At 37.5% G+C, this 65,112-nt stretch overlaps 1 protein-coding gene, 1 long non-coding RNA gene and 1 pseudogene across 2 annotated transcripts; 1 reads left to right on the top strand and 2 right to left on the bottom strand.

Annotated features, from left to right (window-relative positions):
* Positions 1-26,169: 26,169 nt before the first annotated feature.
* On the bottom strand, positions 26,170-30,931 carry LOC136203142 (polyol transporter 5-like). Its single transcript, XM_065994216.1, has 3 exons — positions 30,579-30,931; positions 28,656-29,174; positions 26,170-27,287 (listed from the first exon to the last, which is right to left on the bottom strand). Exons 1-3 carry the CDS (start codon positions 30,718-30,720, stop codon positions 26,461-26,463), a joined length of 1,488 nt encoding a protein of 495 aa, XP_065850288.1. The 5' UTR covers positions 30,721-30,931; the 3' UTR covers positions 26,170-26,460.
* A 16,669-nt stretch (positions 30,932-47,600) lies between these two features.
* Positions 47,601-50,310, top strand: LOC136204062 (uncharacterized). Its single transcript, XR_010675013.1, has 2 exons — positions 47,601-47,771; positions 48,964-50,310. It is a non-coding gene; the product is annotated as an uncharacterized lncRNA (long non-coding RNA).
* Positions 50,311-51,626: 1,316 nt separating this feature from the next.
* Positions 51,627-53,017, bottom strand: LOC136203882 (polyol transporter 5-like; annotated as a pseudogene).
* Positions 53,018-65,112: the final 12,095 nt, after the last annotated feature.

Consider the following 65,112-nt stretch of genomic DNA (forward strand, 5'->3'; position numbering starts at 1 on the left):
TCCCCATTTTCAACATTGCTATTTCCTTTCTCAACCTTATTCCCCTCTTTGGATCCGACTTCATCATGAAAGATGCTAGGTAAATCATCCATGGAACCCAAGTCAATGTGACTTGATGTCTTTCTCATTCTACCGATGCACCCATTCAAATTCAACTCATGGGTTGGATAAGCATTCAAGGTTTCCTTCTTCTTCTCTATAGATTAAATCTTCAAGGATGTAAGGATGTACTTGATTACGTCTTTGCATATGGTATAGGCGTTGCTTCTTCCCGCATGTGAAGCATCATAATCAAATTGTCATGGCCTACCTAATAGCACGTAGCAAGCATCCATCTCTACAACATCACACATAGTTTCATCTCGATAAGCCCCAATAGCGAAAGGAACCTTACACCGACAAGTAACTTGAAGCCTTTCCACCTTGTTGACCCGACTAATATGATAAGTTCTAGGATGTGGCTCGGGAACCAAACCAAACTTGTTCAAGGTGACTCGACTAATGACATTCACTTGGCTTCCTCTGTCGATTATCACCTCATATTTCTTCCCAAGAACTAAGCACCGAGTTCTAAATAATTGATGTCGTGGGTCATGCTCTTCTTCACTAGACATTAACATCCTTGTCACCAAATACACATTACGCTCATCGTCATCATCACCTTCATAGGTATCTTCATTTTGGCTCCACTCAACATCTTTCAACTCATCATCATAATGGAATCTATCTTCATCATCTTCATAAGTAGCCCTATGTTGATTCCACTCAATATGCCAAAGCTCACTCTCATCATGATAGACCTCATCTTCGTTATCTTCATAAGCGGCCCCATGTTGGTTCCACTCAATGTTCTGACGCTCGTTACCATCATGCTAAACTCTATCATCTTCATCATAATCATTTTCATTCACATGATGATAAAATTCATCATTCTCACATATCTCATCCTCGGAAGCGTTCTCTCTCTTTTCAAACCCATCCTCAAATTCACTTTCATAATAGTCAAGTTCACCATTTCTTTCTAGCTCATTCTCGGATTAGTTCTCCTCTTCATTAATCTCCTATTCTAGCTCTTCTTCTTCTTCTTCTTCTTTTTGATCATATTCAAATTTGTTTTCTTCTTTGTCAATAACCCATTCTTTCCCATAACCTCTCATTTCCTTCCACTTTTCCTCATAGTTCAAACCGATTAATCCACTTGTCAAATTGTCCGACTCAAATGACATGCTACATCCCAACATGGTTGAACCACCAACATCTCTCCTATCACCATATCCATCAACCTCCACACATAATGTGATTTCATCATTCTCCTCAAGGATTTTATCAAGCCCAAAGTCACTTACCCCTTCTTAAAGGTAAATACCCTCATTTTCCTTAAGCATACACATATAGATGTGCCTAAGGGGCATGTTATCACACACATAGGGAGCACCCTTCTCGACATGAGTTTCTCCAATGTTCTCACCTATAAGCACTTCTTCCTCCTCATTCATATTCAAATTCTCATTTATCATTTCATTATCAATAAACCCACATTGAGAATCTAAATCACCATAAATGTCACAAACACCCAACTCCTCACTAGTAATAGGATTACCCACGACTTCCACATTATGACTTGAAAGTTTAGGTTTTACCTCTGTAGTGTGTGATGGAGGACAAATTTGGGATGACTCTTTATGAGGCAACGTGGGGGGGGGGGGGGGGGGGTTCTTCATCTTTTCTTTGTTGGGCTCAATGGTGTCATCGTCGGCTACTTCCTTTCCATGTCTTCTTGATCCATATTTTCTCTTATCTTTCTCCTTATCTCGGCAAGCTTCAAATCCATCTCTCTAAACTTAGCTTGCCATTCTTCAAGGCTCTTGACAACAAACTCCATTAATGCTTGTGAAAAACTCGGTTGAACCATTACCGAAGAAGTCTACGTTAGGAAAACGATCGGCTTTGATACCAACTGATATGGATTATTGTTGAACAAGTTGATTTTAATCTTAAATCATCTCTAGCTAAACTAGAAGAAGTTAATCACATGCTAAACCCGTAGGGAATCATGAATCCCCCATTGTTAAAGGGATAAACCCATAACAAACTCTTCGAAAGAGAAGTTATAATTTGATTAATGAAAAGTTATGTTTCAATACAAGTAAGGAGGATTATACCTCTCCCAACTCACGAATAAAAGACCTAGATACCCAACCAGGGCTACAACTCAATAGATAAGGAATATGGGTAAATAAGGAATAAAAGGATAAATGTCATTTAGGTTATTATCCCTAAATGGTAAGAAAGTAATTACATGAGTGGCAAAACAATAAATTACAGAAAGGAACAGAAAAATTGGCGGCATTGTCTATTTGTTCGTTTTGCTGAAAAATCACTCACACGCCGAGTGAGGGTGCCACATGGCGTGTGGTTGTCATTTTGTGCTTTGATGTGTGAAATTTACTCATGCCCATTTCCAGTTGCAACGTCACTCAATGAGTGGACAGTCTCACACACCGAGTGAGGATTTTTCACCCTAATAGCCTTCCTTTTTGCTCTGGTGTGTTTTCCCTTTGACCCGACTTCTTCCACCACTTGTCTCATCTTGTCTAGTCGACTAGATACCGCATCACAGCTATCTAAAACTCCATTGTTCATGTGTGTTGGAGGGTAAGAATTTAAAGGCGTTCAACCTAAAAATGATAAACGTCTTTAGTTTTTTTTAAGTCTAACACTAATTTCTTAAAAATTATAACATTTTAAGTTATAATTTTCATAAATTAAAGTGTAATTAAAAAATTAAGTTTTTTTGTGTGTCTCAATAGTATATAATTTGTTTTAGAAAAAAATATATTAAAAAGTGTTATAAAAATAACAGTTCATTCAAAGTATAATTAGTAATGGTAATATAGTTATTTAAAAAATAAAATTAGTAATGGTAATATAGTTATAAAAAGTAAAATTCAAATAAATAAAAAATTTATTAAAAAAAGATTGAGTTTACTATTATTAGAATCCATGACCTCTTATATTAAAATATACATTAAGCTAACTTAACCATTTTAAAATATTAAAATATCAGGTGGTTACAAAGAGACGGAACCACCCTACTGGTCGGGGGGCTGGACCCCTCCCCACCGAGCTCTGGGTTGGCTATTCTTCTGATCATTCTGATTTTAGTAGATTAAGAGTCTGTTTGGTTCAGCTGTTAGCTAATAGTTGTTGTAGTTGCTGTTAACTGTTTGCAGCTGTAGTAAGCTGTTTGTTATTAGCTGTTTAATTATTAGTGTTTGGTAAAATTATATTGAATTGTTGTTGTTCTGATTTAAAATGTCTAATATGGACATGTTTTAAATTAATCAACAAAGAAATTATAAAAGAGATAAGGTGAAAAAATGGTCATAACGTTTACAACTAGGAGCAATTTTACTCTTAATGTCTAGAATTGTGCAATTTTACTCATAATGTTGGCAGCTAAGAGCAATTTTATCCATAACATTAGCAAGTTGAGTCAATTTCAGACATTATTATAAAAACACATATATTTTGTTTCTTATTCTACACCAATTGCACATATCAGTTAGTTCTAAAAAAGAGATTTCATATTTTTTTATGATTTAATAATAAAATTAAAAATTAATATTTATAAATTTGGTGAAATATTTGAAATATTTTTGTCCAACTTGTATAAAAGACAATATTTTTTTTAATTTCACGTCTAATCATATATTTGTGATCTATTACTAATGATGATAAAACGATACACATGTGAAGTGTAGACCAAGAAAACAGTTTGATAAATTATTTCTCAAATTGACCCAACTTGTCAATGTTAGGGGTAAAATTGGTCTTGGCTGCCAATGTTAGGGATATGATTGCATCATTTTAGATGTCAAGGTAAAATTGCTACTAGCTATAAACATTAGGTATTTTTGCACTTTATTCTATTATAAAATAAAAAATGTGTTATACAAATTAATAAAAATAATCTATATAAAAAATAAAATTTTTATTGAACGCAACAAAACCTTTCTTCCGGTAATTATGTTGTAAAAATATAAATAATGTTAAACAAAAAAAACATATTTTGTGAAAATAAGAATGATAATTTTATCAATAACAAATAAATACAAATAGCTATTTATGAAAAGCTCCAAATATGAGCTTTTCGTAAAAAGTTCCAAAACGCTGCAATTTCTAGAGAAAATGTTAAACACTGTGGTTATACATAAACATAACTAAACGCTATATTTCTTGCAGTTTGGGGTGAAATGATAAACGCTCATCCGAAAAACTGAAACAAACACCCCTAAGTCAATAATTTTTCATTTCAAAAAATATAATTTTGATTTTTTTATCATATTAAGACTCCAATTATTATAAAAGTCAGCTTCAAACATAAAATTCGATATTCATTTTATATATGTTTAAAATTTTTATTTTTCACGGTTCGAAAATAATTTTTTTATATAATGTATCTATTGATAAACTAAGATTTTTATTTTTAACTATAAAATAAATTGATAATACTATTTTAACTAAGGGCCCGTTTGTTTTACCTACTGTTTGCTGTTTGTTGTTACGGTTTGCTGTTTGCTAGTTGCTGTTGGAAAAAGCTGCTTTTCCAAAAAGCAGAAATTCTCTGCTTTTGTAAAAGGCTGCTTTTCAGGTGTAAAAGGCAAACAGGAGGTCACTAACCGAACACTTAGGACCCGTTTGTTTTACCTACTGTTTGTTGTTTGCTGTTACGGTTTGCTGTTTGCTGTTGCTGGTTGCTGTTTGCTGTTGGAAAAGACTGCTTTTCCAAAAAGCAGAGATTCTCTGCTTTTGTGAAAAGCTGCTTTTCAGGTGTAAAAGGCAAACAGGAGGTCACTAACCAAACACTTAATGCTGCGTTTCAACTGTAAAAGGCAAACAGGAGGAGCCTAACCAAACACCTAAAACTCTGCCTTTTAAAATGAAAAGGCAAATAGGAGGTGAAAAGTAGGTAAACAAACACCCTATTAATGTTGTTTTTTTAACTGTAAAGGCAAACAAGAGAAGTCTAACCAAACACCTAAAACTCTGCCTTTTAAAATGAAAATGCAAACATGAGATGAAAAGTAGATAAACAAACATCCCTAAATTATATGTTTATAACCTACTAATTGGATAAATATTATTATATTAATAAGTTATATGTTTATAACCAACTAATTGATAAATATAAATTTAAAATGATAAAAATAAATAAATGAAAAATAGTCTAATCTGAATCATTATGAACCTTTGGATTTTATACGTAAAATAATTGGAAAGTCTATGATGTGTGTCAATTTGGTACAATTATGCAACTCCTGATTTTTCAAAAGCAGATTTGAAAATCTGCAATTTTATTCAATTATAATATCCAAATGACCTCTCTCAATAATTCTTTTGTTAATTATTATTCAAATTTACATAAATCCATTTTCAGTCTCCCAAATCAACTTTTTAAAATTGCCCAATGGTGAGAAGCTTAATTACTCTTTTTTTTTTAAATAGCTATTTTTTTTTATTAGGCTTAATACATACCCAACCCCTTAAAGTTGTCCGTTTTATTTATTTAACCCCCTCAACTCAAGGGACATCCTTTTAACCCCCTTAACTTACCAAAAACACTACTATTGGCCCCCTTTTTTTAAATGTTGAGCTGAACTCATTTTCGTATACTACACGCACTCGACACGTGGCAACAAATTTTGACATGTCAGCAATGTAAAGAAAAATTCTAAAATACCCTCTGACAATTATAGTGAAAAGACAAAAGAACCCTCAAAACTTAAAACTTTCTGTTCTCTCCTTTACCTTCTCCTTTCTTCTCTTTCTCTTTGTGTTATGCTTTCATTTTCCAGGAATCCAAACAACTTCTGTTTCCTAATGATTCAATCACAAATTCCAGGTTTAATTTCTCTTCCCCTTCACTTCTTCTAATTTTTATATCTCAATTTTATTTTTCGTTTTCGTTTTTAACTTCCCAAAGATCTTAACAGATTTTAACAGATTTCGATTTCACAAAGCCCAATGACCGAATGAACAGATTTCTCTTTCAATAACAGCTGACCGGATGAAAATCGAACTTGATTTCAATTACAGAACACAAAAAAAACCAAGAAAAATGGAATCCGTGAAGAAGAAAAGAAACGCTGAAGACGAAGATGAAAATCCATGAAACTCGATTTCGATTACAGAACGTGATGTGAAGAAGAGCGGCTGAAGTGAAATGAGAACAGCTGCTTTCACGCGAAGAAGAGCTGCTGAAGAAGAGCTGCTTTCACGCGAAGAAGAAGATGAGCACAGTGGAATTCACAGGAAAAGAAGAGTCGAGGAAGAAGAGAATGGAATTTAGGGATTTTTTGATTAATTGTGTATTAAATATGGGTTTTTTTTTACTGTTGGAATTGATTAATTTAGGGCTTTCATGCGCCTTCAATCCGTGAAGCTCAATCATTGACCAAGTCAATGCCACGTAGGATTATGATCGCCAATAGTAGTGTTTTTGGTAAGTTAAGGGGGTTAAAAGGATGTCCCTTGAGTTGAGGGGGTTAAATGAATAAAATGGACAACTTTAGGGGGCTGGGTATGCATTAGGCCTTTTTATTATTATTAAAAGGAGGCAAAAGCCTTACAAAGAGTTTCATATCATCCTAAGTAGACACAAAACATTGAAATCTGAAATAAGATATCTTGGATGCCTGCAAGAGGCTCATCACACTCGTGAAGACCCAATGATAAAACCCTGCGTAGTTTGGCATTCAATTTCCCGCTCTATTTCCCTCACGAAAAACATGTACCAACCTTGTATCCCACTCCCGCCTATACATTGCTCGACATTTCTCAATCAACCAATAGAACCGATGCCGACTAACCCCATCATCTATGACTATACGAATAGCACTAAGATAGTCAAGTTCAAAAATCAACCGCCGATAATGATAGGCCTTTGTCCATATGGGAAACACCACAATTGTTTGTGTGTTTTTGGCAAAGGAACTATTATGCTTAAATTGAGTTCTGGAAAATATTTATCTGAAATAAGATATCTTGGATGCCTGCAAGAGGCTCATCACACTCGTGAAGACCCAATGATAAAACCCTGCGTAGTTTGGCATTCAATTTCCCGCTCTATTTCCCTCACGAAAAACATGTACCAACCTTGTATCCCACTCCCGCCTATACATTGCTCGACATTTCTCAATCAACCAATAGAACCGATGCCGACTAACCCCATCATCTATGACTATACGAATAGCACTAAGATAGTCAAGTTCAAAAATCAACCGCCGATAATGATAGGCCTTTGTCCATATGGGAAACACCACAATTGTTTGTGTGTTTTTGGCAAAGGAACTATTATGCTTAAATTGAGTTCTGGAAAATATTTATCTGAAAACAATGTGTTATATGTGTCTGCTCTTTATATAAACTTTATTTCATGTATTTTATTAAACAGAGCTGGATTGAAAATTATTTTTGAGGCCGATAAGGTTATACTCACTGGAAAGGAGACTTTTATGGGGAAAGGCTATCTAGTTGTGACCTTTTTATCTTGAGCATTATTTTTTATTAATTATGTTGAAAATAATGCAACTTTTCTATGTTTTCTTATTTGAGTGGGTCTTTCGATGTTTGACATGGTAAATTCGAACATGTGAATTTTTCTTCCATCAAAAGGTTGAAAAGTGTGTAATTAATTGATGATGTTAATTATGAATATTAATTAAAATGTTAAATTTGTGTGGAAGCTAAATTTGTTAAAAAAAACCTTTTAAACGTGTACTTGTTAGAAGTATAGTATTGCTTGAATTAATTGATCCTAACTTGGCCGGTTCGAGATTTATATTAGTAAAGGTGATAAAAGGTATTACATGATTTTTGTTGATGACTTTTCTAGATACACCAAAGTGTATTTATTAAAATCAAAAGATGAGGCTGAAGAAATTCTTGTAAAGTAGAAAATGGAAGTAGAAAATCAGTTGGATAAGAAAATAAAAAGGCTTAGATCAGATAGATGCGGAGAATATGGAATTGATATCTCTACGACCATCTATGAGAAAATTGGAATTATACATGAAACTAGTGCACTAGACATAATTCAACAAAATGATGTAGCTGGAAGAAAAAATGGAACTCTTAAGGAAATGGTGAATATCATGTTGATTAGTTTTGATTAGCCAAGACTTCATGAATTCTATAAAGGGTTTGCATCTAATATGATTTTTTTAGAAGTGTAGGCTGCCTTGCCAAGGTTGTTTTACCATCTTTCTAATCGATTTATATAATTAATCGATTTACACATATATGAATATGATTGTGTATCTAGTTGGTGCTTTGTTTTTGTGCTTGAAGAGTATATCTCTTTTAGCGTTAAGCTCTTATCTTCTACATGTGATGCTCTAGTTCTTGAGCTTCTATTTATATGCAGAGATTCAAACTAGTCGTTTGAATCCAGAAGATGTCCGTTGAGAAGCTTGGTCTTCTGAACTTCTCTAGGACTTTGTCTTCTTTTGACACCATACCCAAATAGGAAAATTAGTCGTTTGACTTGCATAGGACCGATGGACAACCACTTTATTCGCTAGTTCTTCTGTCGTTGCAGGCTTTCCACTTTTGGTGATTGATTGAGAGAGACGTATTGATGCAGATATGCATGTCTTCTGCTTTTTTACCAAACAAGGCAATTTTGGGGAAGATGACATCTTTGTCTTTTTCTTCAATTGTTAATAAGCTTCTTGTCGGAGCTTCTGGGTAAGTGGCTTCTGCTTCTGGTTGGGCCTTTTATTAATAAGGGCCTTTTGCTGATTTTTGCTTTGATGATCAAAATTAGCCTATTACTTTAATTTAATTTATACACTTAATAAACTTGTTAGCACATAAAGCAATATAATTAATTCTAAATTTAAATCCTACTAAAGAGTTCTAATTCCTTAATTAATATTTTTTGTCATAATCGAAACTTAAACAAAACTGGGTTCTAACAAGGGGGTTTCTAGTTTGTTATATGGTGTCTTTATAGAACTTAGGGGAGGTGACCTCGCCAATGCTGCCCTGATTTAGAGGTTCGAGTGGTGGAGCGACGACGATATAGAGAAAGCGATGGAGAGTTGTGATATCGACTAAGGTTTTTTAGTGGTTATTGGAACTCTTATATATATATATATATATATATATATATATATATACAAAATACTATATATCATTTCATTAGATGAAAAGTACAAATACAACATAAAAATTAGGAGGAATAAAACCTGGCAACTGTATAGGCTAAAGCCAGTACAAGATCCACAAATAGAAGAAAAAATATATTACAAAGAGTAATAAAAATCACACAGGGTAAAACTAACACAAAGAAAATACAAATCATATACTTCTCGTCAATCAAATCCCATTGAAAAACCGTTGCAACCTAATACGATATCGTTTAATTAGACCATAAGCCAAAGGTTTCTAGTGTTATGCCGAAGTCAACACTTGGACGTAGTCTCATTAAGGCCTATGAATGAACCTCGCTTCGGTTAAATAACATCTTTTCGGAAGCTACCTAAAAATGACATGTGGACCAATTAGAACACTGGATTCTAAAGGCATGCTTTCCAAATTCACATGTATTTCGGAGAAGAAATATAGGGTCCGAAGACCAATTAAGCAATGTCACGTGTCTAGGTACACAACATTTTGCCTATAAATAGCTTAGGACCCAGTTGTCACAGGTACATCACTTCTAAACTCAACTTTTATTTCATTGCCTAAAGTGGCCTAGTATTTCCTCAAATACCTACTAACTTTAGTATAGGAAAGGGTTTGCCGGACCTCCGGTCCCTTTTTCTAGCGATTGTTCATTGATTCAGGTCATCGGAAGTAGTCAAAGGACAAATTACAATAAGAAGGATATCACAATTGAGACAGATTGAAAGCGATAAATGAAGGTTTTAATCGTAAACCAACAAAGAGGTTCTTCTCTAGCTAAACTAGAAGGAGTGAATCCCAATATAACAAGGTATAAACCTTTGGTTCTCAAAGAGAATGATTTTTGATTGATAAAAGTTGCCTCTCCTTACAAAAGTGAGGGTTTAAATACATCCCCCTAATGATAATAAAGACCAGGACTACCCCTACTAGGGTTACAACAAAGCAATAGACAAAAGGGTAAAATAGGTAACACGCCCAGACAATTCGTACAGAGGTGCAGGTACGGAAAGTCAGGGTGGTTGGTGATTTACTTCGTGAGGAAGTAAGCCTGGAGATCTGCCTAGGGATAGAAGTTGATACGCCCTCTCTTATAATCTGAGATCCGCCCCTCTCGTATACGCCTGGATCCGCTCCACTTGTGCATCCCTAGGATCCGCCCTGATAGGTGCTTGTGTTGCTTGTGTGGTATGTGGCGTCGGAGGATCCGCCAGGGCGTGTTTGGGAGGTGGCCCTAGTTAGGATGTCCGTATCATTCTCTCCTTCTTTAAAAGAGCAGGGCGCTGACTTGCTCATGTCTAGAGGGCCATCCGGTTTCCATGGGCTGAGGTCACGGACGTTGAAAGCTGGTGACATTTTACCAAGCCAATTTGGCAACGCTATATGATAGGCATTGGCATTGATCTTCTTGGTGACTTTATATGGCCCGTATTTCCTAGGTCGAAGTTTACTGCTTGGGGCGTTGGCGAGTCTTTCTTTACCCAAATATACCATAACCTCATCCCCAACTTCAAACTGTAGGTCCCTGTGGTGCTCATCCGTCTTAGCTTTTAATTTCTGGTTTCTCTCCTCAAGAGTTTCCTTCACCTCTTGATGCATCTGTACATAGTCTTTGGCTAGCTGGTTGCGTCCAAGGATCGTTTTAACTCTTATTGGAGATTGGGATCCGCCCGGAGACGGATCCGCCCATAAGATTGATCCTATTATGTGCTTTAGGATAGCGATATATTGTGAATGTGGAGAGCGTTGGGTGCCTCCTCTTCTTTTTAAGACTAGAATATTGATATTGCAGCAGTAAACTATAAAAAGAACATGAATAATAAAACCAACGATATTTATTAATGGGATGAACACCTTATTACAGCGGACAGGTCTTTATAGATGAGCCTCATCAAAACCTTTAACAAGAAAAACCCCATGGGAAAAAGCTTGTTAAAGGAAAAAGAGTACTCAAGACCGTACTTTATTTTCTAACAAAGTATTTGCGGAGATTTTGGAGATTCCACGTGCGTGGCAGCGTGTTGCCCTCCGTATCTTGTATTTTGAATGTGGCTGGTAGTGTGTGACTCATTTGCGTGAATCTGGCAACTATGACAAGATTCTACCAAACTCTGGGCATCTAACTCGGCTGTGGGCCAGTAGAACCCTGCTATCCTTGATTTCTTCAAGATCGCGGTGGATGCCTCATGTGACCCGCAAGACCCCTCATGTAGCTCTTTGAGGATCTGTTGCCCTTCTTCTGGTAGAATGCATTTCATCCAAGGATGACTAAAAGACCTTCTATAAAGACCATTATTGATCAAGGAGAAGTAAGCCGATCTCTTGACAATCTTCCTTGCCTCTTCCTTGTCTTCAGGTAATGTTCCATTCAGTAGGTATTGGCGAATGACTGTCCTCCAATCATCCTCCATTGTTGTAAGTACGGACACTTCTTCAGCAGCAAATGCTGGAGCCATTTTTACTTCGAAGGGACAATCTGGATCCGCCCAGTTTACTTCACTAGAAGCCATTTTGGCCAATTGATCAACCTCTGTATTGGATTCCCTTGGTATGTGAACCAATTCCCACCTAGTTTCTTTAGCTTCAAGGTTATCCAGAATCTTTTTGACTTCTGCTACATACTTGGCCAGAACCTCATCCTTCACCTCGTAATTCTTGATTACTTGGTTCACCATTAGTTTAGAATCGCTGTAGATCACGATCTGCTCCGGGGTGATTTCTTGAAGTAGACGTAAGCCCAATATCAGAGCTTCGTACTCAGCAGCATTATTAGTAGCATGGAAATTTAACTTTGCTGCGTATCGCAGTCTTATGTAGTGGGGACCTTTGATCACAACTCCCACACCAGCTCCATCTGCGGAGGAAGCTCCATCTGTATACATTGACCATTCTTCTAACGGAGGCTTGGGATGAGATATCCCCTCGTCAGTGAATTCATTCACGAAGTCCGCCAGGACCTGACTTTTTAAAGATGACCTGCTCTCGTATCTTACATCAAATTCACCCAAGCGAATCGCCCATTCCATCAACCTTCCCGAAGTGTCCAGCTTCTGCAATACCTTTCTCATCGGTATATGGGTTCGAACTATCACGGTATGCGCCTGAAAGTATGGCCTAAGGTGGATTGCCGTGGTCACGACAGCCAGTGCCATTTTGTCTAACTTCGAATATCTGGTTTCAGCATCTTTCAAAACTTTGCTCACGTAATAAATGGGGAATTGTTGGCCATTTTCTTCTCACACCATGACTGTGCATACGGATTTATCCGTAACTGACACATACATGTATAGATCCTCCCCCTTCATAGGTCGACTCATCATGGGTGGCTCTGTAAGGAACCGCTTGATTCCTTCGAATGCATTTTGGCAATCGTCATTCCACTCAAACGCCTTTTGTCCCTTGATAACTTTGAAAAAAGGCTGACATCTACGAGCTGAGCAAGAGATAAACCTGCCCAAGGCTATGATACGCCCATTGAGGCGTTGTACTTCTCTGATATTCCGAGGAGGTTGCATTTCTAGGACTGCTTTGACTTTGTCAGGATTTGGGCTAATTCCTTTTTCACTAATCATGAATCCTAGAAATTTGCCATATGTTGCCCCGAAAGTACATTTCTCTGGATTTAGCTTGATGTTGTGATGGCGAAGTATTGCCAGTACCTCATTTACATCCTCTGCATGCTTTTCCGCAGTTGCGCTTTTAATGATCATATCATCTACATAGACAGAATAATTATCATTCTTACTGTTCGAGAATATCTTGTTCATCATCCTCTGATAGGTAGCACCTGCGTTCTTGAGCCCGAAGGGCATAACTTTAAAACAATAAGTAGCTTGATGTGTCACGAACGAGGTCTTGATTCTATCTGAGGGCTCCATAGGGATTTGATGATAACTTGATTTCACGTCAGTAAAGGAATACATTGCATGACCGGCAGTTCCATCTACAAGCATGTCTATGCATGGCAAAGGATAGTTATCCTTGGGGCAAGCTTTATTAAGATCTGTGAAGTCAATGCACATGCGGTAGGATCCGCCAGCTTTCTTGACTAGCACGACATTCGCCAACCACTGAGTGTAAAGTACTTCCTCAATGGCATCCGCCTTCTGGAGCCTGGAAATTTCCTCCTCTATCGCTTTTTGTCTTTCTGGACCATGATTCCTCCGCTTCTGGGCCACAGGAACCGCATCTTTATCAATGTTGAGTTTGTGGGTGATTATGTCCGGACTGATTCCAGGCAGAATTTCATCCTTCCATGCGAAGACATCTTCGGCCTCACAGAGTACCTTGGAGATTGCATCTCTGATATTGCCCTGTAGTCCTTTAGCTATCCGTACCTGCTTTTCTTCTGCCATCAGGTACATTTCGGTTTCGCCTAAGGCCATTGTGACACGTTCTTCTTCATCTTCCTCCTTAGATTGAGGGCGAATCATTAAGGAAGCCGAATATGTCTCTTGGGCTACTTTTTGACAACCTCTAACCATCACGCCCCCCTTAACCGTGGGGATGTAAAGCGTTAAATGGCGAATAGAGATAAGAGCTGCCGCTTCGGAGATGAAAGGTCAACCGAGGATAATATTGTAGGCTAATTGTCCATCTAAGACCGAAAACTCCAAATCTCCTCACCAAACTTGATCATCATCAGTAAGCTCGCAATTCACTCCCAAAATGTCCACCACAGTTGGTTCTACCTGGACAGGATCAATCTTGAGTTTGGCGAATGCTCCTCGGGTAATGACATTACATGAACTTCCTGTATCAATCATTGCTCTCTTCATCTCCCAACCCTCAACCATCATAGTGACGACCAATGCGTCCGCATGGGGTGGAATTTCAGGACCTGCGTCTGAAAAAGGGCGATTTAGTGATGTCCTGTCAAGGGTGGTCATCTTCGCCTTTTTCAATGTTGGCTGATAGCCAGGCCCACCTGCTATGACGTTGATGGTACCCTTTCCTTTCTTCTTTGGGTCCTCTTTGGATTTGTCATCTTCCTTTCCTTCCGTTTGGATGAACCGATCCAATTTTTCTCTCTCAATGAGTCGCTCAATTTCTCGAGCCAACTCCCAGCAAGCATCCGTATCATGACCATTCTTCCTGTGATACTTGCAATAATTTTTAGGATTCTTTCCTTTGTTGGTGTACTCCCCCCTTTTGGCTCGGGGTATGAAATGCTCCGTTTGTGCTGGCTATTCTCGATCCACATAAGAACTTCACTTTTAGAAGCATTGAGAGGTGTGAAGGAGGTGACAAACGTTGATTTGTTCCTAGAATCCCTTCGTTTGTTTCTAGAAGAAGAATCTTGACGTTTGTCTCTGTCCCGGTCCCGAGGGCGGGACTCGCCTCTATCCTTCTTTGGCAATGATGGTGTACCTCGGTGGATATCATCAACCTCTATAAAGTCTTTACAGCGCTCCATCAACTCTGCCATGCTGGTGGGCTTTTTACGAATGAGGTCTTCTTGCAAACTTTTACAAGTAGTGTTTCTTACAAAGCACTCCATAGCTACGGAGATATCTACATCAACGATTTGTATACACAACTGGTTGAAAGTGTCCACATAATCTCGAAGTGGTTCATTCGCCTTCTGTTTTAACTCAAAAAGTTTCCCAGATTTCACCACTGCAGGGATGCAGCCAGCAAATTTTGCACAAAATTCCCTGCTTAATTGATCGAAGCTATTTATAGAGCCTGGAGGTAGAGATTGGAACCATAAATAGGCTGGACCTCCCAAAGTGGTGACAAACATCTTGCAAAGTACAGGTTCGGTGGCTCGATTGAGTCTGGCCAAGATTCTATATTTTCGAACATGAGCCTCCGGATTGTCTTTGCCTGTGTAAATTGCAAGATTAGGGATTTTAAACGCCCTTTCAGTTTCCTCTGCTTCGATCCAGGCCGCAAAAGGCGAATCTCTATTGGCGAATGGATTATGCCTAGCATTTTCCTCATTCATTTGGAGCACTAGGGCCCTTACTCGATCATCAAAATTCTCCGGATCCGCCCTGGGATGATCTCTTCGTGGCGATCTGCTTGGAGAGGAAGAAGAACTTGATTCTGACGATGAATCCGATGGCGAATGTCTGCCTCGTCCGCCTCCCCTTCTTCCTCCGTCGCCTCCCCCTCCACTTCCTCTATTTGGTGGAATTGGACCGTTTCCTCCTTGCTGGCCTTCTGGCAGAGTGTGTCCAATAGTTCCTAAAAGATGGATGGGGTGGTGGTCCACCTATATGAGACGTTTTTTCCGGTCTTTTGCTCCTTTTACGACCAGTAGATGGAGCCGATCTGCCACGACGTGGAGATTTTGTTCGCCTTGGCGAAGGAGATCTTGCCTGCTTATCTTTGTTCTTTTTACGCTTTTTACGAATGGGCTCTTTAAATCCGCCATGGGACGAATTCGTCCGCGGGCGCCTGGGTACATTCGGCCCATCACGATTAAACCTTGGAACTTCTGATCCGCCAGGAGGGACCGTATTGTTCCCGTGGCTTCCTTCACCAGGAAATAGCTCCCTGATAACCGGTCGCGCTCCACCCGGCGCCGTGGTAGTTACCGTAGAGTCAACGTTGTGAGCTTGAAGGAATGAAGAGTTACGAGCCCCAGGTCCCAGACCGAAGTTTAACGGAGGTAGAGATGAGACAACTGATGTAGGTACCGTACTCCTATGAGGAGGAATAATCATGAATGCCCGAAGGCGGTTTCCAATTTCAAGCCCATATCGCGCCTCGATATCCTGAGCACACATATCACGGAAGGATGCCGTGGGCATATTTCCATCAATATTCATCGTAGGGGCGATTGTGCTTATGCATCCAACGCTAGATGGTGTAATTATTGGCGATTCGATCCCTAAGGAGGGATTTTGTATTTCATCATTCATGATGTTTCAACGTGAACGAAAAATCCTTTATTTGGTCAAGGATTCCACGTTCACCGCACCAATTGATAACACTGGAGAAAACTTCTCGATCGGATCCCGTCCCTGTGAGGCGCCGCTGGGATCGGCCGGGGACACTCCGATGCCAAAGTCAGTAGAATATATGGAGAGTAAATCGTATTGACAAAGCTTAGAGAATGTAAAAGTAAGTGTACCTTGATAGCCTAGAAAGGTAGGCTATATATAGTTGAGGAATATGTAACCCCTAGGTAACTAGAAAGCCTCCATTAATGCTCATTTAATGGCGGTTACAAGTTACTCTTAATTTGGCGGTTTGAGACTATTAATGATTCATTTAATAATCATTTATGGTCGAGACGGCGGCCAGCCGTTATCTAGGTAAATGGAGAGATTCGCCTAAGAGATCCGCCAGCGGATCTCTTAGAGCTGATCTAGGGTGATCCGCCAGACGGCTTCCTTTGCTACGTGGCATATCTTAAGGTAATTATCTCTTTTGGTCCTCATGATAATATCCTAATGTTATCATTATTTCTATTAATTTTCCCTTATTCCTTATTCAAGAATAATTTGGGTTGTTATCAACGTTCCCCTTAGGAAGATGTGCTATATCAAGAGTATGATTCGGGGTCTTCGTATATACCACCGCAAAGGGTGACTTTCCAGTTCCCGAATGTACAGATCCATTGTAGGCGAACTCAGCCTGGGCCAAGACCACATCCCACATCCTAGGCTTATCCCTACACTTGCTGCGCAGTAAGTTTCCCAAAGTTCGATTGACCACTTCTGTCTGACCGTCTATCTGAGGGTGGGCGGTGGTACTAAACTTTAGAGACGTATCAAAAAGGGCCCACAACGTCCGCCAGAAGTGACTTAGGAACTTCATATCATGATCTGAGACAATGCTCCTCGGTACGCCATGTAGTCTGACAATCTCTTTGAAGAATAACTTGGCAGTTGCTGAGGCATCATTAGTTTTGCGATATGGTATAAAGTGTGCCATCTTCGAGAACCGGTCAACAACGACAAAGATGGAATCCATGCCTCGTTGAGTTCTGGGTAATCCTAGGACAAAATCCATGGATAGATCCTCCCATATAGTTTCCGGTACAGGCAGGGGTAGATTCAAACCGGTGTTTGTAGCGTGTCCCTTAGCGGTCTGGCAAACATAGCATCGTTCTACCAAGTAGGCAACATCTCTCCTCATCTTAGGCCAGAAATAACGGGAACTCACTGCTTCATATGTCTTGTCTCGCCCAAAATGCCCTCCTAGGCATCCGCCATGTAGATCCCGAACAACCTTCTCATGAATGGAGGTGCAGGCTAAGCAAAGTTGGTTGCCCTCATAAGATACTCATCCATCAAGTGATACACCCCATTCCCAGGCTATTGCTGAAACTTTTCCCAGATACTACCAAAATCAGGACCCGCCAGGTATTCCCCTCGGATGTGTTCAAAACACTCGACTTTCAGGTTCACTGTCTTTAATAGTAACACCCTTCGATTCAAGGCGTCCGCCACCTTGTTCTGTTTTCCAGCCTTATGGATAAGTTTATAGGGGAACTTATCTATGAAGGCGGACCATCGGGCATGCATGGAGCTTCGAAGTTGCTTCTGATTTCCCAGATACTTGAGAGTTTGGTGGTCAGTGTAGAGGATGAATTCTTTCCCCACCAAGTAATGCTCCCATACTTTTAACGCCCTAACTACAGCATAAAACTCTTGATCATACGTGGCCCACTTTTGCCTTGCCTCACTGAGCTTCTCACTGAAATACGCAATGGGCCTCTTTTCTTGCATCAAGACACCACCAATCCCGACTCCACTGGCATCACACTCAACTTCGAACAGTTTATCAAAATTGGGATACGCCAGCACGGGCGCTGTACTCAACTTTTCCTTGATAAGGGCGAAGCTTTCCTCTTGGGCATCCGCCCACTCGAACCCCTTTCCCTTCTTCAAACACTCCGTCAACGGGGCTACTATGGAACTGAAGTTTTTGATGAATCGTCGATAAAATGTTGCTAGCCCATGAAAACTCCTGATATCCCCCACGTTCCTCGGAGTGGGCCATTCTCGGATGGCTCTTACCTTCTCCCCATCAACTTGGACTCCGTCGCCACGAACCCAAGGAAAACCAGGCTTTCCATGACGAAATCACACTTCTTAGTGTTGGCGTATAACTAGTGTTTCCTTAATAGGTCAAACACTATCTGCAAATGCTCCACATGTTCCACCAAGGTCTGGCTATGAATCAGGATGTCATCAAAATACACAACTACAAACTTTCCAATCACCGGGCAAAGCACCTGATTCATCAGCCTCATGAATGTACTGGGGGCGTTAGTCATCCCAAAGGGCATAACTAACCACTCATACAATCCATCTCTAGTCTTGAAGGCGGTCTTCCACTCATCCCCAGATCGAATTCGTATCTGATGATACCCACTCCGGAGATCAATGTTGGAGAAAACTTTGGATCCGCCAAGTTGGTCTAGCATATCATCCAGCCTTGGAATAGGGAACTTATACTTGATAGTGATCTTGTCAATAGCCCTGCTGTCCACACACATCCGCTAAGATCCATACTTCTTGGGCGTAAGTAGGGCTGGAACGGCGCATGGACTCATACTTTCCCTAATGTATCCCATCTCGATGAGTTCTTCCACCTTCTGCCTCATGATGTCATTCTCCTTTGGACTCATTCGATAATGGGGTAGACTTGGTAAACTAGCCCCAGGCACAAGATCGATATGATGTTGGATGTCCCTCAAAGGTGGTAACCCACTTGGCAACTCCTCAGGGAAAAGATCCGGATACTCGCCAAGTAGGCGGGTCACTTCATTTGGCATCTCTCGTTTGTCCACTGGGAATGCTTCGTGATTCGCCTTAACCATTACAACATACACCATCTGGCTCTCTTCACATTCGCTGATAAATGATTTGTGTGTGGGACAGACTACCAAGGTAGACTTCTCGTCGACCTTTGTCTCTCTCATCATTGGTGTAAGTACGAACTTCACCCCATTCTTTACAAATCTGTAAGTATTCCCTCTTCCTGCGTGGATGGCGTCGTTATCAAACTGCCATGGTCTGCCCAACAATAGGTGGCAGGCGTCCATATCGACCACGTCACAACAGATTTCATCCCTATAATCGCCAATCTCAATAGGCACCCTACATCTCTGGTTCACTCTAAGTTCACCCATGTTCTTGATCCACCCCACCCTATAGGGGTCAGGATGCGCCTCCGCTAACAGCCCGAATTTCTGAACGGCGCTGCTGCTCACAATGTTCTCTTGGCTTCCACTATCTATTATTACATTGCATCGTCCGCCTTTCACAAGACAGCGGGTCCTGAATAGTCGGTGCCTCTGATCTCCCTCTACCCGGCTGGAGACTAACAAACTCCGTACCACATGAATGGCGTATCTTTCTTCATCCGCCTCATCATCATCTTCTCCTAAGGGTTCACAAAACACTTCATCCCCTTCTTCGTAGTCATCTTCATATCTTTCCACCATGTTGGCGCTCTTCCTCCTAGGGCACTCGTTGGACCTATGGTCTGGCTCATTGCACCGAAAAAGGTGCTGGTCTGGCGTACGGGTTGTTGCTCTTAGGTGGTATAGGTGCTTCTTTGTAAGGCCTAGTATCTCCGACAGATCCTCTCCCCACATTGTTGACCTTTGCCCCACTAGCACTCACCACCTTCTTGCCTTTGTCATAAGGCTTCATGTTATCTCTTCCTCTAGGCGTATGCTCGGTAGTGGTAGATCTCCTAGATCTCCCGTTTAATTGGGATTTGGCCTTAAGAGCTAAGTTTTTGGCGTCTTGTACCTGAACCACCATCTGTGTGCCGATACGATCTTGGATGTGGTATCTTAACCCTTCTAAGTACCTAGAAGTCTTTTGACTTTCGGTCTCCGATAAGTTAGCCCTTGCCGACAGCCTCAAGAACTCTGAGGTATACTCATGGACACTTCGGGTTCCTTGAGAGCATCCCCGGTATGAACTGTAGATATATTGCTCATAGTCTGGCGGTAGAAACCGCTCCCTCAACATCGCCTTCATCCGTAGCCAAGATCTAATCGGATCCCTGCCCCCTCTTCTCCTTTCTTCCCTCAACTGATCCCACCAAACTGAGGCGCCACCCTTCAATCGATACGCCACCAGCCTCACTTTCCGTTCATCAGGAATCCCAGTATACTCAAAGAATCACTCCACCTCAGATAACCAGTCTAGGAACCCCTCTATATCCAACTCACCCCCAAAAGACGGTAAGTCTATTTTTAGCCTAAAAGCATCATCTCTGTCAAAGTTTCCTAGACCTGGGTCTGTCCTAGCGATGCCCACACGTCTGTTGTCAACCGGACCAACATCCCTCATAGTTCTAAAGGCACCATCATCCCCAATATCCTCAAAGTCATCACTATCACTATCAGCATTATGCACAAGGACATAGTTGGGTCTTCTTACCTCAGGATCCCTAGGACCCATCCGTGGAAGCTGAACATTTGCCAATGGCAGTCTGGGTGGCGTGGGTTGCCTTTGGGGCCGTTGTTCAATGACTCCTTCCCTCCTTTGGTCTGACTCTCCGGCGGCTGGTCTGACCAAGGCAAGGACCTCCAGTTTGAAGTTTTCCAAGGAAGTGGATAACTCTTGGAACCGTTGGTCGGTTTGCTTCTGCCGCTCAATGCTGGCCTGGATTTGTTCCGCGAGGTGCTCCCTCAGCTCTTCATATCTCCGGTCGCTGGCCTCCATGGAATCTTGCGGTTGTCGGGGTTGAACCATTGCCAAAAGAAGTTTCGGGTCAGGAAACGATCGGCCCTGATACCAACTGATACAGATTGAAAGCGATAAATGAAGGTTTTAATCGTAAACCAGCAAAGAGGTTCTTCTCTAGCTAAACTAGAAGGAGTGAATCCCAATATAACAAGGTATAAACCTTTGGTTCTAAAAGAGAATGATTTTTTATTGATAAAAGTTGCCTCTCCTTACAAAAGTGAGGGTTTAAATACATCCCCCTAATGATAATAAAGACCAGGACTACCCCTACTAGGGTTACAACAAAGCGGTAGACAAAAGGGTAAAATAGGTAACACGCCCAGACAATTCGTACAGAGGTGCAGGTACGGAAAGTCAGGGTGGTTGGTGATTTACTTCGTGAGGAAGTAAGCCTGGAGATCCGCCTAGGGATAGAAGTTGATACGCCCCTCTCGTATACGCATGGATCCGCTCCACTTGTGCATCCCTAGGATCCGCCCTGATAGGTGCTTGTGTTGCTTGTGTGGTATGTGGCGTCGGAGGATCTGCCAGGGCGTGTTTGGGCGGTGGCCCTAGTTAGGATGTCCGCATCAACAATCCATTATTCATCATTTAGGCTCTTCCAGACATTCAGATTTGAGTCCTTTATTTTTTTGCAACCACGGAGATCTATAGAGCTATGGACATATGAACCTTTTTCGCTCTTGCTAAAATCGAAACAAGTATAAACGAAAAAAAAGTATAGCTAACAGATGGAGATCTGATGGAAAAAGAAATACAGTAAGGTTTATAGATTTCAAACCAACTAAAGCTACAAGCAAAAAAAATGGAAATGTGAAGCTAAAACTAACCCTAAAACATAGATGAGACGAGGAAAGTAGATTTAGTTAGAAGATTAGAACAGAAGCGAATAAAGTAAAAAAAAGAGAAGGAAAGAGGACGACATTTTTTGATTGAGGAAGGTGGAGTTTTGAGAGAAAGAAGGAAGAGAGAGGAGAGATCATCTCTTTCTAAAACTCTATTTTAGTGAGTTTTTGGAGAGAGATTCTATTATGGTTTCGGCCTATTAGATATTATTAACAAAAAAAAATGTGATGTGGCATTTTATAACATAAGAGGTTCATGATGTGTAATTATATATAAAAAAAAACAAAGTTTAATTTTATTTTTTTTAATTATAATGTTCATTCTGAAATTAAATAAGGGATAAATCATGTCATATTGAATGAAGGATAAATCAAGTAATAAATAAAAGTAGTGGGTTGAATATGGCCTAATAATAATACAATGGGCTCAATAAAAAGGCTAAACATAGGGGTCAAATATAATATTGTTGCGGCCCAATACATCAATAGCTCGTTGAATTTAACCCCCTAAACTTTGCAAATATCTCACCAGCTTCTTGAACTTGATTATTTCGTATTACCAACTCCCTGAACTTGTTCATAAAAGTAGATTAGCTCCTTAAACTTTATAAGCATCTCAAGAACTCCTTAAACTTGTTTATTCCGTAACAACTAAATACAAAAACATATTAAACCTAAATTCTAAAAGTAGATCTTCATCTATTCGAGAGGTAATTTTTTTATCTTCTCCTATCTTTCAATTTATTATAATAGTTAGTATTACATGTTTGAGAGATCAAATTGATGAGGATTGAGAGTTAGAATTAATGTTTTTATATTTAGTTATTACAGAATAAGCAACTTCAATGAGTTGGTGAAACATTTATAAAGTGCATGAAGTTAATCTACTTTTATAGATAAGTTTAAGGAGTTGGTGTAAAGAGCTGATGAAACACTCCCAAAGTTTGGAAATCAATCTACTTTTACGTCTATTTTTGGTAAATTGATTTTCATGTTTTTTTTATTAAGATCTTATAAATTCATATTTTTTTAAAGTACATCAAATTGAAAGGTACCCATCACCCAATCAATGTGATAATATCTTTCTTTCCTTTGATTCTTTTTGAAAAGGGGGAAGGGAAGAGAAAAAAGAAAAGTAATTGTAGAAACTTGTAGAAAAAGAAAATAAGTTATTGAGTTTTGAAATGTGAGATGAGATTGAGAGGACAAAGGTAAAAATGTAACTTTTTTGCTTGTTTGTTGCTGTTAAAATTTAGTCACCTTTTCAAAGTTGAAATCTATATAGATTTTATTTATGTAAATTTGTCAATATGCATTTGTCTTCAATCAATCAACTTTTACCATCTTACCTTTTCAAAAGGACAAGTAAACAAGTTTAAATCTTTGGCTCTACCAAGAAATTTAATCTTGTTCCACTAAACATTAACTATGCTTTTTGTTTCAAAAAAACATTAACTATGTTTTTTTCTATTAATTAAATGGAAATTAATTATAACAAATCTTGGAGTAAAAAATATTTTCAGAAGTTTAACATTTTTTTCATTTATTATTAAAAAAATATTATTAAATTAGTTAGCCGTAAAATATTTATATTTCAATTAAAAGAACGTATTTATTTTATCTGCATAATATTGTATATAGAATTGTATTTTTTTTTACGATAAATATATTAATAACTCTTTCACTTTTTTTTTTTTTTACTTTCATTTGGTATTTGAAACAATGAACTTTGCACTTTAATAACATAATTTTTAATTTTGTTATTGACTAATTCAAAATGAGAGATATTGATTTAAAATAGAAAAGCTATGGAACCATCATTTTCAAATTTCTTTCTCTTTTTAACAACTTTCTTTCTCCTAACCAAACAACAATACCTTAATGATCTTAAGACTATTTTTTTAAAAAAAATGATAGTTGTTTATAATATATCTCCAACAAAAGAGTGGCCTACTATGTGGTGAAGCTCTTAGTCTGTTGGTTGAGAGCTTACCTATGATCCTAGAGGTAATGGGTTCAAATCACATGGGATGTGGTGGGTTGAGGGTTTTCCTTTCTCTTACATTTAATGAGTCATTACATTAGTTAGGGTCCGTTTAGTTTGCATGCTAACCTAACACTTAAATTTCTTATTTTTAAAGTGAAAAGGCAAACGTGATGAGGAAAGATAGCAACCAAACACCCACTTAGATGTAAAATTCCGGAGCTATAATATCTCATTTGAAATTCAAGAAAGTAAGTAAAAGTAAAAATGAGGGACCATGATTGTTATTTACCCCTTTTTTTACAATTTGAATTATTTCTTTTACAAAGCTATATTGCATAAATTGTTTACTAAATGATAACTTGTTACATGAGTTTGATCATAGGTCTTAATCCTTGGTTCAATCTGACGTCGTTGTGGATTTGCAAAACAGGACCAAGGTCAGACGAGGCCGAAGTCCGGCGATTCCGTTCCAATATTTAAGTCAGTTTCACGATTGCATCGGATTGAAGAGTAAAGACAAGTTTAAAGATAGTAGTTAACGTACCGAACCTTATGTTCATACATGTCTATTTATATTGTTTGATTAGGTTAAGGCTGTCACCTCCTTAGTAATTCTTATGAGTTTAGGATTTCTATTCCCTCAAGAAGTCCGAGTCCTAAGAGGAGTCCTTTATCTTATAGGATTCCGAAAGTTTCTCTTGTGATTGGACCCAAAATCATACGTGTGTTACATGCTTTGATTAGATGCAAACATGTCTTTTATCATTGGACTTGGGTTGTCTCCCTCAATTATAGGTCTTGTTTTAGTCATTACGCGACCTTTTATCCCAAAGGAGAATAATCATGACGTCATCCACACGATGTTATTTTGCATGATATCACTAACCGTTAAAAATACAACTCTTTTCACCTAATTTTATTTTAAAGTCAATTTTTCTGATTATCATGTACTTAAGAGGGCAATTAATTATAATGTGAACTCTTTTTTGAAAAGGTAAAATAGTATCAAGGCTATATGGTCTCTATAACTTCATGAACAAGAGTTAAAGAAGCATCTATAATTTAAAGAAGTTTCCAAGAAGATAAAAACACATAAAAAATGTGCTAACAACAACTAACAGACACTTTTGGGAAATTTGGATTCATCTTTTCCAACTATGATTAAGATTATTATTGAATGGGCTTATTTAAATAAATAAATAAAATAATGGCCTTTGACATTTATAGATTTGGACCTACTTTTGCTTCTGTAATTTTCAAAAAAGCTCTGAAAAATATTTCAAACTTTTTCTTCTATATGTTTTGCTTCTTTCTTTTTCTTTTTCCTTATTTGGATTTTTTTGTTTGTCAAAATAGATTATGACTTTTCTATTTTTTTTTAATATTACTCTCCATGTGTATTTTGTCTTTTATTTTGTCCATTCCCATTTGTTTTTCACTATTTAAATAAATAGTTTTTTTTTTTATGTTCACTCAATCAAAATCTTTCATGGGAATTCTGGATTTCAAAATCTGATAAAACTGACAAATAATAGATAAATAGTCAATTTGGGGGTTGAATTACACTTATGACTCCTCAATTATATTATTACTAATATTATGGTCCTTAAATTTTATTTTTAGATATAAAAGTTCTTAAACTTTATATTTACCTAATATTAAAGACCAAATCAACTAAAATCTGTACAAAAAACAAAACAATAAGGGTAAAGTAGCTATTTAACCATTATTTATGGTGGCATGAATTAAAAGAAAGAGTTAATAGCTAATTAAACTTGCTCAAATCATATATTATTTGGTTGATTTGAATTTTAATGTTACAATAATGCAGTGACGGATTCATGATTCACTTTCTCTTATGATTTATGGGTGCTAAATTGATGTTTTTGATATTTTTACATAAAAATATATACACAATTTTCATAGAATTTTTAGCGTTTTCTAGCAACCAGTGGATGCTCAAACCTCCCTCTAGATCCGTCCCTGCAATAATGTAAATTTCAAGAATTTTTATGTTAAAAAATGAAACAATCATCAATGTTAGCTGCGTTTAGGAGGCCATGAATATATTTACCCTTATAATTTGGCTCTTAAATTTAATTGGTACTATACATCTGTTCACAAGTTAGTTGGTCCATCCAAACTCGTTTATTATGGATTGGATTCGGACATGCTTATTCAACATTAGGCACGTCTCTAGCTCATACAAACCTGCACATAAAATAAGATTATTGGGGAAAACTATATTTTCCTTCGCTAAAAAGTGAAGGAAATTTAAAGAGTTAATTCATTAAATGATATAAATAGAGTATTTAAATTTGAACAATATAATTATGTGTGAAGCCCAATTAGACTCGTCCCCAACTCATGAACAAATCTAAATGATAGGATATATCGCTCAAAATAAACTTGATATATTATTTAGTCCTTCAACTTAATATTGAAGATCAAATAATCCAAAATGACACGTGTTAACATATTAGTTAAATAGCGGAAATGACAATAGTACTACACAAATCAAGCTAAGAATAATCAAATCCTCACTAAGAACAAAGTAATAGTTCCATCCATTCATAGGATATGTATCTTTTTATACATCTTTTTGACAAATCTAATTAAACATACCCATTATAGAAAAACATCATTTTCTCTAATAAAAATTTACCAATATTGCAAAACTTACATATTGGACAATGATTGCCTGGGCTGGGCCTACAATTTCTTACGATGGATACTAGTTGACTTTTGACCTTTTCTATTACACTCATTTTGATCCCTGTGGACTTGGTTTATCTTCAAAAAGAGCCCCAATCTCTTCCAGACTCTTACCTTTAGTCTCTGGCATAACCATGTAAAAAAATACTGAACCAATAACCATAACTCCTGCAAGCAAAAAAAACACTCCCCCAAATGTTATTTTATTGGCAATGGTCAAAAATGTCATCGACACTATCCCGCTGACGACCCGGTTAACCGATATGGCCAAACCGGATCCCTGAGCTCGTAACCTCATCGGAAATATCTCCGATGAGTAGACCCATGTAATGGGCCCAAGCCCAATTGAAAAGAAGGAAACATATGCACAAACAGCCACAACACACATCACAATAGCCCAAATGGGCCTAGTATTTGGGCTCTCTAGGAACTTAGACCCAGCACCCAAAATGACCAGTGAAACGGTCATTCCGGCCGAGCCCAATAATAAAAGAGGCCGTCTTCCGAACCGGTCCGAATAAAGAGCAGATAGTAAAACAAAAAAGGCCTTGGAAAGGCCCATTATAACATCAACACCAAATAGCATTTTCTTGCTATGGATTCCTGCTGCTTTGAACACTTCTGGACAGTAATATATAACAGCATCATTGCCTGAAGCTTGCATGAAGAAATTGATTCCGATTGTCGCGATTAACATCCGGCGAACCGGTCGGGACGGATGTAAAAATAGTTCTTTCCAAGCATTTTCTCCATGCCAAGAACCATTTCCAGGGCCTAAATAAGAAGCTTCCTTGACCATTTCAGCAAGTCTAAACTCAGCATCCTCTTCACTATCTGAAATTCTGACCAATACCCTTTTCGCCTCCGTCAACCTACCTGTCCAAAATTATAATAAAACTATTATTAGATCTTAACTATCCATTTTAGCTTTTGATTAAAATGATTGGGTTAAATTTATATGATTGTCTAAAAATGGTCACTAAACTTCAATTTGTCTCAATAAAATTATTCAACTTTGAGTTTTGTCTCAATTAGGTCACTCCGACGATTTCATTAATTAAAAGAGACCCAAATGATGACACGAGTGACACATTAACACGAGTCAACTCAAATCTCTAACTGAAAACGACATATGACATCCACGTATACGCCACCTACCAGCCACGTGTCGGTTATTTTTATGAAAAAAACAAAATTTAGTTTTTTATCATAAAAATAAGCAACCACGTGTTGTTTCAGTTAGAAATCTGAGTTAACTCATGCTCACGTGTCGGCCATGGCACCATTCCGATGCATTTTAACCACTAAAATTGTCGAAGTGACCTAATTGAGACAAAACTCAAAGTTAAGAGATTTTACTGAGACAAATTGAAATTGAGTTACCATTTCGAAACAACCATGTAAGTTCAATTACCAACGGTGCATTTATCCCTAAAATGATTTATTGACATGGTATTAGAGCATGTTAGGGTCCGTTTGTCATTATTTTACCAGATCCTAAAAGCAATTTTCACAATTTCTAAAAAACAAAAAACAGTTTTTGATAAAATGTAAAATTGTTTTCACATTTGATAAATTGTTTTTCTTAAAAGTTAAAAAAATGGTAAATTTGCTTTTAGAAAAAGCTATAATTTGTTGTTTTTGAAAAAACAGCTTCCACAATTTATAAAGAAAGCTGATTTTTTTTTTGCAACAACAAAGCCAAATTGGCCTTAGATTATATGATTGAAGGTTCGAATCCTATCAATTGTTGCAATTTCAACATATGGTGAAATAAATGTGTTGTACTCGTTTCAAGCCTAAGAGCATTCGTGCACTGGTGTGTAAAGTCTTAAATACTAACTTAATATTTTGGTTTCTCATACAAAAAATTTAACATTTTGATTCAAATAACTAAGTGACACTATAACTGTTTATGAGTTGGGCTGGGAATGTTCAGTCCAAACTCAATTCAACCTGCTATTAATTTAGGTCGACTCAAGACGGATTGGATTTGGATTTAAAAATAAAATTTTAAATCCAATTTGAATAAGCCGAGCTAAGAAAAGAATAAATATTTTTTATAATAAAAATTAAAATTTATATTTAAAATATATAAATTAATTGGGACAGTTGGATTTGACGTTCTATTTTTATAATCTCCAATTCCGAAATAGGTGGATTTTAACAGAACTAGCTTAATTTTAAGTTTTCTTGCCCAAATTCGACCCATTTATGACAGACCTAAATGGACAGGGCGGGTACCTTGCACAACCAGCCAACGAGGCGATTCTGGCATGAATATAACCCCGATTCCGATGAGCAAAGACGGGAGCGCCGCAAGGCCCAACATTAACCTCCAATTGATATTCTGTGGCAAACCTGATAAAGCGTAATTCACAATGAAGCCTAAAAGAATCCCAAAGACAATGAAAACCTCCGGGAGAGAGGTGAGGAAGCCACGCGTCATGGCCGGAGATATCTCGGCGGAGTAAACTGGAGCAATCATGAGTGAGTATCCGACTCCTATTCCGGCGATTGTACGGCCAGCAATTAGGAAAGGGAAAGATGGAGCTAGACCCATTAAAATAGCACCGGTTAGAAATGTTGTTGCAGCTAGAACTATAGTGTAACGGCGGCCTATGTAATCGGAGGTTTTGCCGGAAGCTAATGAGCCTATAAGTGAAGTTACACTTAGAATTCCGACCAAAATCTGGACTTGGTTTTTGGAGATTTTGAGGTCTTCTTTGATGAATAGAACTGCACCTGTCATTACTCCAATATCTGCAATTTACAATTGGTATAGCATTTCGTAAGTTAACAATAAATTTTATTTTCCGAAAATGATAACAACAAATTTAGACTTTATTAAAACAGGAATTACTCTCGGCAGGGAAAGCAAAAGATAAAAATCCAAATTTGTTTTTGTGGTTTTTTTAAGAAGTTCGGATTTAGCTTTAGTATAAAAGCGAAATGTAAATTTATTTTTAATATTTCTAAACAAGATTAATTTTTACACTATATAATTGAATATTTGGTTTCTTGCGTATGGTGTCAATTGTACAATTACAAAGCAACTTTGCAAATTCTCAAAAACTAAATTTGCTACGTATTAATTATTAATGCGCAAAAATAATTCAAAGTTTTGATAAAGTAAAACTTATTTTGTTTTTTTTACTATTAGATTATGATAGATTTTAACAAAGTAAGTTCATCCAATGGTGGTAAAGACAAAGTAAGACTTACTTTGTTAAAAACAAAGTAAACATAGTTTAACCCCAAAGTTTTCTTTAGGTTAGATAGGAGCAAACTTGATTTGCTCGTTAAAATTAGGAGGTAAATTACACTTATGGCCACTGAACTTTATTAATTTTTATGATATGACAATTAAATTTCACAATTTTACATCTTCTAATATGATTCTGTTTGGTAAAGAGTTTTTTAGAGTGAAATTAGATGTTTGAGCCATTTTAGAGGTTTTGACTAGTGGAAACTCTAATAGTGGTGTTTAGTGAATAAATGTTTGAAAAAATTTATTGAGTTCAAAAAAGTTAATTTTTAAAAAGTTAGTTTTAAGATTTTATTGCTTCATCTCTTGAATGATATTTTTACCCCTAATCATTACCACCTGAAATAGACGTTTTACCGTATTCTTATTTGTCATTTTAACAATCAGTTAAGTTTTACCAAACAACTATTAACAATCAGCTAAGTTTTCTCAAATAAGTTTTCTCAAACAAATTTACATATTCAGCTTGTCAAATCAGCTAACAAAAAAAGTAATCAGCTAATAACTATTTGCCAAACGTGATCATTATGGCTACTAAAGTTAATTAACCCCTTAAAATAAGGATTGATAACCTTAAAATAGACAATGTTCAAGAATTAAAATTGTTTAATCTATATTTACCATGAAACTATATTTTTAATTTTCCAAATTCACTATTTTTTTAGTTTTTTCTCTCTAAAATTCACTTTGTATCTCGTTACCAAATAACACCTAAATGACATCAAATCCAAAAAAGATATGGCAAATTTGGATTTGGTAATTTGAACGGAAAATTCCGTGTGTAATCCATGAATTCGGTCGGAAAATTGAAAAAAAAAATCTATTTCTGAATAAATTTCATGGAATGAGAATGAAATCAAAGATCGAGAAGAAGAAGAGATGAAAATAGCATAGCATACCGTAGCCCAACAAGACAGAATTAGTGGAAGCAAGAAGAGCAGAAGCAAGTGCATAATTGTTCAAACCACTTTGTGCTGCTGCTACTTCTGATTCAATCTCCATTGAACTCTTCTTCTTCTTCTCTTCTGTTGTTGCAGACATTTTCTAGTTTTTCTTAACCCAAATGAGATAATTGGATCATGTATGGTTTTAAGGCGATAGAAAGGGGAAATGAGTTAATTGTTTGTTTGTTTGTTAAATTTGAGGAAAAAGAAAGACAAATAAATAATCAAGAAAGAGGAAGAGATGACAGATATTAATAGAATGCAAAAGTGAGGTGGGGAGTGTAGATATTGTGCATCTCCAAACGTCATCAATTCAATTTAGCATCTTCTCTTTTTCTCATCTTTACTTACAACTTCAATTATTTTTATTTCCGGAATATGGCAATTCTTTCTCACATCAAAACCAGCACCTACCACACCTTATTATTAATGAACCCTTTTGCTTCTTTTAGTAAAAAATAAGGACAATTGTGCCTTCTAAATTATCCATATTATGCTTTGTGGAAGTATAAGGCGTAAAAATACCCCTAATGTTTACAGTCATGAGCAATTTTATTTTTAACGCCTAAAATGATACTATTTTACCCATAACGTTGGCACTCAAGAACAACTTTACTTCTTTTTTTTTTTTTGAAATTGAGAAATTCTCATTAATCAGAAGTTGAAATGTCCGAATACAAAACTGATTCCAAAAACGCTGGAATCGATACTGAAAGAAAAGGACTAGCATTGGAAAGGGCATTCCTAGCAAGTGTATGAGCTACCCTATTCGCTAATCGCGGGCAAAAAGACACTGTGATATCGTGTCGTTGTGACAAAAGAGTTTGACAGTCTTTGATAATCGAACCGAACTCTGATAAATCTTCCTTCACGGCGTGGAAACTGTCCACAACGGTCTTCGCATCCGAAGCCAAGGTAACCGAAGTGAGACCAAAGATTAAAACTTGATTAATACCGTGCCACAGGGCCAATGCTTCAGCAGTTCTTGCACTGATCTTTCCCTCATCGAAACCTCCAAAACAGACATGAAATGCCCCTATCGAGTTTCGTATCACGCCACCCCATCCATACCGACCCTCACCAGAGAATATTGCTGCGTCTATATTGCAGGTTAGTGCACTAGCCGGCGGAGCTTGCCAACGCGGTACTTCTGAATCTGATCTTGCTGTTATATGCCCATGTTTTCCGCGAGATTGCTGCCACTCTTCAAGGTAGTTCAAGCTCTGTCTAACTGCGATAATAGAGGGGATTAAATTGTTATTCCATAACCTTTCATTCCGCTAATGCCATATAGTCCACATAATTGTCAAAACTTTGCACAGCCATTCCACTAGGGCGGAGCTGCACAGATTCAACAGATAATCACCAAAAACAGCAGCGTCGTCCCATGGCATTAATATTCCTGCAGCTGACCAGCATTGTTTTGCGTACAGACAGTCCACGAATAAGTGCCAATTGTGTTCCGTTTCTCCTTCGCATAACACACAAGTAGTTGGGATCGGTACCCGTTTTTCTACTAATTTGGATCGAGTAGGCAGGCAATTAGATATAATTCTCCAGACAAAGAACTGAATCTTCCCCGGTAAATTTAGATTCCACATTCGCTTCCACCCCTGATGGGTAATACCTCTTTCAATTCTCTACACCGCCACTCGATATCCCGATTTACTAGAGTACTCGCCAGACTTTGTGTATTGCCAGATTAAACGATCGGGAGTTGATCGTTGCGGAATAAAAATGGTTCTGATATAAGCCGCATCAGCAGAGTCGAAATGAGTGATCAACTTTCCCGGATCCCAGCTACGTTCTGTCTCTTTGAAAAACTCGCAGACTTTCTGGTTCGGATCATGTGTCATCTCGTTCTCTTTCGGTAAAAAGTTCTCGTTCTCTGCTAACCATGGATCTGACCACACCCGAATCATTTGGCCGTCCCCTACTCGCCACCTCAATCCTTATCTCAGGATTTCCTTAGATTCCCAGATGCTTCTCCAAGTATAACTAGGGTTATTTCCCAACTTAGAGTTTAAGAAGTTGTCATTTGGAAAGTATTTTGCCTTGATCACACGACAAACAAGCGAATCTGGATTATTAAGAAATTTCCAACCCTGCTTTCCAAGAAGAGAGAGATTGAATAGATGTAGATCTCGGAAGTCAAGACCACCCTTGTCTCTGCTTCCGCATAATTTTTGCCAGCCAAACCAGTGAATTTTCCTGTTTCCATTGCTCTTCGAACCCCACCAAAAGGAATTCATCATACGTTGTAATTCCTCACAAAGGGACTTGGGTAAAAGGAAAACACTCATGCAGAAAGTTGGCAATGCTTGAGCTACCGCTTTAATTAGAACACTTTTACCGGCATTTGATAGGAATTTTAAACCCCAGCTACTGAATCGCTTTCGAAGTCTTTCTTTTAAGAAACTGAAAATGGCCCGTTTTGACCTTCCGATAAGTGAGGGCAGCCTGAGATATCGCCCTGTATCTAGAGGGGCGTGCACTTGAAGCAGATTTGAGATGGCTGATCTAACCTCGGGGATTACATTTGCACTAAAATAAATGCCAGACTTACTTCGGTTTATAGCTTGCCCTGACGCTTCTTCGTACTCTTTAAGAATATTCAGTACCGTTTGACCTTCACTTAGGGATGCATTGAAGAATAAAAAGGAGTTATCAAGTTGGGTCAATTTTAGAAATAATTCATCAAACTGTCTTCTCGGTCATAAATCTTATCATCTACACTTCACACGTGAGTCATTTTATTATTCATTAGTGACAGATCATAAACATATGATTAGACGTAGAAAAAGAATTAAAAAATATACTGTCTATTTTACAAGTTTGGACAAAAAAAATTCAAAATATCTAACCGAATTAATAAATATTAACATCCACTATGTCATTTTCCCTTTCACATGACACAAGATACATGACAGACATTTGTTTTCGTGTCGTCTGAATATTTTTCGTGACAGTATTTTAACTGTATGTCATCTTAAGGCGAAATAAAAAATGCGCTTGATTCTCAGATGACATTACGATTACAGAATCCTGTCATCCAAAAAAAACGCACGTTTTCGTTAAATTTGATGCGCTCAACAGATGACACTTCTAATAAATGAATGTCATTGTACGCCGAAAACAAAAAAGCGGCAAATGAAATTTCACTCATGCAGCCATACCAAATTTTAGGCGCTCTATATCATTTGACTGAAATTTCAGCTGATATATAAACCCTCTCTCAATCCCAAACCCCAGTTTTAGGTTACGCAAGCTTCATCCCTCTCATCCCTCTCTATCTCCATGGTTGATTTGAACATGCAATTACTGGGTGAGCAGGAAACACGGTACTGGTAAGCCATATTTTCTTCGTTCCTAGATGTATCATTGTTCCTTACTCTTATCTTTTCCTCATCCGATTTGCTTTTGTGTATGTCGATTTCAGCAGCTGGTATAAGGATCTTGTGATTTTCAGACCTATCATTGAAAGGTTTAGATCTCTCGCTTAGCCACACTGATTTTATTGTATTTAGATTCACTGCTGTAAAGCTTGGGTCTTTATCTTTTTTAATCTAGGGCAAGACAGTGCCTGATACAGTAGATGGTATGAACTCATCTGTTTCCTTTTTATTTGAACACTATTTGCAGTGATAGTAAGAATGCTTCAGTACATGGGACGGCTGACTGAGGAGATTGTCAATCGGTTCATGCCTTTAGCATATGGGAAGATTTCTTTAACTTACTGAATATATATTAATGTTATGTTGGTTTGAACTGATTGGTCATGCTTTTAGAAGTGATTGTGTATGTTTGATGTACTGTTTTGGAACCTAAAACTCATTGATTTAGGAAACTAGCCTGATTTAGTATATATATTATTATGTGGGTTTGAACTGAACGATTACATATATGTATGATGTTTTGGGTGATGATGAAATGATTGGTATGAACTGATTGGTTAGATATAACTGTTTAGGAAGCTAGGACTCATAGACTTTATGTATGAATGATCATTAAGCATGTGGATAATTAGACATACTCTAAAGCTTTGAATGTTCATTGAGATTGGCACTACTCTTACACCTATGAGTTATACTGCTAGAAGTGATTGAGTATGTGTATGTGTATGAAACATGTTTATGTTTGATGTTCTGTTGATGCTTATGTTTGAGGTGCCTAATGAGTATGTGTACGAGGAACATTGTAAAAGGGTCATTGAGCATGTATGAAGCATGTATGAAGCATGTACTGATATGGCTTGCAAATGATAAGATATATCCATACTCTTTTTGAAATTGAACATGACCTATGATGATAAGTAAGGAATAAGTTGTCTTGAATAACTTGTCTTGAATAACTTGTTATAGCATGTTAGGCATACTCTTAAAGCTGAAAATGTTATGAACTCAACTGGCTCATTTTTATTTGAAATGATAAGTAAGGATTCTGAATGCAATTCGTTTATGAAGCATGTATGAAGCATGTATTAAAGGGTAAATTTAGGCTAATTGCATGTACTGATATGGCTTGCAAATGATAAGATATATTTTGATTAGATAGAATATACATATACATACGAACTGAATAACAAGCTCTACATAAAGGGTTATGTATGTGCATTGGCCATACTCTTACTATGTTCCTTTCCACTTGGTTTGATATCGTAACAACAACATTAAATATGGTGATAGGTTTATGATGCATTCAGCACAAACAGAGTCCCTTGTTTTGACAGCATCATAAACCTCATTACCACGTTTAGAGTACCACAAGTACAACCCAAGTGGAAGGAGCATTGTAAAAGGGCCAGTTTAGTCTACTTGCACATACATACAAACTGAATAGCAAAGCTCTACGTTATATTACAAAAGGGGGGATGAGTGTTGCCTTTCGGTTGTAATTGACAGTCCAAAGTTTCTTAGCTGTTTTGACTAGTGAAAGAAAATTTAGAATTGGAATGAGAACCACATTTGGATATCACATTGCCTTTCAATTCTCCTTTCACTTAGCCAAGACAGCTTATGAGATTTGAACACCTTTCATATTCAACACAAACAGAGTCCCTTGTGGTGACAACATCATAACCCTCATTACCAAGTGGAAGGAGCATGATAAAAGGGTCAGTTTAGGAGCACAAAGCTCTACGTTATATATTACAAAAGGGGGGGGGGGGAATTAAAGGTCCAAAGCTCCTCAACTATTTTGACTAAAGAAAGGAAATTTGGAATTAGAATGAGAACCACATTTGGAGCTCACATTGCCTTCCGATTCTCCTTTCTCTTAGCCAAGATAGTTTAGGAGATTTGGACACCCTCATATGAACTTTGCATACTCCTCAGTCCATATCCGAGCGATCCCCCTCATACTCTTCCCTGTTGCTACGGTATTGCTCAGCAACTGCTTCTTGCCCAGGAAATGGCTCCTCACTGTGGGGCTGTAGAAGTAGATCATATATGTGCCACAGACACTACAAAATGCATAGAATAATTAGAACAAAAATATGATGTTGTATGTTTATCAAATGAAATAGATAAATGGTTGCATTATACCGTGGCAGTGGTAAAGCGATGGTCATTAAGATACGGGGAAGATGAATTGACCCATGAGTATCCACGTTAGGATGATATATCATATTCCGGAACCAAAACTGAGAATAAGAGGAGAGCTCTATTAGTGTATGTTTCATATAGGGGATTATATCTTACTGATCTGAGTTAATATTACTCTTGCAGGTCTGTTTGGGAAATCCGGATGGTATCTGATTCTGATTTCAAATACACCCCTTTCATATGGGGTGTATTGGGGGCCTTTCATTCTAATCGACCATTGGAAGAAGTTACCATCGAGAGGACCTGTACGTTATCATCCACTAAGAATCATTAGAAATACATAGAAGAAACCAGGAAGGGTTACAGAACAACTATGGATTGACATACGTACCATTGATGGCCAAAAGCCACTCTGGGTTCTCCATACAAGTTACCCAAGTCAGCAATTATTTCTCCTGGAGTTTCAACAAGGGGATCCATTGTTGGTAAGTTTTCTGGCTGTTGAAGGTATGATTCTGAATTATGATGCATATATTTATAGTGATATGATTGTGGTAAGTGAAAGGTCGTGTTAGGGGAAGGGTCACGTAATTACTACTGAGTTTAGGGTTGTGTGTAATATTAATGACCTGCTTGGCTTTTGCAGATAGCAAGACCTTTGGGATTATAGGCCTAATTATTACTCCAAGATATGGATTGACTTATGGAAGATATGGATTGACGTTAGGCACAAATGTATTGGTTATTATTTTGGTGTTTTAATTCAGAAATGTATTGATATGGATTTACGTTAGGCACAAATGTAAACATATTATGAGTATTGGTCTCCAATAAAATTAAAACCATTGACATACAGAATTTCATCTTCATATTTTAGAATGTTTCTGTATTCAGGTATAAAAACCAGAAATTCAAACGAAGAAGAAGGCATAAAGTGATATTTTAATTTTTAAAAATGTCATCTAAACAGGCTATAACGTCAGAAATTATTATACGAACTGTCATCTAAACAGGCTATAACGTCAGAAATGATTATACGAACTGTCATCTCAAATTGAATATGCCAATTTCCCACACGCTAACCTGACGGTTTTAATTGTAAAAATGTCATTTGATGACATTAAAGGTGACGGCAGTAATAAATAAGCTGCATCGTAACAAGGGTAAAATGACAGTAAGAAAATAGGCTAATGTCATATGTGATGACGAAACATGACAGAACTTGACCGTCGTCTGAAGGTGCAATAGACGGCAGCGAGCCCCGTGACAGATTTATATCTGGCGGGACGACAGTTTTTAACCGTCGTCTGAAGAGGGTTTTGACGTAGTGATCCAATTCTATTATTAAATCACATAAAATATAAAATCTTTTTTCTTAAAACGAACTAATATGCAATTGGTGTAGAATAAGGAAAAAAATATATGTATTTTAGAATAATATCTGAATTTGATCCAACTTGACAACCTTAGAAGTAAAATTGCTCTTGACTGTCAAAATAGGGGTAAAATCGCACCATTTTAAACGTTAGGAGTAAAATTGCTCCTAAATTTAAATGTTATGAGTATTTTTGTACTTTATCTCATATAATATAAGGCATATTTAACCTATTTTATACATTAGGTTAAGATTGAATCAACTTTTACTTTTTAACCAAATAAGGATAAAAAAAAATGTCTCTAACTTTTGTTATGAAAAAATAATTTAAGGAATCTTGATTTTGGGTTTTTGGTTGATCGAGTTTTTTTTTTCATCTTTCATTTTAATATATGACATATATAAACAAATACAAATTATTGGATTGCTTCGTATAGTAAAAATCACGATTTTTATATACCTGTCACAAATCAACTACATCAAGATTAGTCAGAAGAAGACACAATAGATCCGTAAACTAAGAACAGTCGTCAAGACTGAGAGAAGACAACAACGCAAGGGAGGAAGAAGAGGAGGCTACTTTGCTTTTTCTCTAATAGCCACCAATTAAGGCTTAATCCTAATTATCTATCTAACCTATATATTCAGAGCCTTAATCATTTGACATCAACTCATTGGGAGATCGAATATACCATTATCTAAAAAAGTGTTTAAGGTCATAAATTGATTAACTCAATTTCCAAACCTTTTATTCACAGCCTTTATTCGATAAAACCTACAGATTGAGAATTAAGTAAGTTGGTGTTAATAAAACTGAAATTAAATACGAACTTTTAAATGATAAATATTTTAAATGGTGTAGCTCGTTGATAATGACTAAAAATAAGTACTGAGTTTAAAATATTACTTTCTCGAGTCCGAAATATATGTCGTTTAAGACAAAATTTTGTAAATTACGAAGTCATTAAATAAGACTTAAAAAGATAATACTATTATATAATCTCTTCTTTAATGACTAATTCTCACACAATATTCACTATCTTCTTATTAATCACAATACAATTAAAATAGATAAATTTGTAAAGTTGTGTAATCTCATAATCTTTCTGTATTGAAAAGATACGTTATTAAAGGAAGAACTTTTAGCAAGAGCAAATTTGAGAAAATAAATGAAATTGAGTAAAAACGATTTATAATTTAGAATTATTCTCCCTCCCTTAAACGACATATAATTCAGAATGGAGGGAGTAGTTGATAATGTTAAATTTAAAATTTTAAGTTAAATATTTGACTTAATAAAGTAAACTTTAACTTAACTGAATAATTCAAGTGGCTTACAAAAAAAATTATTAAACACATTTAAACTAAACAAGTGTTTAATATATTAATTTCACCATTGACTCAAACATAAGGACTAAAATGTTGAGGAAAATAAAAATGAATGACTACATAATTATTTCTAAAAACACAAGGTCTAACTAGTATATTAGATAAAAATATAAATATATTGTAATTATTTACTGTTAATTTTAAGCGTTTAAAGTCATTATCAAACAACCCTTTAGTTATTGGTATTTGAACATTTTGTTTGTAATTAGAGGTGTAAATGAACTGAGCCGTTCATGAACGGCTCAACATTCGGCTCGATAAAATCCAACCATGTTAGGCTCTATATATAAATGAGCCGAACTTGAGCACGATTTTGAGGATTCATAAACGAGCTGAGCTTGAGCATATCGAAACTCGGCTTGAAAGCTTGCTAGAAAGCTCTCGGTTATAAGTTCGTAAATAAGCTGATGAACAAGCTCAATTATAATATGTTCATGAACAAACTCGTGAACAAGTTTGGTTTGATTTTTTTTTAATAATTGTTTTTTTTTTTTCAAAACTACGTAGCTTATGAACATAATTAATGAGTTATTCACAAGTAATGTTCATGAAGATAATTAACAAGCTACTCACAAGCAAATATTATGGATACATAAACGAGTTGTTCACGAGCAGCTCGCGATCAAGATAAGTTTCTTAATGAATCGAGTTCGAACATGATATTGAGCTTGTCCATTTTCTACTAAGCCGAGCATGAACACGTCAAAACTCATTTGGCTCAATTACAACACTATTTATAATTGTGTTAATAATGCAATAAACATTCTAGATATATTTGATGTGACGGTCCAATAATAATAAATATTGTTTAGATAAAAGTAAAAACATTCCACTTTATATGCGATTCTAATAATTTAGTTTTTTTTTTCCAAATACAAGTCATTTTAGTTTAGTTTTTTGGTCTAAGAATTACATTTAATATTTCACGGCTTATTCCACAATCATTGTATGAATTAGATTTTTTTTTTTTGGTAGAAAAGGAAAGGAAAGCAAAGCAAAACAAGCAACTACACCGGGATTAGCCTAGGAAAGCTAACCCCAATCCTATCCTCTAAAAGAAGAGGAGAAAGAGCGATAGGGGGAACGGTAAAGGTAGAAACACCTAACACCAATGTAAATTTATTAATTTAATTCTATTTTAATTGTATTTTTTAATTTGTACGAAAATATATTTATATAATGGAATATATGAAGTATATTTTATACAGTAGAATAATATAGTTAATTAAAAAAACACATTTTTTTTTTGTACTTTCTAAAGAAAAGACCAGAAATTATTTAAAAGGCAAAAAGCATTCTGAGGCCCTTGATCTTTCATTGTTTGGTGCATTAAGCCCTCGATCTTTTATTTAGACACATTGAGCCCCTGATCTTTCACCATTTGGTGCATTAAGCCCTCGATCTTTCATTTAGACACATTGAGCCCTTGATCTTTCATATATGGGTGTATTAGGTCCTTCCATAAATCAATTAATATATAGGTTTATTAAGGGCATGTTTGGTGTGACAACAAATGATGTTCTAAAAATAACAAATTCTAAAATAAAAAATATATTATACAAATTAATAAAAATAATTTAAATAAAAAATAAAAAATTTATTGAACACAATAAAACCTTGTTTTTCGATAATTATGTTCTAAAAATAAAAATAATGTTAAAATTGAAGCACATTTTGTGGAAATAAGAAGGGTAATTTTATCAATAACAAGTAACTACAAACAACTGTTCATGAAAAGAGCTTTTCGTGAAAAGCTCCAAAATGTTGCAGTGTCCAGAGAAAATGCGAAACGCTGCAGTTATATAAACCTAACCAAACATGCCCTTAATAAACCTATATATTAATTGATTTATGAAAGGGCCTAATACACCCTTATATGAAAGATCAAAGGCTCAATGTGTCTAAATGAAAGATCGAGGACTTAATGCACCAAATAATGAAAAATCAGGGGCTCAATGTGTCTAAATAAAAGATCGAGGGCTTAATACACCAAACAATGAAAGATCAGAGGGCTCAGGATGCTTTTTGCCTATTTAAAAAGAAAAAGATTTAAGTGAACAGAGGTGAATGATGAATGTATCTCACCTTTCAGTTAGGAAACACATCCCACATGCATTCCTTCCGTGTTTCCATTAATATCAAATATTTTGAATTAATGGTTCATTTGGGCTAAATTTGGCAAACAGATTTATAACCGCGAAAAAAAATATAATTAAGCCTTTGAATTTTACCTGTTTTAAGGATAAACTCTTGATCAATTATTTTTCCATATTAAACCCTTGATCATTAATTTTATTATGAATCTTACCCTTATTTAACTTCTTCATCGAATTTGGGAAAGAATAAGATCGATATGACGATTCTAATGCTAAAAATCGCAAAATGGAAGAGGAAAAAATCAAGTTTGGAATAACCTACTGGAAATTGATTTCTGGAATTTCCTTTTACTTTTACTCTATATCTATCCTAATCAATAAATTCTTATTTTTATTTGTTCACGTCAATAAACCGAATCGCCCTAACAATACGTGTTGTCCAAACTCAACGAAAAAGTTCAATAAGGGCCACATCCATAACAGAATCAATGATCAAGGGTTCAATGTGGAAAAATAATTGATCAAGGGTTTGATCCTTAAAACAGATAAAATTCAGGGGCTTAAATATTCTTTTTGCCATTTGTAATTGATAATATTCACGGGTAGGTACGTGCGGGTAGTGTCACTCAAACCTTTATCCATTTATTTTTTAATTATTCATATCCATCACATTACCCTATTGGGTATATACTATACGTGTTCTATTTAATTCGTGTGTACTCGCGAGTACCCTTACTCATTAAAAATCATTAAATAAAATAAAAAATATTACGAATTTAACAAAGTATAAATTTAATAAATCATCTATCTAAAAATTGAAGGTTAAACGATAAAAATAAAGTAGGTTAATGGTAACACTCAATTATTAAAATAATAAGAGGTTTATTTATTTATTTATTTTGATAAATATTTATTTATTAATAATGGAATAAGTGGAAGACATGTAGATTAAATGGAAGAAATGTGTCTGAAGGGAAGGTTTTAAATGAAATGAAATGGAAGATGTTGTGCTTACAAATTCTGAAATTCATTTAGGAAAGAAATAAGTAGTCAAAAGTGTATTTTTTTTTTTTTATGACAACCAAAAGTGTATTTTTAAAGCAAAAACATTCTGATTTTTAAGTGAAATAAATACCTAATCTTTCATTTTAATATATTAAACTTCTAATATATATATCTTTTTGTACAATAAGATTGGAATAGTTAACTTTAAATATAAATCTTGGTTAACAAAATCATTATCCATTCATATGTGTTTAATTTTTTTTATTATTTTAATAGTTTCTAAAAAATTTTTATATGTGTGACGTGGTATAAAAACTATAAAAATACTAAATAATTTTTTAGTTGAATTAAATGTTTAAATCTACCTAATTTGATAAGGAATATTTTTTTTTGGAGTGAAACTGAGTTTCAAGGAGGGAAGGAAGAAGGTTAATCCCAACTAGGTTGGCACCAACCAAGCAACCAAACCCCGACCAAGAAACCAAAAAAACTTTATTAAAAAGAAAAAAAGAAAAGTACAATACAATCAAGGCAAATGCCTACTTAACAAAGCGAAAATATTATGTCCTATTTGCATCTCTAACACAGTATTAGAGCAAAAATAAGGAAAATAGTTCCACCAACAGTCAGAGGTAGCTGTGACAGCAAACTTGAAAAGACAATCTGCAATTGCATTCCCCTCCCTAAACACATGAGAAATTCGAACTGCACGAGTACGAATAATGTCAAGACAAATCAACCAATCCGAAAGAAGGCTCCAATGAACATTTCTCGATCTCAATTTCAGTAACTTAACCGCATAGATTGAGTCACTCTCAACGCACAAAGGAAACCAATTCCGCTCAGCTGCTTTGAGGATAGCAATGGTGATCGCTTTCAACTCAGCCATAAAAGCTTCTTGTTGCCCCCAAAGGATGCGCAAAACAAGCTAAAGGAAACCCACGGCAAGTCCGAAATTTGATATGGAATAGTTTAATGTAATAAATAAATAAATAAATAATTTTCTCAAAAAATTAAAAAATAAATAATTAATACTCTAATATGTTAAATTACAAAAAAAATCAAAGACTCAATCTACAAAGTTGTATATTAATTTGTGAGCCTTAATGATATACGTTCTCCATTCCCTTTTATAAGTCATTCTAGTAAATTAGTTTTTTTCTTAAATATAAGTCATTTTAGTTGGGATGGCAACAGTGCGGCGGGGATGGAAATTCATTTCCCACTCCGTCTCAATGTTTACATGAACGTTTTTGAGAAATCCCTATTAAATGATTTGAGGATTTTCCATCCTCATCCCTTTTCCATACAGATCCCTACATGTGACAGGAAATCTCCATGCTCAATAAAAATAATAACAGTAATAAAAAATATATTTAATTGAAATATAATAGAGGAATAGGAGCTGACATTTATTGATTCAAAATATAAAATTGAGCCAAAGTAGGAGGATCCTGTTTGTCCAAAGGGAAATCTGGAAAAGGTATCTATTTGGACCAAGAATGCTCCCAATGAAGTTGCTCAGGTAACAGGGACGGATCGGGAGGGAGGCTTGAGGGGCTTGAGCACCATTGATCGCCAAAAAATGCTAAAAAATTATATGAAAATTGTGTACGGGTTTTTAAATTTTTACGTAAAAATATAAAAAATGTCAATTTGTCGCTGCAGGTAATTGTTTAAGCGATTAAACATTGCAAAATTGCCTATAAAACTGTTAGCTTGGTCATGTTGTTCATATTTTATTTGACCTTACTTTTACCTCAAGCCAGTGGCGAATACAGGATTACTCGGTTGGGGGGGCCGATTTTACTTTTTTTTTTTTTGCTAAATCGGTGTCTAATAAAAAAAATTCGAATTTAGAGAATGCCTAATAGGTGAAAAAAATTAGAAATTTATATTTAAAAAAGGCCTAACAGGCAAAAAAAAAAATTTAGAAATTTGGATTTAATGAGGGCCTAACAGGCCAATTTTGGGGTACTAATATAGTACTCCGAGTTAAATTTCTTGGAAATAGGAGGGCCGGAATCACCACAATCATAAATTTTGTGGAAATAGGGGGCCAAAACTACTCGTGGCCATGGTGGTTCTACAGCCGGAGGGGCCCGGGCCCCCTGTCTCCACCCCTGCCTCAAGCAACATCAAATAGGTAACATTTGTTTCCTAGTAGGACAATGAGCCAGACAAATGATTCACTGCATCCCTATATTCTAGAATTCCAGATGTTGAACGTCTGGAAAATCTAGATGTTCTTCACGTCTGGAATTTATAGAATTTAGAAAAAATAAAGAAGGGAAGAAGAACAACAAAAGGAGAAGAAGAAGAAGAGACAAAAAAAAAATTAAACAAAATATCAATTTATCTGGATTTTGGTAACGGCGACGACCACATGGTTGTTTTTATATAAAAAAAATTCCACATGTATCCATCTGCAAATCGATCAAATCACAAGTAAGTATTTGTAATTAACCCTTATTTTTAATTATAGTTAGAAACGATCCCCTGCGCGGAATAATTTTTTAACTATATATATGTGTAATAATTTACCCCAATTTTTTAAAAAACCCATATTTGCCCTTCAGCCACGTCAGCAAATAAACGGCATCTTCACCAAATCCGTAAATAGTGTAACGGAATAAACCACAGTTCTGTATTTGAAAGAAAAAAAATCACAGTCCTTTTTTTTGCAAAAAAAAAAAAAAATGAAACCACATGAGTTTTTTTTTTTAAAATTTACCCCTATTAATTACTACTATTAAATTATGTTTGTCCTTTTTTTTTAACTATCTCGTATTCTATACTCACAGCCAAGACTAATTCAGATTCTACCCGACTATGTTCTTCTCAAGAGGCAAAACTATTCCACTAAGTATGTTTATCCTATTATTTTAATAAAATATAATTGAAATATATATCAAAATCGCACTGATTTCTCATTTTTCACAGCCTTTTAGTATCATCGAGTTGCTGATCACCAATCTAGCCATTCAAATTTGTACTTCATAATTCTTAGCTCCGCCATTGTTGAGATGGAATAGAATCAGGGTCGGCCCTGGGCCTAGGCCGGGAGTGCATCGGCCTAGGACCCAGGGCTATAGGGGGCCCAAATTTTATTTTTTAAGTCTATAAATATATGGAGCAATTTTTTTATATATACATATATTAATACTATTTAGATTTTAAATTGTCTAAATAATTGACGTTTTAGACTTGAATTAGTAATTACCTAATGGAATAGCCTGCCGGTGATGCCAAGCGAAGTTGATTATAGGGTCAGGGCAGTAAGATCGAGGAAAGACAGTGATGATATTTGCATTTGGAGACCGGCGATTAATGGAGTCTTCAAGGTTAAACTGTTCTATGCTTGGATGCAGGGTAGTTCCTTGCCTTTGAAGTGGTGTCATTTTATTTGGAACAGCTATATCCCGCCTTCGCATTCGTTGACTTGTTAGAAGGAGGTCTTGGGAGCTCTTGCAACGCATGACCGGTTGCGGGTTAGGGGCTGTCAAGTTGTCTCTCGCTGTAGTCTCTGCAGAGCGGACACGGAAACAGCGTTGCACATTTTTCTAACATGTCCTTTTTCTTTGCAGGTATGGAATTCAATTGAATCTCTGTTTGGTTGTACCTTGTATAAACTGGGATCATTGCTGGATTTGTTAGTTGACGCGAACAAGCAGAATTTTAGCACGCAAATTCGTGCTCTCTGGAGATCCGCCGTTGTCAATGGAGTCTGGGTCATTTGGATGACCAGAAACAAAGCAATTTTTGAAGATGAGGATCCCTGCATCTCATTAACGCTGCGAAAGCTTTGGCGCACTATTCATGAATCTGGTAGGCTTGGTCACGGATCTATGTGGAACTCGACAACGGGACTGCACACGTTAAAAGAGCTTCATCTGCCAATTTTAAGACATCGTGCGCCTAGAATAATTCTGGTACGTTGGCAACCTCCTCCAGTCAATTGGATGAAGGTCAATACAGATGCTTCAGTAAATGGCAGCCCGGGTACAACGGGATGCGGGGGGTTATACAGGTCGGTGAGCGGCGAGTTTTGCGGAGCATTTTCCTATCAGTTGGAATCGACCTTCTCTTATGCTGCTGAGCTCTCGGCAGCTATTTCGGACATTAACATGGCGTTTGACAGGGGCTGGCTAAGGCTATGGCTCGAGAGTGACTCAACATTTGTTGTTAATTTACTGCGAAGCAGAAGCAAACTGGTTCCTTGGTTCCTCAGGCAGGATTGGCTAAAATGTATGGAAAACTTGGATTCAATGACTTTCGTGGTCTCTCACATATATCGAGAAGGTAATCAAGTCGCTGACATCTTGGCTAATTATGGTAGAATGAATTCCGAGCTAGTCTGGTGGTCGGACATTCCCCAATTTTGTATCCCTGCCTTTCTTTGTAACTTAGGAGGTTGGCAAGTTTACAGATTTGCTTAGTTTCTTTTTTCTGTTTTGGTTGCTACTGTATTCTTTATTCTTTTTAATAAATTGGTTTAAGGATTGGGTGTGGAGAGCAGGGGTGCCAACCTAGCTGGGATGTCTGTAATTTGCACTCCCTGATTACCAGCGTTTCAACAAAAAAAATTGACGTTTTAGACTTCAAAATGGGCTAATTGGTTTTCTTTTTCGAAGAAAGCCTAATTGGTTTTTTTGAATATAAGTTAAGAGTTAATCTATAAAAATTGTGAAATATTTTTTTGATTTTGGATAAATAAAAGTATATTTGGCAAGCATAATAATATGTACCGTATAATTATTAATATAATAGAATATATTTTAATTTTTTACGTATAATTTTTTTTTATTATTAAAAGAGCCTTTATGCCTTATTTCGCCAATAGCCTATAAATTTTCAAGACCGATCTTGAATAAAATGACACATGTATATAAAAGAAAAAAGAAAGACAACTTATTTACGAACTAATAATATAATAATTTAAATATCAATAACACCTTTCAAATTAGAGGGAATAAAACCAAAGTTGATGGGTTAAAAAGAAATATTTAAGAGACTGCAAGACATCTAACGTTGGATTATATTTTACGGTAAGGTAATCGGAAACTTCTTAGATGTATGAATGTTCAGTTGAAGAAAGAACTTAGCCTACGGTCCACAACAAAAGTTCAAGTTGACTGATCAATTGTTAGAGCGCATAAAAAAAAATTAGTTAATAATATTATATAATTAACCCGAATATAGTTGTAAATAATCAGTTAAAATTTCAACAATCAAGTTGTCACATGTAAGTTATCACAAAATATTATCTAAAATATTTACTATATAATTAATACAGATACACATAACTTGTTAAACACACTAAATATATTCGGTTTATTTGAGAGGTTCGATGCGACAATCAAATAATCGGTCAAATGAATTCATTCAAATCCTATGTTGGATAGGAGTAAAATTGAATTTGGTTGGAAATATAGGAGGATAAAATTTTAGTGTTTCATACATTAGGGTAAATCTACACTTGTCTGACAACAATAGGGGCAAAATTGAAACTTATCCAACTATAAGATGTTTATAAGATCTTACCTAACCTAATATTATTTCACACCGCATTTGGTTTCCACCACCCTCAAAAGTCCCAAATCCGAAACACCGATCGGTGGAGTCTGATTGCTCATCTCTCTGACCCTCAATCGGCGACGGGCTTTCCAGTACTCCGTTAAGGGTTCAGCAACGATACACTATGTCAGTCCCTTGTGCATAGTCGGTTTCATCAGATAAGGTAGGTAAAACCCTAACCCCAACCCTAATTCTAGTTTCATTTTCTCAAAGCTTTGATCTAAATCACTCACTCCGTCACTCGAGCTATCAACTTTGGTTCATGAATCCATCTCATATTCTGGTATTTTCCTTTCATTTTTGGGAAATATGGAAATACATAGTGATAACTTATAAGTGTAGCTCTTCAATTTTGGAAGAATCATTTGTAATTTTTTTTTCTTGATTAAATCTGTAAATCTTGATAAACGATGGCTGTTTGTGTAAGTTAATTATGATTGAAGCTAGAGCAATAGACCTGTAATCGAATTGAATTTGAACTGAATTTGAACGCGGTAAATGGAATTGAAATATGGAACTTTGTAATAAAAGATCAATTGACATTCATAAACTCATAGAAAAAGGAGAATTACAGAGAGAAAGAAGAGAGAATAGATTAGTCCTCTTCATGAGTTGATCCGGTGGTAGTAACTAAATGAACAGATCCAGTCTATTTCGAAGAGTAGAGGAACTATCAATTGCAATCTATGTTGCACACGGACACTCCTAGTTAGTAGCAATTCTGCATATGGTGTCCATTTTCGTTTGTAGGCTATTTTACGAGGGTTATGTTTTAAAAATAACGTTTCCCGTGTCCATGTTAGTTTCCGTGTCCGTGCAACATAGGTTGCAATTTATTTCTCATAATGATCAAGATACAGTTTAGAAGTTTGTATAGTCTAATTCCTAGCTCTAGAATCTTTTGTAATCAGCTAGGATTAGTTACAATCTGTTTGAAGTTTTCCCCCCATCTGAATTGCCTTCTCTTCTATTCTGTTATGCAGTTGTACCACCTGGACTTACTTCATTCCTTTTAATAGACATTTAATTGAATTGAATTGGAATGCTGTAAATGTAATCGAAATTTGGAACTTTGTAACAAAAGATCAATTGACATATTTTGTACTTTATGCTTCTGTTCCTCTTTGAATTTCATTCCTCCGTTTCAATTGCTTTGTTAACTGGTTATTTCAAATTGTGTGCTTTTCAACTGGGAAGAAGTAATTTAGCCCATTTCTCTTTGGCTTCAGGCCATTATCTTAAATAATATTTTATGGATTTCATTACTTACCATATGTTCTGAGACTAATGACATTGAAGTGTATGTTTTATTCTCTTTTTTCCTTCTAACATTGGTGGGGGATTTTCTTTTGCAGAATTATGGATATAGACTTGCCGGTACCTAAAAATCAGCGGTGTTTTGAATGTGTCAAATTCCCTAATGAAATTCTCGGTAAAATACTTTCCTATCTCCAAACAAAAGAAGTTGTGTCCACCAGTATTTTGTCCAAAAGATGGGAACATCTTTGGACATTAACCTGAGATCTTGATCTGATAAATGGCTAGATGATTCAAAAAATGAAATCGAAAATGATCGCATGATTAAGTGGATGTCCTTCCAAAAATACGTGGATAGGGTCATCATGGTGGATCGAATATATGACACTGCTCTATGCTTTTTCACACCAAATATGCTGCCTCTAATGTCTATGCGGGATTTGTGTTGTGATAATTTGCAACGTCCAAGAATTATATCTTAACTGCTATAGACATATGTTTGTTTTCCATGCCTTAAAATCCTTAAGCTTTAGGATTCTATATTCTTGGATGATGCTTCCAGGAAAAACCATGTCCCACGTTTCTTCCAAGTCCCACTGGCATCATTCCAGTTCTTACTAATTCTTGTATGAGCAATCAGAGTCTTCGTTTCATCAACCAAATCCGTGAAAAAGACATTTTCTTAGTGCTAAAGTTTCAAACAAGTGTAGGTAAGGAGCGAAGAGGAAGGATTACAGAGCTTGTATCATCCGGCACAATGGAGCTGAAATTGAAACTCAATTATTCGACTCCCAAATCAAATATGTGATTTGGTAGTCGAGTAATTGAGTTTCAATTACAACTCCATTGTGCCGGATGATACAAGCTCTGTAATCCTTCCTCTTCGCTCCTTACCTACACTTGTTTGAAACTTTAGCACCAAGAAAATGTCTTTCCCCCGGATTTGGCTGATGAAATGAAGCTCATATAAGAATTAGTAAGGATGGAATGATGCACTGGGACTTGGAAGAATCGTGGGACATGGTTTTTTCTGAAATTGCTTGAGGAACTTACTTCAAAGAGATTTCAACTACTTCAATTGGCAACAACCAGAATCTTTGAGTTTGAGCATGCATCTTATGACAGTTGAAAATTTTGAATTTGTGGGTTTGCCGGAGGAGCGACATGTTGTGGAGTATTGGAGAAAATGATAATTCATAGATTTGTTCTTAGTGAAATGTCTGAACTATTAAGCTTCAGAATTAGTAGCCATAGTGAAGTTATGAGCTTTAAAAGAAGTTGTAGCACTTGTGAAGTTATTTTTACATATTGATTGAAGTTGTGTGCAAAGATTTACATATGCAAAGCTGGTACCTTATGAAGAAGTGATGTGGGATGTTTAGCATGTCTAATTTTGTATCAGAAATTGAGATCAATTTTCAATTTTGCTAAGAGTGATTTGCATATACTAAGCTGCTTGTAAATGATGCATTACTGATTACTCTTTTATTCATTGAAATCTAATTAATGTTCAGATGTAGATCATAGATGAATCTTTCTTTCTAGTTCAATCTGTGTTTTTGAGGGATAAATGTGTCCAACTGCAAGGTTAGTGGCTCAATCCATAAAAATCCAAATGCTCATGACCCTAAAAATGCCTTTCCCCTAAAATTAGTGGGTACTAGTACAAGAGCTTTGAAGATGTCTTATTGGTTTTCAGAACTTATTTAAATTATTTATTTGCTCTCTAAATGATTAACTGGTTCAAATTTGTTTAAAATGAGTTATAGCAATGCAAACTTTAAATTTTTAAAATTGTATCTTATTGTTAACCATATCACTTTAAGTAATTTTAAATCTAATAAGATATTTGTTTGTTTTAAAAGAATTGAGTTTGTGCCTTGAGATAAATTTTAGACTTAATTTATTTTATATGTGGGCTTTGAGCGGCTCTGAATTTGGAGCGAGCAAAATGTGAAGTACAGATATCCAAGTCCAATCCACGACTTTGAACTCATGAGCGTATAGCCCTTAAATTTGGTCTAAAAAATGGATTGATCTATAAATTTATACATGTTTATTTAAAGTGATATATTGGGCATCCAAACTAAAAGTTTCGATTCAGGGAGTTGTATTTTGAGAAGGGTTGTATTTTATTAATAATGAAGAATTATTTTTTTTAAGATATTTACAAATTTTTAAACCATAAGCATTTATTTATAAATTCGACAAACTACAAACATCATTTTTGTACTTTTACTATTTATATTGATATATTAATATCGTATATAACTTTTAAATGTAATTGGTATGTCAGTCAAATAGATTTAACTGATGAAAAAACATTTTTTTTTATAAATCGATGAAAAATCTTAAACTTGATGGTTACCAACTTTATTTTCTTTTCATATATTATTGTGATATTAAATCTGAATTAACAAAAATTCTTAATAAAAAATTTGACAAGATAATAACCTAAACAAGTTAAAGACTTTAAAAAAAAATCTATTTTATTATCATCATTTCATTGATTTTTTTTAATACGATTTTTAATAACCAATTAAACATAAATCTAAAACTAAAGAGTAAAAGAAATACCAAAGCAGTGTACAAATAAAATGAGAATTTCTACTATAATTATGGAATAATACATCCGACCAATTAAGAGAGGAACACATATTACTTTATGGAAAATGATTGATTTTAAAGAATAAATGTTTATAAATAATGAATTAATTGGTTCTATATATTGCTCCGGGTATATTGGAATTTCTCCGAAAAATAACATACACTAACCAAAAGTATGTATAGAATTGGAGCTATGAAACAATATGTTTTTGATTGTTTTGAGTGGGTTTGTCTTGGAAGAGCAGTCCAATATCTTCCAAGGACTTACCTTTAGTTTCAGGTAAAAATACATAAATGAAAACAGTAGCAGCTACCATAATTCCTGATAGTACAAAAAACATTCCTCCAAATGATATAACTTCAGAAATGCTCAGAAATGTCATTGCCACAATCCCACTCACCAGCCTGTTAACTGAAACTGCCAAGCTTGAACCTTGTGCTCTTAGTCTGTTCGGAAATATCTCCGATGAATAAACCCATGTAATCGGCCCTAACCCCACCGAAAAGAACGACACATCAACACATACTGCCACTACACACAATGCTATTGCCCAAACAGGTTTACTATCTGACAGCTCTAGAAATTTTGAGCCAAGGTCTAAGGCAGCCAGTGATACTGCCATCCCGGTTGAACCTAACAGCAAGAGCGGTCGCCTCCCAAAATGGTCCAGGAAAAGAGCTGACACTAGAGCGACCAATGTTTTGGCTATCCCCATAATGATTGTGACTCCACCAACAAGAATTTTCCTGCTCTCTATTCCGGCCTCGCGGAATACTTGAGGACTGTATTACACAACAGCATCATTGCCTGATGCCTGCATAAAGAAGTTTATTCCAATTGCAGCAATTAGAATGCGGCGAATGGGGCGAGATGGGCTACAGAATAGCTCTTTCCAAGCTCCCTGCCCTTGCCAATTGCTTGAGCCTGCCCCGTTGCCCATTTCCTTGGCGGCTTTTATCATTTCGGAGAGTCTCAGTTCTGCTTCCTCTGCAGATTCTGATGTTTTGATCAATACCTGCTTTGCATCACCGAATCGTCCTTTCATCACGAGCCAACAAGGAGATTCAGGCATTACTATAACACCCAGAGCAACAAATATAGCTGGAAAAGTTGCGAGTCCTAGCATTATTCTCCAATTAATGTTTTCAGGAAGTCCTGATAGAGCATAGTTGAAGATATAACCAAGTAAAATTCCAACATTGATGAAAACTTCAGGGAGAGACGACAGGAATCCCCGAGTCATGGCAGGGGAGAGCTCTGCCGCGTAAACTGGAGCAATCATTAGGGAATAGGCAACACCGATACCAGCTACTACCCGTCCAGCCATTAGAGTTATGAAGGATGGTGCCAATCCCATTAGGATTGCACCAATTAGGAAAGTGGCTGCAGCGAGCACAATCGTATAACGTCTGCCAATATAATCAGACGTTCTACCTGCAGCAAGAGATCCAATCAACGAGCATACATTAAGGCATCCTACCAAGATTTCGACTTGTGTTGACGTGATCTTGAGGTCGTCCTGGATGAAGCACCGCGCCACTCATCACCCCAATATCTGCACATCACAAAAACGTTTTTTCTTTTTCTTTTTCTCCGTTGGTTCTACATCTTTAAGTGTTTATTTTCTGCAGATTATAAAATGACCATACCAAGACTCACCATAGCCTAATAGAATAGAGTTTCTGGAGGCAAGAACTGCACCAGCAAACACATACTTGTTGATAGAGACCAAGGGGGACTTTTTCAATCCTTGCGTTCCCTCGCCAATCGCTTCGATTTAGAATTCATGTTTTCGGCGCACAATTTCACAAACGTAACCGTTTTTCATAATTGAGAAATAATTTCTCTGGCACGCCCGCACCCTAACCACACGTGACAAGGTTGAAATTAGCATATCTCGAAAATATCGCTAACAATTTTTGGCACGCCCAGTGGGACGTTTTATTTTTTTTAGCTACCAAAAATTGTGTCTATACCCGTTTTTTTTACGTCCTTAATTTTTTCCACACTCATTATCCCACTTCCACTTTACCAAAAATCATTAGCTAACGCTAACAATTTTTGGCACGTCCAGTGGGACCTTTTTTCTTAGGCTTTACCAAAAATTTCAATATCCGTTTATTTTCATACCACGTATATATTTTTCATTCAGTTTTTAAACCTCTTGTTTTTCATGCTTCGCTTTTATTCCATTAATAAGTATTTATTTGTTTTCCTATTCTTTCTTTTTCAACTCTAGATTACTAACTTAATTTCATCATTTTCACCTATAAGTACTCACGAAGGATGCCTCCTAGGAAGAACACCGGGAAAGATCCAATTCCATCGGACTCCGAAGAGAATCGAAATCAAAACCAAGATCACAACAATGAGTCCGGAATGCCCGAAGGCTTTGTGGCCGAGACTGTGAGCCATAGTCGCGATGCAAACCAACAACCACCTCAAGGCCCGCCCATATTCGACTTGACACCATTTATAGCAAATATGGAGAAGCAAATCAACCAATTTCTACATGGGTTTTCACAATCCATGAGAGAGAATCATGAGGCTATATGCAGCGCAATGCAAGCTAGCAACGAGGCCATGTTCAAAGCTAACAGCGAGGTGATAAACGATTCCAACAAGGCTCCGGCCCTCGAGGAGAGGATTGTCGATTTAACCGGAGAAATCGGCAAAATCCCAGAAAAATGTGCCGAGCTTTTCTCACAAAAGTCAAGATCCCAAGGACCGGCAAGTAATGGAAAAGGAACGCCGATCTCAGGTGCCGGTGAAAGGTATACCCCTCCACCAATTCGAGAAGAAAACCTCAGGTTCAATGAGCGCGGCGATAGGATCAGCCCAGAACCCGTTCAAGTCCCACCACCTCAACAATATTTTAGGTCTCATACTGGGCCTAGTAACCATGCCGAACATTACGAGGAGAGCTATACTCGTAATTCGGGGGGCAATTGGAGGGGAAGCAGCCTTCACCCACAACGGACGACGCACACACGCGTGGAACCCACCAACAACGTAGGAGAGGCCCAACGCATAAAGAACATCATCCAAGAGATTTATGGGCCAGCCGTGAGGGAGGTGTACCGACCCGAATTCTAAAAACCGTATCCACGGCAGTACGACCAACTATATCCCTTACCTCACAATTTTAGAGTCCCTGATTTCACTTTATTTTCAGGAGAAGAAGGGCAATCCACCGTAGAGCATGTGGCACGCTTCACCTTTCAGTGCAGTGGTTTGAGCATGGACACGAACTTCGACATGTTGCGCTTGCGAATATTCCCAGGATCACTAACGGGACCAGCATTCTCTTGGTATGCCACTTTGCCATCAGGATCCATTCATGCATGGGAGCAAATGGAAAGGCTTTTCTATAACCAATTCTATCGAACGGAGCCCGAGGTTTGTGTGGCGGAACTGTCCCGAATGACGCAACGGCATGGGGAACCAGTTGAAAATTTTATCAACCGATTCAAAAAGATGCGACATCGATGCCGAATCAACATCCCCGAGGTCGAATTCGTAAAGATTGCCCAACGTGGGCTAGAGTTCGAAAACCGGAAGAAATTTCAGGGAATCGATTTTCATGATTACTATGAATTGGTGGCCAAAGTTTCAGAGTACGAGGAATTGATGAGGGAAGATCATCGACGCAAGAAGAACTCGGTGGGAAGCTATCAAGGGGAGGTACAAACACATGAGGTAGCCATCGCCGACCTAACAAACACCGGATCTCGAACATGTCCTGTGTTGTTAAAAAATCCCAAAATACCTGAGGTAGTCAAAAGAGTTCCAACCACCTAATATACTTTTGATGTCTCAAAGACGGAAGAGATTTTCGATTATTTGCTAAAAGAGCAGTTCATCACGTTACCACCTAGGCATGTGATCCCATCTAAAGAGGAAATACGCGGACGAGATTACTGTAAGTATCACGACAACTGGAGCCATAATACTCAAGCTTGTTTTGGTTTTAGAAATGCCGTGCAGGATAGGATTAACCGCGGGATACTCCAATTTCCGGAAAAGAAGGAAAGCATGCTGATCGACGATGACCCATTCCCAATAGCCAACATGGTCAATGCCACTTCGCTAGTGTGGGGGGGCAAAGGAAAGCAACGTTGCGACCTAAAGACCCGGTAGATATGGGTACCAAAAGCGATACCATCTAAGTTGGAGGAAAGTTCAAGGCAATCACAAAATACAAAGAGAAGAGATGTGCAACAACAATGACCACGTTTTGTGACACCTTCGAGCACGTCGCCCATCGATCAATGGAAATTGAATAGCCACAAGAAGTTCCCAAGGCCTCTCTCCAAAAACGTGAAAAGAAGATTAAGGAAAAGGGAGGCAGAAAAGAGAAATGATCGAAAGGAATCATCCAGCGTTAACTCTAATGATGCGAAAGGAGGAGGAAAAAACCAAGAGCAAAACCTCCAGATCCGGGTTGGAGATTTCATCATACGGATAGAGTGTGCAGCTACCTCTTTAATCTTACCTTCGGATTTTAGAGGTGAAGACACCAAGGAGGAAGTCCCCAACCTCGAGCACAAGGAGCAAGAAGACACATTACCGAACGCATCGGGTGAAGAAGGCATGAAGAGGGTTTACTTTGACAAGCCCACTCCGAGGATGACCCGCCATATTAAACATTTATACGTCAAGGCTCACGTAGATGGCAAACCAATCTCCATAGTGCTCATCGACAATGGATCAGCCGTCAACATCATGCCGATGAAGATGGTCCTAGCCTTAGGAAAATCGGAGGAGGATATAATCTCGTCAGAGGTGTCGGTTTCAGCCTTCACGGGAGAAATTGCGAAGACTTACGGTGTCCTACCTTTGGAGCTCACTATTGGCTCTCACACCGCCATGGCTGCTTTCTTCGTGGTAAATTCGACTGCGAGCTATCAAGCGCTTTTGGGGAGAGATTGGATTCATTCCAACTCATGCATCCCCTCGTCAGTACACCAACTTCTTCTTTTTTGGAAGGGAGACGATGTGGAGGTTGTTCGGGCGAACGAGAAGCCGTTCGAAACTTACTCCGATGTGGTCGAAGCCAGACTCTACGAGAAATCTGTTGGCCCAATCCGAGTTGGGTCCAATCACAAAGAGCAATCATGCGGCGAAGAGATTAAGAATATCCTAAAGCCAACGGCAATCGTGCCTCGTCGAAGGCCATTCCGTAATGAACCGATAATTGAAGAAATTCCATGATTAAGACAAAATCGGGAAAAGAAGCGGTAGCTTCAGCCGCTATATCAAAACTGAATGCACAACAACTAGCGGAGAAACTATACCAAGAAAAGGATTTGAGGGTCTCAAAAGTCGAAACCCCCAAAGGAATAACAGAACTGAATCCTCAAGGAGAAGAAATCCAACTACAATATCTGAAGAGGGCAAACCCAAAGTTAGAAGATGAAGGTTCTATGGCAGTCGATCCTTTAGACGAAGTAAATCTAGGAACGGAAGAGGAACCTCGGGTTATATTTGTCAGTAGCTTACTACGCCCAACGTTGAAAAAAGACATTATCAGTTTGCTTCAGGAGTTCAAAGACTGTTTCGCTTGGAATTATGATGAAATGCCCGGGTTGAGCAAGGACGTAGTGGAACATAGATTGCCAATCAAACCGGAATTCAAACCCTTCAAGCAACCAACAAGGAGAATGAGCAAAGAAGTGGAAGGCAAGGTGAAGGAGGAGATAGAAAAACTTTTCAAGGCTAAGTTCATTAGACCAGCAAAGTATGCTGTATGGCTATCTAACATCGTGCTCGTAGTGAAAAAGAACGGTAAACTACGGGTATGCATAGATTTCCACGATCTAAATTTAGCCACGCCAAAATACATCTATGTGATGCCTATAGCCGACATGTTAATAGATGCTGTGTCTAAAAATGAATTAATATCTCTGTGTGATTGCTACGCGGGATATAACCAAATCCCCATCGCCGAAGAAGACATTGCAAAAACGTCATTTTGATGCCCAGGGTCAATCGGCACGTTCGAATGGGTCGTCATGCCATTCGGTTTAAAGAATGCCGGTGCCACATACCAAAGAGCAATGAATGCCATTTTTCACGATTTACTCGGCACCTCCATGGAAGTATACGTAGACGACATCGTTATTAAGTCCAAGCGAGAAGCAGAACATGTCAATCTTTGAGGAAAAGCTTCGAACGAATGCGGAAGTATAACTTGAAGCTCAATCCTCTAAAGTGCGCCTTCGGAGTCAAAGCGGGGAACTTCCTCGGATTCTTGGTCCATCAAAGAGGAATCGAGATCGACAACCATAAGGCAAAAGCAATCAAAGAAGCACAACCTCCGAAGAATAAAAAAGAGTTACAATGATTCTTGGGTCAAGTAAACTATTTGAGACGATTCATATCCAACTTGGCTGGAAAGTCCAGAGCATTCTCAAATCTGTTGAGGCTCAAAGATGAGGAAAGCTTCAAGTGGGACGACAAGCATCAAGCGGCGTTTGAGGAGATCAAAACTTACCTGAGTAATCCACCTGTTTTGATGCCACCAAGAGAAGGCACTCCACTCAAGCTCTATATATCAGCAACCGACGAATCAATTGGGTGTCTACTCGCCCAAGATAATGGAAACCGCCATGAACAAGCCATCTACTACCTAAGCCAAACGTTATTATCAGCAGAGACAAGATATAGTCCAGTTGAGAAAACGTGCCTAGCCCTCTATTTCGCTTGCACGAAGTTGAGGCATTACTTGCTCAAAGCAAGAGTTTACGTGATCGCCAGCACAGACTTGATCAAGTACATGCTAAACCAGCCCATCCTCTCGGGAAGAATAGGGAAATGGTCACTAGCATTGGTCGAGTTCACCTTGACATATCTCCTGCAATCCTCAGTAAAGGGGAAAGCAATTGCAGATTTTGTAGCCGATCACCCAACCAGTTTCCAATATCCCGAAGAGGCGGAACTTCCAATCTATCTGACACATAAAGAGCCTTGGCAGTTAAAGTTCGATGGTTCGAGCACAGACAGCTCCAACGGAGCAGGAGTAATCATCACAGCCCCATCCGGGACTAAGACAATATTAGCTGTAAACTTGGACTTCGAATGCACGAACAATCAAGCTGAGTATGAAGCTCTGATCATTGGTTTGGAAATCTTAATCGACCTAGGAGCAAAAGAAGTCAAGATTTTTGGAGATTCACAATTGGTCATCCGGCACCTAACAGGAGAATACAAATGCTCAAGTTTATCTCTGTTACCTTATTTCGCATTTGCAATCCAACTTCTGGAAATGTTTGACGAGGTCAGTTTGGAGCATATTCCAAGAAATGACAATTGGGAGGCTGACGAGTTAGCCCAAATCGCTTCTGGAATGAAGATCTCTAAAGAGACAACATACAAAGTCGTCATCATCAGAAGACAGGGTCATCCTTCCGTGGCGGATAGAGGTGTCCAGTTCGAATCATTTGACATCGATATCAACTTAGCTCAGGATTGGAGGAAACCGTTCATCGAGTACCTCAATGACCCATCCAAAAAAGTAAAATATTCACTAAGCATTCAATCTCGAAATTACATGTTGATGGCAGGTGATTTGTACCGTAAGAGCTACGACGGAATGCTACTTAAATGCCTCGGCTTCCCAAAAGCAATGGAGGTCATGAAGCAAGTCCATGAAGGCATATGCGGAGCTCATCAGTCGGGAAGGAGAATGCGGTGGCTTATTAATCGTCATGGGTACTTCTGGCCCACGATCCTACGAGATTGCATCACATATGCAAAGGGTTGCAAGAAGTGCCAATTGTATGGCCAAGTCCAACAGGTGCCCTCAGAAGAATTACACTCAGTTGTGAAACCATGGCCTTTTAGAGGATGGGCTATCGATCTAATTGGGAAAATATTTCCAGCTTCATCAAAAGGCCATTGCTTCATCATAGTTGCCACAGATTACTTTTCCAAGTGGGTAGAAGCAGCACCAATGAAGCAAGTCGGCCAAGCACAAGTAATCCAATTCATCAAAGAGAACTTAATTCATAGATTCGGAATTCCAGAATCCATTACCACGGACCAAGGAACCATGTTCACAGGCGAAGATATGAATGAGTTCGCAGAAGAGTACGGGATTAAATTGATTCATTCCACTCCATTTTATGCACAAGCGAATGGTCAAGCCGAGGCGTCCAACAAGATCCTGATTCAAATCTTGGAGAAGATGTCAGAAGACAATCCTAGGGAGTGGCATAAAGTTCTCTCAGAAACACTTTGGGCTATGCGAACATCTAAGACACGAGCGACGGGAGTGAGCCCGTTTTTCCTAACGTTTGGTCATGATGCAGTAATACCATTAGAAGTCATTGTGCCTTCATTGCGAGTAATGCGTCAGAATGACTTAGAGCCGGACAATTATGTGCAAGCCATGACCATGGAACTAGAAGATTTGGACTACGAAAGGCAGAAAGCACTCGATTGCATGATGATCCAAAAGAAGAAAGTGGAAGACGTGTACAACAAGAAAGTGAAAAAGAAAAGCTTCAGAGAAGGCGAGCTAGTATGGAAGCTAATCCTACCAATCGGGACGAAGGACCGTGAGCTTGGGAAGTGGTCGCCCAACTGGGAAGGACCATTTCAAATCCACAAGGTGCTTCCCGGGAACGCGTATTGGTTGAAGAGTTTGGGCGGAGAACCTCATAGGAGATACATTAACGGCAAATATTTGAAGAAATATTTTCAAAGTATGTGGGACGTAATTAACGTAGGAACCGATGAGAATGTCTTACACCGCACGGGGCGTAACTTATAACGCGCGGAGCAGCCAGCCCGCGAGATGTAGAGGAAGCTACTGCTGGAGGACAGCCCGGAAGCTCGACTACGCGCGGCGTAACGCCAGAAACGCCACGCGTAAAACTCATCAATAAGACGCTCCAGGTTCAGGAGCTCAAATACGCAGGGCGCTCCTCCAACACGCAGGGCGTAGATCAGGCACGCGTAGAAATCATACTCCAGAGGCTCGACTACGCGCGGCGTAACGCCAGAGACGCCACGCATAGTCATCATCAACGAGACGCTCCAGGATCAGAGGCTCCTACACGCGGGACGTAGCCAGACCTACGCGAGGCGTGCTGTCTTTCTCGGCATTAACGGTAAATATTTGAAGAAATGTTTTCAAAGTATGTGGGATGTAATTAACATAGGAACTTAACCAATAAATCATTTCAATTTTCAACTAATGCCTGCATTTCTCCTTGTATCCTATGCATTTTCGATTATTTCACATGTACCATATGTTTAGGACATAAAAATAGATAAGTTAGCAAATGATCAGGCGGCAATTAGCTCATAAAATAATGTCCATTTATGCTACATAAATAAATAAATGAAAGAATGAGCGTACATGGTCACAAACTCAAAACAAAGAAGGAAAGTACAGGCAACCCGTGAACGTACCTCACGGAAACAAACAAAAATCAGGCTTTGGGTATTTCGCCCAAGATTCACAAAGTTTGGAGGCAGCCTCTTTGTGTTGCTCGCTCTGTCGGTGCCATTCCAGCATCTTGTCATAATGATTGGCCAATCGATCTTTCTCACGGCCCAGCTCTTCCTCCATCCGCGGGAAACAAGCTCTAAACCCGGAACTGGCTCTAACCATTTCCTCTTTATACACTCGAGCTTCAGCCACCTCCTTCTCCAATACCACAAGACGCTCCTCTACAGCCGCAATTTTGGCTAACCGTTGCCTATCCGCTTCTTCAGCGTCAACCAAAGCATTAAATTTCTTGCTATAGGACTCAAGCTCCGCCATGTTTGATCTAACCCGAGCTGCAAGACCCGCTGCCACGTCTTTCTCAGTAACGTAGGACTGATAGCAAAACAACACATGGTTCTTGGCGGATTTCAACGGCTCAATCTTGAAAGGATGAGCACACGCACCCATCATGGGATCAAAATCAGTCATTGCCCTTTCAATACGGGTGGGAGTCCAGGAGTCAAGGGGAGAAGCGACGAGCTTACTAAGATTGGCACGAGCGTCACTCAACGAGTCATCACTAGGCAAGGATGAATCAGCTGCGGCAGTAGACGGTCCTTTCAAAAATGAAAAATCCAAGCCGACAAAAGGATTATCAGCTTTAAGACCGACGGGGACCAACAAATGACGCACAAGAGCTGATTCCTGCCCTATTTCAGCAACCCAATCAATCAATTTAAACAATATATCTCAAGCATGGTTCATAAATAACAGATTAGCAGGATCATTCAAACCTGAGACAATGGTGCAAGAACCAGTCGGTTCAGGGAAGATGCGGAAGGAAGATGGCTTCGTACCGGAAGTTGAAATGGAGTCATAGCCACCTCAGTCGAGTCCTCACCAAGGGACAATGTGCCAAGCGAAGACGTCAAGTTCCAACGTTCCCCCAGTTGATCCAGCGTTTCATCCTCAAAACCGAAGTATAGGCCTTCGTCGGAGTCATTTTCTTCCATTTGTCTCACGGAAGGCCTTGCAGCAGTAGCCACCCACTCTCCCTCGTCCATCATGACTGCCTTTCCTTTTCCCTTGTCGTTAATGTCAAGCACATTCGGGGCTAGGAAAGTCGGATTGTTGTCCTTCCCTGAGCTACCGCTTGAATCTATATATATATATATATATATATATATATATATATATATAAAACAAAAAAGAAATAATATAAAATAAAAAATATATAACTAGATAAAGCAAAAGAACTTACCAACAGGTGGGATGCAATGTTGAAAAATGGTCTCCCACCAAGCATCAAACGAAGGTTGATCCGATCCAAGAAGAAGTGGTCCCTGATCATATCCTTCATCCAGAACTGCAGCGGCTATATCTTCATCACTGGCCCCACACCGCTGAGAAGAGGTAGGAAATGGGAGTTGCCCCGGGATAGATTGGAAAAAGCCTAACTGATGTGCCCAAAGACAAGGTGCATACAAGGTCAAACCAGGGTTTGATGATCGAGAGATTCTGGTTCGGTTCACCCCATGGTGTAACCGACGTGTCGCACATACCGTCATCCACCATTCAGCACCTTCATGGGGGGCAGCAGACAAGTAAGAGAGAGCCCAAGATGGTAGACACGAGTTACCTTTTTCCCAAAAAAGAAACAGCTTGTTATGGGTAGATGGCACTAAAGTACGAAGAAATCTCACAACCACACTAACAGCCAAACTCGAAGAGCTGTAGCAAAGGTCCACGCCAAGATGCCTCGAAGTCTCCATTGACGATACGGTGGCCAAATGAGGGAAATAGATAAAAAGCCACAGCTGCAACAGCCATAAGCCACCTCTAGGTTTTATGAATGGTCTATCCTCAACTGTAAGAGCTAGGCGGTGGAATGTTGAGGCCAACAACATGGTGCCAAGAGCTAAACGGTGGCCCGAAGCCAGAGCCTTAGCGATGATCAATATTTCTGCAGTAGGTCTGAGGCCTAACGGCTCAAAGATATAATTGCTAATCATCATCCACAGAAAATGCACATGATCCTCATCATCCAACTCTCTCTTGTCCAATTTCCTTCTGATCATTTGGACATACGTCCCGGCCTCTTTTGATAAGATATCCTTCACTTCAGGGAACGCATTTGTCTCGACACAACTCGGGACTTCCTCCCCGATAATAAGCAACCCCGTCAAAGCAACTACATCACGTAAAGTGATAGACATGGGACCCAACGGAAGGATCAACGAGTTACATACAGGCGACCAATAATTCAGCACCCCCTCCAGTACATTCACACAAGTAGTAATTTCATGACGGGTCAAACGAACAAAATCCCTATTTACTCATCCGATTCCGTGTTTCTAAGCATCCAAAGGAGCCTCCCAAAGTTAAAGATTAAATCTGCCCCATTTGCCTACCACACATTTCGACATTGCCAAAGATCACATACCGTACGGGCCCGACCGGCTGCAGCTCTCCGAGGACCTCGCACCAACACCAAAATTCAACATCAATCCGAGATAGCTATTGTGGCTCCGAGTTTGTTGTTGAATTTCAATTTATTTTATCGCATTTCAATTCTTTGTATTGATTTGTTTATTCTAATTCAATTGATTACCTATATGTTTAATATAGAGATTTCTCAATTGTAATTCATTTCATTTTAATGCTTACTTCGAACTCATGTATTCAAACACTCGTTCATATCAATAAATAACATTTTTTCCAAAATCTCGTGTCAATTTCGCACTTTAATTTCCTTTAATTTTCCGTCCTCAATTCGTACGCTTAGCTTAAATAAAAATAATCAATCTAGCAAAGTTTCTATAACGGCGCTAGAAACCCAAGGGGGACTTTTTCAATCCTTGCGTCCCTCGCCAATTGCTTCGATTTAGAATTCATGTTTTCGGCGCATAATTTCACAAACATAACCATTTTTCATAATTGAGAAATAATTTCTCTGGCACGCCCGCACCCTAACCACACGTGACAAGGTTGAAATTAGCATATCTCGAAAATATCGCTAACAGTACCGTATAATTATTAATATAATAGAATATATTTTAATTTTTTACGTATAATTTTTTTATTATTATTAAAAGAGCCCTTATGCCTTATTTCGCCAATAGCCTATAAATTGTCAAGACCGATCTTGAATAAAATGACACATGTATATAAAAGAAAAAAGAAAGACAACTTATTTACGAACTAATAATATAATAATTTAAATATCAATAACACCTTTCAAATTAGAGGGAATAAAACCAAAGTTGATGGGTTAAAAAGAAATATTTAAGAGATTGCAAGACATCTAACGTTGGATTATATTTTACGGTAAGGTAATCGGAAACTTCTTAGATGTATGAATGTTCAGTTGAAGAAAGAACTTAGCCTACGGTCCACAACAAAAGTTCAAGTTGACCGATAAATTGTTAGAGCGCATAAAAAAATTAGTTAATAATATTATAGAATTAACCCGAATATAGTTGTAAATAATAAGTTAAAATTTCAACAATCAAGTTGTCACATTTAAGTTATCACAAAATATTATCTAAAATATTTACTATATAATTAATATAGATACACATAACCTGTGAAACACACTAAATATATTCGGTTTATTTGAGAAGTTCGATGCAACAATCAAATAATCGGTCAAATGAATTCATTCAAATCCTATGTTGGATAGTAGGGGGTGCACGTTGTCGGTTAACCAGTCCATTAAGGTTAATTCGGTCGGTTAACCATTTTTTCGGTTTTTTAAATATACTAACCATACACTATTCCATTAAATTCGGTTAACCACTAATCGATTAACCAAATATTCAGTCGGTTAACCTTTTATTTCGGTTTTTAACCATTAATAAACATAATATATCTCTGTTTAAAAGTGAACTAGATATCCCTACTTATAAATATGAGATCAATAAATTAACATACAGTTTAAAAAACCATTAGATGTGTTTCTTGCATTGTGAGGGAGGAGGAAGTAATGGAACATAGCCATCAGTTATTTTGGCACTATTTCATCACTAGCAGTTAACTGGTAGACGACCATTCACCAAAATCTAGGCTTCCTCCAGCCAATTTCTGTTGGCCAAGCAAGCTAGTACAAAATATTCAAAAAAAAAAAAAAATCGTAGATAAGTTTATACAGGAACATGTAAAAAAAGGCAATAAATATTGATAGATTCACAAGATAAGTGA

Source organism: Euphorbia lathyris, chromosome 8, assembly GCF_963576675.1.
Source record: "Euphorbia lathyris chromosome 8, ddEupLath1.1, whole genome shotgun sequence".
Classification (NCBI taxonomy): domain Eukaryota; kingdom Viridiplantae; phylum Streptophyta; class Magnoliopsida; order Malpighiales; family Euphorbiaceae; genus Euphorbia; species Euphorbia lathyris.

Bases quoted from the DNA above. Each gene is read 5' to 3' on its own strand.
- LOC136203142 (XM_065994216.1), bottom strand. From the start codon at position 30,720: ATGTCTGCAACAACAGAAGAGAAGAAGAAGAAGAGTTCAATGGAGATT. The intron at 29,175-30,578 runs GTATGCTATGCT...TGTAAATTGCAG, and splicing joins TTCTGTCTTGTTGGGCTACG to ATATTGGAGTAATGACAGGT. The intron at 27,288-28,655 runs GTACCCGCCCTG...AATTTTGGACAG, and splicing joins TCGTTGGCTGGTTGTGCAAG to GTAGGTTGACGGAGGCGAAA.